At 42.7% G+C, this 72,089-nt stretch overlaps 1 protein-coding gene and 1 non-coding gene across 7 annotated transcripts; one reads left to right on the top strand and one right to left on the bottom strand.

The window, feature by feature from the left end:
• Nucleotides 1-37,147: 37,147 nt before the first annotated feature.
• LOC123414458 lies at nucleotides 37,148-37,286 on the top strand. The gene has a single exon (XR_006614422.1). It is a non-coding gene; the product is annotated as a small nucleolar RNA Z247 (small nucleolar RNA).
• A 2,111-nt stretch (nucleotides 37,287-39,397) lies between these two features.
• Nucleotides 39,398-43,730, bottom strand: LOC123409654 (DNA mismatch repair protein Mlh1-like). Of its 6 annotated transcripts, none has more exons than XM_045102516.1 (6): nucleotides 43,412-43,730; nucleotides 42,570-42,838; nucleotides 42,223-42,379; nucleotides 42,074-42,109; nucleotides 41,459-41,537; nucleotides 39,398-39,590 (listed from the first exon to the last, which is right to left on the bottom strand). In XM_045102516.1, the coding sequence occupies exons 1-2, from the start codon at nucleotides 43,652-43,654 to the stop codon at nucleotides 42,641-42,643; spliced, it is 441 nt and encodes a 146-aa protein (XP_044958451.1). In that variant the 5' UTR covers nucleotides 43,655-43,730; the 3' UTR covers nucleotides 39,398-39,590; nucleotides 41,459-41,537; nucleotides 42,074-42,109; nucleotides 42,223-42,379; nucleotides 42,570-42,640. The 6 variants fall into 6 exon arrangements, with proteins under 6 accessions (XP_044958451.1, XP_044958453.1, XP_044958452.1 ...); XM_045102518.1 differs by having other exon boundaries at nucleotides 42,074-42,106; nucleotides 42,223-42,412; XM_045102517.1 differs by having other exon boundaries at nucleotides 42,223-42,412.
• Between the last annotated feature and the right edge of the window lie 28,359 nt (nucleotides 43,731-72,089).

Below are 72,089 nucleotides of genomic sequence, written 5' to 3' on the forward strand. Positions count from 1 at the left end.
ACTGAGCACTGTGCGGGGCCAACTCAGGGCAACTTGAGAGATTTCTATCAGGCCACCGTACGCGTAGCTCCTCCGGCGTGTCCTGAGACTGAGATACGCGGCTCTTATCGGGGTCGTCGACACGTCGGGAGGTCCTGCTAGCCTTGCCTTACCTTAGCGGTATATCTTGCGTATAGGAATCCCAGTGAAACTTTGGTTTCCCCCAGAGTTGAGGTTTTCCTCTAAGGAATCCGACGAGATCACGAGATTCGTGATAGAGGATCCCTTTGCGGCCTGTGTTCATTTGTGATGGACTAGTTGGAGCACCCCTGCTGGGTTTAATCTTTCGGAAAGCCGTGCCCGCGGTTATGTGGCAACTTGGAATATTTTGTTAACATCCGGGATTAGAGAACTTAAACATAAACTAATAAAATTGCCAACTGTGTGCGTAACCGTGACTGTCCCTTCAAATATCTCTCTTCGATCGGGAACACGGTGGGTTATGAATGCAGTAGGTAGGTGTTCAGGATCACTTAGTGATCAAGTAGTCCCGACCGCTAGTGTAGACCACCTTCATTTCTACTTTGCGTAAGTTAGCCACCTAATCAAGCTTAGGATGCTGCAGCCTGATACACTTCACCCTTACCCTACCTAATAACATGACTAGTTCTGGCACCAAGGTCTTAGATTGCTGAGTCCCCGTGGCTCACGGATTCCTCCGAAACTCCCAGATGGTACAGGTACCCCAGAGACAGATGATCCCACGGCACCTAGCTGGCGTGGTAGTACGACGAGGAGACAGACCGCCTCTACGTGAACTATCCAGAGGACTGAGGCGTGGTCGTGATCGTGCGCCTGCAGACAGGGTAGCATAGCATTTCCATGTTATGTAGTCTGTAGCGGAACTACCTTGATTGTATCTGTGATGTACTCTGAGTTATTAATAAGAAGACAGTTGAATCCCGAATTGTCTACTTTTATTATTATTTGTGCTATGTTACTTGCTTGCGAAACGCTTAGATGCGCTTCTTTCCTAATCAGGGGGCCTCGACCCCCAGATCGGAAAGGACCGCATCTTGGTCGTTACATGATGACTCGCTTCGGACCTGGCATCTTCATCTTCAAATAAACGTAACATGGTCGGGCCATGAAACGTACATAAGCTGGTCGCCCAAGTATGGTGTGGTAGGCCCTCTAGAAGTCCACCACCTCGAACGTGAGATTCTCCTTGCGGAAGTTCTTCTCGGAGCCAAAGACTACATCCAACGCGATCTGACCGAGTGAAACAGCCTTCTTCCCTGGGATGACTCCGTGAAACTGCATATTGTTGTCGCTGAGCTTGGACATCGGAATGCCCATCCCTTTGAGATTGTCAGCGTAGATTATGTTCAAGCCGCTCCCTCCATCCATCAACACCTTGCGGAGTCGAACTCCTTCTACCACTGGGTCGACAACAAGAGCCTGACGTCCTGGAGTGGGGGGCGTGTGGCGGATGATCCGACTGGTCGAAGGTGATGGCAGTCTGCGACCACTTGAGATACTTCGGGGTGGAAGGAGCCACCATGTTGACCTCTCGGTTGACCACCTTCACTCGACTCTTGTTTTCGATATCAGAAAAGATCATCAGAGTGGCATGGACCTTCAGGAAGTGTTCTTCATCTTCTTTCTCTTGGTCGTTCTCACTCGACTGATCTTCGCCAAACCTCTGGATCAAGAGTCTGCACTACCGAGTGGTATGTTTAGGCATGATGGTGTTGCCTTCTTCATCTATGTTCGTGTGAATCGCACACGGCTGATCAAGTACATCTGGTCCCGGCTGCTTCTTGAATTTCTTCGGGGGGAATTGGCCCTTGCCTTTTCCCTTGAACTTTCCCACTCCCAGAGCGGCTGCTTCTGCCGGAGGAGTGTGCTCTACCTTCTGCTTCTGGTTTCGGTTGGCATCTGTGTCGACTGCTTTGCCTTTGCCGCTACGGAGGCGGTCTTCTTCTTCTCCATTGGCATAGCGAGTTGCTATCTCCATTATTTTGCTCATAGGCATATCTCCTGTTCGACCAAACTTCAAGTATAACTCGCGGTATCTGACGCGTGCCTCGAAAGCGCAGACTGCTTGATGCTCGGTGACGTTCTCCACAGTGTGGTGAAGAGTGGTCCAGGGCTGGATGTAATCGCACAAAGACTCACTCGGCTTCTGGATACAATGTTGTAGCTCTGAGAGACCAGCATGGCGCTTGTAAGTGCCCTCGAAGGTCTTGATGAACACTCGGGCCAAATCTGCCCAGCAGTATATGCTTGATGGAGCCAGTTGATTCCTCCAGGCACGGGCCAAACCATCCAGCACCAGGGGTAAGTGCTTCATTGCAACATTGTCCTTGCCGCCGCCGATCTGAACTGCCACTCGGTAATCATCTAGCCATGTCTCTGGCTTGGACTCTCTAGTGAACTTGCTTATTCCGGCCGCCAACCTGAAGTTGGGGGGGAATATCAGCGGACCGGATTGCTCGACTGAAACACTCGGGCCCAGAGATGACGGAGCCACTTCCACTCGGAAGATCGCCGTCGTATCCGTCATGATGGGCTCGGCCTCTATCAACTCTCTTCTGAGTGAGATAGTCTCTTACATCACGCCTCTGGTCGCGGTCGTCGCCCACCGATCGCCTTTCGTCATTGCGCCGGGGCGCATACGAACCACTCCGCGGAGGAGAGCGCGAGCAATGGTGATCTTCACGATTGAACTGGGGGGGAGGATTCCGCCCCTGATCTCTGTACCGATCTTCTCGGTGATCTCCTCCTCTGCGACGCTGAGGAGAACCTGGGCTGTAAACCGACCGAACTGTGTCTGCTCGGACGGAATTGCTGTGCAGTCTATTGTGAGACTGAGAGACAACAGAATTCTGCTGCTGCGCCGCCTACAACAGGGCACGGATCTGCTGCACTCCTCTACCCGCTGATGAATTTGACGGCTGGATGGAGTGTGCAATCCTTGCGGTCGCAGCCAAGTTGAGGATAGGCGTACGGAATACCTCGATGTTGTTGACCTGATGAGAACGCCGACCGGATGCTTGCGGGCGCGGATGATGGCGCGCACCCGAAGTCCCTCCAGTTTCCCGCTTGTCCCGATTGGTCCTTGGCGGGCTCTCATGTGAGCCGGCCATGAAAACCTCCGCCGCAGGGCTGCGGTTATCACACTCGGAAGGAGGGCCAGACGGATCTGACACAGAGTGGAATGCAGCACACGGAGGTGTAGCGGGTTCAATTGCTTCCACCCACGGTGAAGATGCTTGACGCGCAAGTGCATGACGCACCCAACGTTGGTGCCGTGAGCGACCGGATCACTTGTTGCGACATGCGATGGGTAGCACAGTCGACATCGGAGTCGATGGTTGGTGAAGAAGGACTTCGCAGGAACTCGCGCGGAAGAACGTCGCCCTGCGGACTGGAAGCGCCTCGACGTCAAGAGGCGCCTCCTGGAGCCATGCTGAATCATCGGCGATGAAGACGAGTGTGTCGAAAACGATCTCGTGGCCAAGGCACAAATCACTGCCGGAAGACATGGTGAAGAGGAAAAAATGCAAACTTGTCGGAAGCTGCCTAGACGCCTGCCCCACGGTGGGCGCCAACTGTCATGGATATAAGCCTGACAGTAGATGTGTAGGGTACGAAAGTAGAGAGCAGAGTCCTAGCTACAGAAAGGTTGTATGAGTTCAGGCCGCTGTGCGGTGGAGGTAACAGCCCTACGGCTCAGTGCTCTTGGAGCTTGGTGTCGAGTGGAATATGTATGTTACAGAATGCGAACCCTTGAGCCAGAAGGGAGGGGTGGCTTATATAGAGTGCATTGCCCCTCATAAGTGACCAGCCTTCAAGGGTGCAATAAATGAGATTGAATGCATACGTTATAGGTAACGTATGCTATAAATGACATTAACTACAGCGGTATAACGTCTGACCGTTAGCCTCTCTGGAGTGGCTTCTGGCCTTCTATGTCGACTGGCTTCTGGTCTTTACCAAGTGGAATCCAGTCATCGAGCATTAGGTAATCTTCCAAGTGGTTCTTTACCGAGTGGATCAGAGGTTGTCTTAATTGAGTCGGTAAGCATCTTGCGATCCTTCAGCTAATAATGAGGTGCCCTTGGGTAGGACTTATAGGTCAGGCCTATGACCCTACCCTAGGTCTATAAGCCCGTCACCGATGACCATGAGATCATGCAACTCCCGGACAACAGAGGAATACCTTGTGTGTGTCAAATGTCGCAATGTTACTGGGTGACTATAAAGGTGCTCTACAGGTATCTCCAAAGGTGTCTCTTGGGTTGGCATGGATCAAGATTGTGATTTGTCACTCCGTGTGACGGAGAGGTATCTCGGGGCCCACTCGGTAATACAACATCAGAACAAGCCTTGCAAGCAATGTGACTTAGGAATTAGTTACGGGATCTTGTATTATAGAATGAGTAAAGAGACTTACGGGTAACGAGATTGAACTAGGTATGGAGATAGCGATGATCGAATCTCGGGCAAGTAACATACCGAAGGACAAAGGGAACAACATACAGGATTAAATGAATCCTTGACATAGAGGCTCAACCGATAGAGATATTCGTAGAATATGTAGGAGACAATATGGACATCGAGGTCCCGCTATTGGTTATTGACTGGGGTGTGTCTCACGTCATGTCTGCATAGTTCTCGAACCCGCAGGGCCTGCACACTTAAGGTTCGGTGACGTTTCGGTATTATTGAGTTATGTGTGTTTGGTAATTGAAAGTTGTTTGGAGTCCCGCATGAGATCCCGGACATCACGCGGAGCCCTGGATGGTCCGGAGGTAAAGATTGATATATAGGAAAGTGGGTTTTGAACTCCGAAAAAGTTTCGGGCATTTCCGGCAGTGTACCGGGTGTGACGAATGGGTTTTGGGGGTCCACCAAGTGGGCCCACCCAACCCAAAGGGCCTCATGGGCTGTGCGAGGACGTGGACCAGCCCTTAGTGGTCTGGCCGAAGCCTCCACTAAAGCCCAAGGCGGATTGGAGGTGGGAAGGAAAGAAACCCAAAGGTGGAAAAGGTGGAAAGGGTTTCCAAGTAGATAGGAGGAATCCTATTCCTAGTAGGATTGGAGTAGGACTCCTCCACCTCCAATTTTTTCTAAACCTTGAGGGTTTGAGGCTGCCTCCTCCCCTCCCTCCCTCCTATATATACTAGTGGTCTTAGAGGTGAGGGCTAACCCTAATTGTCACGTGCTCCCTCTACTTCTCTCGAGATCTGTTTCTCCTCTAGTCTAGTTAAGCGGTGCTTAGGCGAAGCCCTACTGTATTAGTTCACAACCACCACCACCACGCCGTCGTGCTGGAGAACTCATCTACCTCTCCGGCCCTCTTGCTGGATCAAGAAGGCGGGGATCGTCATCGAGTTGTACGTGTGCTGAACGCGGAGGTGTCGTCCGTTCGGCACTAGATCGGCATGGATCGTGATGGGATCGCGGCACAGATCGTGATGAGATCGCGGGACGGGCTGCGATTTGGATAGCGAAGATGTTCCACTACATCAACCGCGTTATATACGCTTCCGCTTAGCAAGGGTATGTAGATTCACTCTCCTCTCTCATAGATCATCACCACCATGGATAGATATTGCGTGTGTGTAGGAAATTTTTGTTTCCCATGCGACGTTCCCCAACAGAGTCTTCTTGCTCAAAGCTTTTGTCGATCTTATTCCTTCCTTGCATCAAAGGGGCATCTCCACACAATCTTATAGCCAAAGCATCTTTGAACTTTTCTGAAATGTACTTGGATAAATTCATTAGTCGGATGATGCATATGTTGTAATTAATTACCAAAACCATCTTAGGAAGCAACTGTGCTTTCAGAGGCTGAACTGCCCCGGCAAAAAAAAGGCTGACACGGCAAGAGGGTGCCACACTAATAACGTTGTTGTCGTTAAAGTCATCCACCTCGATGTCGAATTGCTGCGTGCAGCGATGACATGCATACCGCTCATTGCAGTTTGCACAAAGATGTTGTTGGCCACTACTGTTGATAGACACCTCATCACTGCTGCCGAAGGTTTTCCCTCTTTCTTCACTATGGTTGAAGGCATGATGGTCATGGCACAAACCCATAGGATAGCAATTGATGGCAAAGCAGTAGTTGGCTCTGATACTAGCCCCTTCCCAGCCCCTCCTTATGGCTTAGTTACTTCATAAGTGAAGTTTATGTGGGTAAATTGGGTGTGGATAAACTGTTTTTAAGTTAGTATTATCTGCCCATACCTGAATTCTTTGGGTGTTATTTCATACTCATACCTACCCACATAGTTTGCGCATGGATTTGAATAGGCCGTTCTTACCTATTTGCAGGCCCTTAAATATGTGCTACACAACGTAAGTTACTTATAGTATTCATTTATCAGTTGCATGTTAACTAACAACAGCTATATAATATCCTTGGTGAAGCTTAGCTGGAGCCAGCATCTTGGGATAATATGACACGTGAGATGATGCATATTTTCTCCTTAAAGTTAGCTATATCTCCTATCAACAGTGGTTCAATACAGTTATATGGATACATTGCGGCACGAGATGAATATGACTTAAGGCTTAATTATATTTTCAATCGGAGCAGAGAAGATCCCATCATCGTACAACAGGTGAATATCAATACTTATCTGCATCCATTGTACATTACATCCAGTAAATAATGAGATCGAAATCGATGTACTCCCTTTTCCCAATGTCAAGGCATGCTTAACTTTTCACTATCTTCGATTCTGACTTTGACCGGTAATATATACCAACATACATGAAAAGGACATACTTGAATGGCATCTTTCATTTATCTTAAAAATTATTTTTATGCTATATTTCCTTACACTAACTTTACAGACATATTATGAGCAAAAATCTTTTTCAATCTCGTACATTGAAGACTGCAAGAATCAAGTGCGCCATACATTTCAGGGAGGGAGTACTTCTGATGGCATACTACAAGCTCCTAATATTCTTCCAGTAATAGATGCTTGGATAGTGTTATATAGCCCATGGGGTAAAAGTAACAGACGGATTACTGTGTTGGTGGTCATAACAGCAGGAGTACCGGAAAGCTTAAGGTTTTGTTGTGCTATCCCTGTTACTGTGCCTGGAGTGGCCCAGTTCCACCCCTTCAAAATAGCCTTCGACTTGAAGAATTAGTCTGTTCTTGCTGGCGTCCATTGCATGGCAGACTCGCAGGTCATAACTGCCAGTTCTCGCTGCTGAGTTGCCTTCAGGAAGATGAGTCGAAGCGTGGCTGCTACCTTGTAGGGTTAAAGTGCATTCTGCTTAACCGATGCCTGCAGCATTCGGTCATGGGCCGGCCCATCAGGGAGGAGGGGGTTTCGGTTTTGTGAAGGTTCCGAAAGTTTTTTAGATGGGTTTTTTTATTTAGTTTTCAGGACTGGTTTTTCTTCGGGTTTTTTTTTCTTTACTATTTGTATTACTTTTTCATTTTCATATTAATTTTCTTATATTTTTTACATTTTTTTTAAAAAAAACACACCCATTTTCTGTTTAACTTTTTTTCCAAACGAACAAATATTTTTCCAAATCAATGAACCCTTTTCAGAATTTTACGAATTTTTTATGGATATTCTATGAACTTTTTTGAATATTGATGATTTTTTTAAATTATGATGACCCTTTTTTATATTGGATGAACTTTTTTAAAAACTGATGAACTATTTTTCAATTTGTGAACTTTTTTCAAATTCGATGAACTTGTTTAAAAAATGATGAATTTTTATCAAATTTGATGAACTATTTTTCAAAATAGGTGACTTTTTTTCCAACATCTATGAACCTTTTCAAATTTGATGAATTTTTTCTAAAAAAAATGATGAACTTTTAATAAAATTCGATGATTTTTTTAAATAAGTGAACGTTTTTCAAAAAATATGACCTTTTATCAAATTTGGTGAACTTTTTCTAAAAATCAGCGAACGTTTTGAAAAATATGATGAAGATTTTTGTGTAATCGATGAACTTTTTTTTAAAATCGGTGAATGTTTTTCCAAAAAATGATGAACTTTTATCAAATTTTATAAAAAAATTTAAAAAATCGGTGAACGTTTTTTAAAATAAGATGAACATTTTTTCGGAATCGATGAACTTTTCAAAAAAAAATCGGTCAACGTTTTTCAAAAAATGATGAACTTTTATCAAATTTGATGAACTTTTTTAAAAATCGGTGAAGGTTTATTAAAGTACGATGAACGTTTTTTCGGATTTGATGAACTTTTTTCAAATTCTAATAAACTTTCTTTAAATTTGTGATTTGTTTTTAATAAATCTATGAACTTTTTAATTTACAAAATATATTCAAAATTGTAAAAAAACAAAAACGGTCTTTTTCCTGAACTAATAATACACCACATCCATTAAAAAATCAACAAGCCTAGCAAAAACGAACGGTAGTGGATTTACTTAGTGGGTCGCGGCCCGTTTCTGGGCGTTGTAGGCGTGAGTTGCCCGAACCGGCGCTTGAAGTGTCGATTAGGAGCTCCCTTGGGTTGGGACCTGGCAGCATTTACTTGGGCCTTGGGGAGTTACGGAGTTAGGTGGTATGGCCCATAGAGGTTGTTACTTCAGTTTAATTGAGTAACCTCGTTGTAGGACCGAGGTGAGCAATATTATACCGAGAGCAACTAGTTAGCGAGCGCTCCCTCGCGAGCCTTCCAGCGATCGCTCTCGCGCGCTGTCAGTTGGCGCGTTTCCAGCCGTCGCTACGTGTCGTGCTCTGAGCGTTCTCTTTGGATTTTGTTTTATTCATTATTTTTTCGCACGCGTTTTCTCCTTTTTTGAGTGGTTTTTTTCGAATTTTTTGTGTTATGGTTTTTCACCGGTCTTTCGTAACTTTTGGACGAAAAAAAATCACGAAAAAAGCATTTTTTGTTTTTTTACGCCGAAAACTCGTTTTTTGTTTTTTTCTGCGAGAGACGCGGTTTTGCCTTCGCGAGAGGCACGGCCGTGCCTCTCGGAAAGGAAAAAAACACATTTTCAATTTTTTGCGAGAGACACGGTTTTTTTTCACGAAAGACACGATTTTGCCTTCGCAAGGGGCATGTCCGTGCCTTTCGGAAAGGAAAAAAGCGTTTTCTGTTTTTTTACGAGAGGCACGGTTTTGCTTCCGCGAAAGGCACCATTTTGCCTTCGCGAGAGGCACGCCCTTGCCTCTCCCGAAAGGAGAAAAACGCGTTTTCTGTTTTTCTTTTTTGCGAGCTCCACAGTTTTGCTTCCGCGAAAGGCACGGTTTTGCCTTTCCGAGAGGCACGCCCGTGCATCTCGTGAAAAGGGAAAAACGCGTTTTTTGCTCTCTCTTTTATCCATGAGAGGCACGGTTTTGCTTTCGCAAGAGACACGGTTTTTCCTTCACGAGAGGCATGGTTTTTTTGTCCGGTTTTTTTCTATCACGTGAGGCATGGTTTTTTTGTCCGTTTTTTTCTTCCGGTTTTTTTATGAAAAAAAAGTTCGTCAAAACCTATCAACATGGGATCTAGTTTTGAAGATCTCGACGCAAGAAGCCAATGGTGAAAACGGTTCGAGATTTGAACGCACGGTTTAGGAGACAAAACGTATTGAAAATACGAATCTACGAAAAATAGGAAAAACTCCCACGTTGCGACAAGTGGCACGCATGTAATGCGTCACTTGTCACAACCTGTGAAGATGAAAGTAATCGTTAGAAGGTGTATTCGCTAACTAGTGATTTCGTATTATACCAGGTCTATAATGCAACTGAAGAACCAAAGACCGGATTAGCTTGTTATGCCCACCCTATTCATACCCTGCAATCCTACATCCTCTGGATTGAACATGAGAGAACAGTGGATGTTACGACCCCTGAGGGTCAAGGGGGTAATTAGCTAAATTACATTTCATATAAGTTAGTGCCTCATGGGTCTGCATTTTCCTGATGCGCAGAGAACCACCACGTAAAGCGAGAACGTCTAATAATCTGATGGATATTTTAGACCTGAGTGCGTTTTTTTTTACTATGGTCTGTTTAGCGAACGTTTTGAGTTTGTGAAAAACTACTAATTTGCTTGTTTCTTGATCTGTTGGCATCATTTGCAAGATAAGTATTTAACTTCAGTTTTTTTGTTGTATGAAGTACTAACAACAATAGTTTTACAGGGTTCTTTGATTGAAATGACCGGACCTAAGAGAGGCATTGCATTTTACTGTGATGTTCTACTTGAGCTTGACATGAGGATCGAGAACGGAGAAAACGAAGGAGATGACACACAGTTGATTGATGGAATGTCGGAATTTCGTGGACTATTAATGCCATGGGAACCAACTGAAATTCCCATCAACGGTGATTGTGCCACAGTTGAGATGTCTGCTGCACTTGTTAGTTATGCAGTTGCGGCCATTGTAGAAGTTATCATATCAGAACCGCACGGTGTCTTTCATCTATCCCTCAGTTCCATCGTTTGTGTTGTGGAGGAACATGAATTCCAGCTTTTTCATGGCTCCGCTAGTGACTGGTGTGGCGCAAGGAGGTTTGTGATTGTTGTTACGGTAAATACTATGTTGCATTTGAAGTTCATGGTTGGTGAGAGAGGCGCAAACGGTCACATTGAAGACACTTGTTCCTTCAAGGCCAAGCTAAACGGAGATGCCAGGCATCTAATGAATTTTGAGGTTGCCTCTATCTTGACGATAGTGACATGGGCGGCGTGGCCTCATGGAATGTTTTATTGAATAGATATTGATGGTTGCCTTTGTATTGGAACCGGGTATTGTTATACTCAATTCCTATTTCAATACTGTTTTCTAGTAAGTGTGTTTTATGCTTCGTTATGTTCACATCACATATTGATCCGAGAGGCATTACGCATGACAAATGTGTAACATCAAACCTGATTCCTTGAACTTTTGGCCATTATGTGGATGACGAATGCAGGATGTAACTGAGAAATTGTTGATGTTAGCAAAGATTTCATTGAAACTCAAAATACAAAATGTTTTGATCTGATTTAAAAATCTTTTCACATATCATCATGAGTGGACATTCGAAACTAGATTCCATGATGGTATGTTTTGATGATTCTTTTTTTCACATAAAAAGTTATATTGTTCCTCATATTGTTCATATGTTTTTACCGGCAACATTATGTTGGTTGTTCGAACTACAACCTATGTAACTACATCAATATTAATGTTTTTGCTACGACCTAGCAAGTTGATCAACTTGCATCGTGCCATGGTGATAATTTATCATAATCAAGCTGGTAACTATATTAAACTAGTATAATGCCCGACCTTTGCACATGTCATGAATATATTTTTATCAGTTACACACATAATCATATATTCATAATGCATGTTAAAATTTGCATGCATATAAATTATAGCATGTAATAATCGAGAAGTAATTGAAATTCATTTCAATGATCCAACTAATTATCTCTTACAAACTACGTTCTTTTAAGATATTTCTGTATAATATGAGAAATGTTGTTTTTAGCTTCATTGGATGGCACAATGTAAGTTGCATCCTAATTTTGGTGAGTTTTAAATTGTAGGCTACCTATAGATCATTTGGTTGGTATTTTTCCTATAAATGGCTTGTTATGCTATGTGTCATTGATGTCAACGTATAGAAACTCCTCCTTTCTACTTTTCTTGACGGGAAAAAAATAGTCACTCCTCTCACTCACGCACCACACTACCGCCTTTTACTCTTCCTGCACAACCAACAAGCCACCGATTGTTGTCGCATCTTATCTCCCCGTCACAGCGTTGTCGCTGCCATCTCTCCCAGGCGCCTCCCCTCCATGCCATCTCGAAGCCTGCCCACTCCTCTCCCCACCACCTCCGCTCCCATCCATGGCGTCGCCAACCCCCTCCTCTCCTTGCCATGACATGGCATGCGTACTTCTCCCTCTAACAACCTCTCATGTCGGCGCCTCAGCATCGAGTCACCACATTGGTCTAGTATCCTGGTAAGCTGGATCTGCCCGGGAGGTGCAAAAGGGAATGCAAGCCTCTATTAGTGTCAGCCACGTAGCTGAAACATTTGTATGTGGGTTGGATAACCTCAGGCACAATGGTGTGGTGCTACGAGGAGGAATAAACCTTCATCGTCGGCTGCTCACCCGAGGCCGATTTCTAGTGCCAAGGAGTGCACATTGTCACGCCAGGCCGGCCGCCAAGGCGATGCGACCTTTTACTCATCAGTCGTGCCCATCCCACTCAAGTCTGATGTAGCTGCCAGCATGTCTGCCCTTCTTATTAATTAGCTTTATGCATTATACAAAAAAAACTTCTACATGTGCTTGCGTCGCAACGCGCGATAGGCATGCGAGCGCAATCCTAATCTCCCCCTGATTTTAGTTATGGAGCCTAGTATCTAATCTATTAGTGCCTCTCCCCCGATTTTAAGGATGTGGATGGATATGCGCCTCTCTATTCTCTTGCCCGTTGATTTTCCGGGGTGAGTGGGAAGATGGCATGTGCTTTTCGTTGCATGCAAAGAAAAAAAAGGAAAGGACAAGAAATGAAGCACACAACCACGTTGCCTAATCCGGTCTAAGTGCCTTGTCGAAAACTGCATGCTCCATTGCACGCTAATTAGCACCCTATGGATTATATTTCAGTCCTAGTGGCCATAGATTGAGAGCGACCAAGTTACGCAAAGTCGCAAATCACGCCTTCATCATTTAGATGCTTTTTTATTTTCTTCTTTTTTCTTTGGTTATGCATCAGAGCATTGTGTTACTAACCTCTTTGGATGAAATGACATCTTGCTATACATCTGCTAAAATAAGTTATAGCCGAAGCGGGTGTTTACTTTTTTAATATTATTTCATCATACCAGACCATCACCCGCTTAGGTTGTAACTAAATATCATGTTGGGAGCAACGAGATATATACTTAACATATTGGAACTACCGGCGCACAAAATCAGGTTTCACCATCACTTGTCTATGTTGTGGAGAGTGAATAAATTTTGTTAAAAACGTAGATTTAGTATAATGAGAAACAACAACTTTGTTTCACACTATAGCAAATCGATGGAGGTCAGACTTGTACGGGAAATCATTACCATGTATTTCTACTCTTCAAACCTGGAACAGATGGATCAACGTTGTACAAGGCTTAGGCACTTGTGTTCAAAATTACAGTTTTGTGTGACCTTTTACTACGAAGTGCTTTTAAACCGTTTCAAGATTTTAAAGAGTTGATGATGATCCACCTTGCAAAAATCATTTTTTACCGCCAACAACTCATGGGTGAACTAAATTCCAGAATACACTATATGTCATAATGTCCTTCCTACAATGAACGAGTAAACATAGCTCAGATAAGATATGCTTGAACCGTGCATGAACTGGAGGGATGGAACATAGCTTCAACATTTTATATAAAAAATGAAAGAAAGACAAGTGGATCTTTTGTCATGAATGAGAAAAATATGCTTCTCGCAGACGAAGAATAAAATTGATTGTGCCCACAAATAAAGAGATGGTGCCATTTTCTTGTTTATTGCTCAATCAATCAATACATCCAACTTTATAGTAAATGACAACATCAGCAATCAGAGTACAAACATTTGGTACAATCAGACGAGAAGTGTCATTCTATTTTTCTTTCTTTTTTGGAGAATCTATACCTTGACGTCCCAGATCTAGGAAGCGCTATAATGGAGTGTGAGATAAAAAAATGAGTTGAAGCATCTATTTTCCTTCTTTCTACATATCAGGAAGCATGATCAAGTAGTGATGAATACAAAGAAAAAAATTCCTTCATCACACATATAGATACATGTGAGTTTTGGTGCAAGTGATGTTGGTGCTAGTCTGCTAGTAATTTGTATTCACGAAGTAAGTTGAACAGAACATACATTTCAAAGAAAGAATAACAAGTTATTTGGAGAAAGAGCCTACGAAAAATTGTAGAATAATATTTTAGTACTTAATAAGTGTGCAAGTAACAAACCATTGTGTATATAACTTCTACTAACATGTTGTTGCATTTCATGATGATATGAATCATGTTACGTTCATGAACCCAATTACGTCTATTTCCTTATTGCCATTTAATATATTTCTGTTTACCGGTGTCACAGATAGCTTCATATAGCAGAGTGCCTTACCAGTCCATGGGAGGAACACCAATGACATAATTATCCTAACACACCCAGGAATAAAATTTATAACTGACAAAATCCAGAAGCAATTATCTTGTGAGAAGCTTTAGCTACAGCAAATGTAACACAACCAATTTCATGGGGAACAACACAAATATCTAGGCATTCTAGGCTCATACTCAAAATATGGTATCCTATTCTAGCGATGTAGTTGCAAATACATTTGTATGGTTTGCAAAAGCTACATTAGTTACTTTCTCCATTTGAGCTGAAAATTTGTGGGCAAGACTAATTTGTGATGCCACTCACTCATGTTAAGTCTCATGCCATGTAGAACAACCTAGCTAGCCCAAAACTACAACAAACACATTCGGGTGTAATTATGAGGTCAATCATTGGACCCTCAAAGTTGTTCTCCTTGAGCCAATCTGTTTACCACAACTTCACCTTGTTCCCCTCGACCTCTAGTAAACATCTCCTGCCCATAGCTCAATTATTGGGGGGGGGGGGGTCAAAAACCCTGGTTCCCCCCTCTGGTTCACCATGGCACACCCCTTTCTACCTCCCCTCCTACTTTCCTCTACTCTTCCTTACCCCTAAGCCACAGAAGGCATCTCTAGAGCAGCCAACCGCAAAGGGACAAGGTGGGCGCACTAGAGCGCATGCAGACGTGCCCATGCCAGCCAAAAGCCCGCTCTAGAGCGTGTTGTAGTGCCCGTGTGCGTTGACCTTGCATCGCCGACCACCTTGCCTCCCCTTGCCCTAGTCGAGGAACCTCAACATCTATGACATGGCACCTTGTCGCCCCCCTCCTCCCACTAGTGCAGGCAGGTCCTATACAGACATTTTTACCCCCTTTTGATGACATAGTTTTAAACCGTCACCTTGCCTATGTGGGCAATAGGGAGGGCTTATCCCACACGACAGAGATAAATCGTCGGTGATGCCTATGTCGGGTCACACACGCCACACAAAAATAGAGCGTGTGCGATTGGAGCGCCTTCACAAACAGACATATTGCAAAAGTTGTGTGAGATGTGCTTAGAATCCCACACAGGGGTTCCAAGGATACGTTTCCGTTCGTATTGTACATCACACACAATTTTCTACATAACGTCGTGTGTGAAAGGGTTAGCTACCACACACGGTGCCTAGAAGAAACTGTTTGTCATAGGGTTGTCCATCGCACCCACTTTTTATGTAAAAATGTTTGTGAAAGGGTGGCTAACGCTCTGAGTTGTCGTGAGGAAGCCATGTGTGATTGCAGGGGCGGAGCCAGGATTTGAATATGGGGGGGCCAAGTCAAGTAAACAAAAAATATCCAGTACAAAATTATTCATATATAGAACAACTCGTTCTGCTTCGATGACTTAAAAACATCATTACATTTGTACTAGCTTAAAACGGCCTTTACGTTTGCGAGTAAGATCAAAAATATCAATAATTTTGTCGGAAGAAATCTTATCTGCTAATTCCTTTTCTATGTAAATTATCATGCAATGGCGAAGTAAATCGTCTCCCATTGTACTTCGAAGTCGTGTCTTGATAATTTTCATAGCTGAAAAAGCCCGCTCTGCAGTTGCCGTTGAGACTGGGAGAGTGATAACTAGCCGTAGTAACATGTCAACCATTGGATATGAAGAGGCTTTACCTGTTTTAACTAGTCCTTTTGCTAAACCAGCAATTGATGGCAAGGTAATCAGTTCTGGATGATTACACACATCTAGCTGAAAATGAGGCAGTTGACTTTCCAATTGAGCTCTTTGTTCACTTGAGAAATCTGCGGGATAAATTTTTTCTGCAAGAGTGCTTATCTTTGGGATATCAAAAGATTCATGCCTTGGGTCCAGTGATGAACAAAGAGTAAGGAGCTCTGTTGCTTGGGTACTGAATCGATCATTCAAATCACTCAGTTGTTGATCAATTGCAACACTGAAAACATCTACTTTGTAGTGATGGAGCGTTGTTGTGTTGTCATGCTTGTTTCGAGATGTGGTGACATCAACATACCTATGAATTGCATAACAAAGTCAACTCAATTTTCAAGATAAGAAATAAGCAGGATATAACTTAATATAGGTTAAGTAATTTTAGAATTTAGAGCGTAAAGAAACATACTTGCGGTCCAAATCTCGGATATCAATCTCATGCTTCACACAGAAAGATTTGACCTCCTCTAAAAGTGATTCCCAACCATGTTCCCTTAGCTTACCAAGTAGGATCTTTGTGTTAGAAACAGAATCCAAGGCATTCAAAATATCCAAAAATTTGTGTTGGAGTTTCTGGCACAATACATCAGTGATCCTCATAATCTTTTCCATCAGGTGTAGAACGAACACAAAATTAAATGATATGATAATTTTAAGGGAACCAACAGCATCTCCACGAGAAAATTTTGAGACAGAACGATCACTTGCTATACCTCTTAAGACTTCAACCGTAGCAACAAACATCAATTTAAGCTCGGTATGGACTTATAGTGTGAGCTCCATCTTGTATCTCCGGGTCTTTGTAAGGTGCCTATTTGGTTTTGCCCTCTACCTGTATCAAGCTCTCCTAACTCAACTAGATGAGCAATTTCTGCCGCTTGATTCGCTAGTAACTCATCATTGCGCTTTGTAGAAGAACTAACAACATTTATTACAAAATTTGCATTTTGAAAGAAGTTATGCACCTCATGTACCTCCCTTGATGCAGCAACAAGAGCCAACTGTAACTGATGAGCCATACAATGAATATAATAGGCATATGGACACTCACGGAGAATTAGAGCCTTCAATCCATTCCATTCCCCTCTCATATTGCTCGCACCATCATAGCCTTGTCCCCTAATATCTTGTACATTCAAGTCATTATCTGCTAGTACACCACAAATTGCATTTTTCAGAGTTAAGGCAGCAGTGTCATTAACATGAACTGGATCAAGAAATCACTCAGTTATTTCTGCTTCTTTGTTCGCAAACCGAATAACAATTGCCATTTTTTCCTTCTTTGATTCATCTCGAACTTCATCAACCATTATACAGAACTTGCCATTACCAATTTCTTCTTTAATTGACTTCTGCACTTACCGAGCAAGTATGCCAGCAATCTCTTTCTCAACTTCTCCGGAGGTATACTTTGCATTTCCAGGAGCATTTTCCAAAACAACCGTGGCCACGTCTTTATTGTACGAAGCAAGAATCTTGACCATTTCAAGAAAATTTCCTCGGTTCTTAGAACCCACAGATTCATCATGGCCTCTAAAAGGACAAGCTTGGAATATCAACCACCTAATGAAGTAGTGAACAGTGAGCAATTGTTAGACATTGATGCACTAACTCATGTCAAATTATAGTTCATGTAAAAAAATGCTTACTTCATGGCATCGATGGTAGTCTTAAGCCTCAATCTTGCATCTGCAATGACTTTCTCATTTTGCTTTTCTAACACCTTATCAATATGAGCCATACTGGTCTTGAGATCTTCATAGCAACGAACTGAATAATTATGAGTAGAGTCAGGTCCCTTTCCAACATGAGTTAAAAAAGCACATGCTTTCCCATCATTAACCTTTTTCCAATTTTTGAAACCCTTGACTGTGAATGTATTAGATCCACATTTTCCAACTGGTTTTTTTTAGAAGAGAAAGCACGGCAAACAATATGCACTATTAGTGTGAGTTGAATACTCAAGCAAAAAATAAATTTGTGAACCAATCAAACTAAAATCGGCGACGGTGTTTAGACTTATCATCGAATAGGTATTCTTTCAACTCCGGTTGATATGACCCCTCAGAAATATAAAAATGACGAGCTTCCTCTTGCTTGTCCGGTGGTAGTTCATAAAGTTGACAACGTTTACCAGGATCTCTCTGATAAGGTGTGGTTACAATTTCAGCTTGTTGTGCAACATTTTTCATCTCCGGCATATCTTGATCAGAAGTGCCAACTGGATTAGGAATTGTAACTTGCACATCACTTTCAGTAGGCTGAGAACTTGATTCAGCTGCCTTAAAAAAGAATTAATCTTTGCATTGTTTGATCGTGTTTTCCTCTTCATAGCTGTTAAATAGAAAACTCAAATTAGCATGAATTTTTGGGGAATGGGGATCAAAACAGGCACTGATCAAACACAGAATCGCCGGAACAAACCTGTATCCGTCGCCCGTCAGCCGTCGCAGCGTAAGCTCTGAAGACTTGAACTCCTGTCGCCTTGTATAGATCGAACGGGAGGACGCATCTACGTACACAAAAAACATGTATAGATCAAACGGGAGGAAGCAGGAAGTCTCAAGTCTGGAACGATGCCCCTTGACTGCTAAACATATGAGACGGCAAGGCGTATGTATCCTCACCTCACGGAACCCTTGTAGAACACAGGGGACAAATTAACAGCAATCTCACACCGTCAGACGCCCTAGAATCGAGTGATGTCGCCAGGGATAATTTTGATCCTTTTGATAATTTTATCCCGCAGATTTAATCTCAGACGCCTTGGTTTCTACAGACTACAGACTGAATCGATGCGCCTTTTGATAATCTATAGTCTGTCGCCACACGCCAGGGTTTAATCTCAAGCTAGCAGCACCGTTGTCGTCGCTGTAGTTTGTAGAGATCGATCTGAACAAACAAAACGCTAATTACGGCTTGTGGGAAAGGAAAACAATCGGCTATGCTAATTAATAGAGACATAGAGTAGTACTACAGGCCTGCCCAGCAGTCCTAGTCGGAGCTGGAGTAGCAGAGACCTGCAGAGACACGACGCCAGGACTGCACGACACGATGGATGGAATTGATTGATTAGGCCTAGGACTAATTAGGCCACCAACCTGCTAACGTCCAAGGCTGAAATTAATTAGGCTTATATAGATGGGCCTTTTCTCAATCTCACGTGTAATACTAATACTACTACTCCCTCCGTTCCTAAATATAAGTCTTTCTAGAGGTTCAACTAATGGACTACATACAGATGTATATAGACATATTTTAGAGTATAGATTCATTCATTTTGCTCCATATGTAGACACCTAATGAAATATCTTAAAAGACTTATATTTAGGTACGGAGGAAGTACTTGTCAGCAGGGGGGCCAAGTAAGCTAGTTACATGGTATATATAGCATGTTGGCTGAATCGTTGGGGGGGGAGGCCCCTGCTCGCCCTGGCTCCGCCACTATGTGATTGTTCACCGATCCAACAAGCCAAGTTTCTAGAAATCGTGTGGGTTTGTTGAGGTCATCGCTCGTGGCTTGTCTGAGAAATCATCGGCAATAGAAAACCCCAATAATCAGCCTAATTGTTCTATTATTTATGATTGTGTTAGTAATCAAATTGACACTTCATATCAAGCACACAATATATTTCATATCCGTATTAAGGCAGCCATGATTTCATAATTGAAATACATTAGAGTACAACATCATATAGGCATATACTACCTAGATACCCAATTACACGACAAGATTTCATAATAGAAATACATCACAGTACAACATCATTTGAAAGTAGCATCATAGATGGTAAATAGACAGATGAATCTCTCTAGGAAGGTGTTGAAACGTAAGGCAAATATTGATCCTTCAGTGATGTCGAAGGTCCTTGCAACTTTTGGCCAGTGCATGTGGATGGTTGCCTGCCCATCCTTCATCCTCTTGAGGAAGACTCCAAGATTATACCGTAGGTGTTGTATGAATACCTTCTTTGTGTCTTGACCATACATGTGGTTTGAGACGTACTCATCGATGAGCTGCTTTGGAAAGGACTGGAGACAAAGATATGCATAAATTTCGTTTCGAAAAATTGAAATGTCGCAAAGGAAAAAAGACAAGGTAAAAGAGATAGTGCCATCCTATAGTCCACTGATGTCTTCTTCATTGTGCAGACAAACATCTTGTTGTTTTTACTCGCCAGTTTCTTTATCTTAACAATCTTTTCGAGTTTCTTGATTTGACTGATATTCATGAACACCTCATTTCTCCACTTGCAAAATGGGCCAAAGAGTGGGTCTAAAGGTCCTACACCACGACCTACATGTGCAAGACCAAATTATTAGAAACCTAAATATTAGAATGGTTCCTACAATTGCACAATAATGTGTTATTAGCCAAAACATCATGAATGTGCAAACCTCGATGGTAAACTTCAGCGTATCCCATTCCCCCCCCCCCTCGTGTAATGTATGTATTTAAGATAGACATTGATCAAGTTATAAGTGAGATTTGGTGTGCTATCATTAAAATATGTTATTTAAAAATGAACGCATTACATATCCAACATATTAATTCGAGCCACATGGAAAAGCCAACCGTGCTAAGAACTATCAAATATAGCAATTGTATGTTTCACATGTATTCAATATATCCAAATTTGATTTACCACATGCATAACAATACAAAATTGTACCAAGAACAATCGAACATCACATTGCAGATGATCACCAAAACAAATGAACCATAACTGAGGATCACATTGAACAATAGAATGCACTAGAAAGTCAGATTGCATAGTATCATTACATTGGATATTTCACTATAATTTCTTAAGAAAGGAGAGGATCAGCACATGCAACATGTCAACCAAACAAACTTAGCAGGTGTAGCTAGCTGAACACAGGTCATTATTAATTAAGCTAAAAAACAAGCTATTCCTTGTCGCGGGAGATATCGATAAAGATGGGCTTGGAAGAGGTCGAGGCCTCCACATGCCGGCTCTTGAGATGAGGAAAGCACATGAATGCTGGGAAAACAACTCGAAGTCTTCGTCGAAGGCACTAGCGGAGCCCTTGAGAAAACACCACGAGCTGTTGTTTAAAGCAGCCAAACGCGTGGCGGCGTCCATTTGCGAGGAGTTGACGATGGCCTCGACGGCGAGGTGCTTCTCCAAGATATGGGGGTCGACACGCATGGTATGCACGACAACCTCATTCACGTGTGTGGCCGCGATTTGCTTCTCCACTACAAGATGCTCCATGAGATCGTAGCTATACCACGTGCACCATGTATTTTGGTGGCGGTTAATTAGGGGATGGGCCAAGGATTTTGGTGGCAAGTGTCGTGCCAGTGGTCGAGGCATGTGGGATGGAGGAGGATGGGGTGGAGGGGGGGTATGGGGAAGGTGTGGATTACCTAACTAGATGGAGGAGGCCGAGCAGCAGGAAGGAGCGTGGCCTGCAAGGAGGCGGTGATGCAGGCAAGCAGTGAAGGTTTGAACTTATGAAAAGGAAGGGGGATCAGGAGAAATGTGGCTTTTGGTTGATACGAGGGGTGGGGAAGGTAGATATTTGCGCGACAACCCAAAATGTTTGTTTGATGCAGCGAGAAACTAGCACGCATAACCACATAGGACACACTATTTTAACTCAACTGTGTGCGATATCCAACATGAGAAACGAATCCTAGAGTTTATCCCATGTGTGATGAGACTGAATGTGGAAATTTTATTCTCCAAGCTTCCGACGTAAGATATTGGATACTACATTGCACACAATGCTTGCATTTCATTTTCATTTGGAAGAGAAAAATGGGGATACAGCGGCAAATTTTGGTTCGAATTTCCCTCGTTATGGTGGTCATCCACATCATTGCTTAATTTAGCATAACTTGCAAATTTGAGTACTACAAAAAGGAGCCTACACGAGTGCCCACACTTACTCAATCGGCCAATTAAACATAGTTAGTTGACCTAAAAATTACTCTAACAAAAGATCAGTGCTCCAAACAAAGACTAATATTCCACGTGGCTCTCGTTGATCTCTACCGCCTCCTCATTGACCAGCTCCCGCTTGACGACCTCTGGGTTAGGAACTCCATGGAATCCATCGCCACATAATCCACCAACATCTCACAGTCCTCGTCCACCATCTCTTTCGATAAGGCCACCACGAGCCAGGCGTGGGCGGCCTTGATCCAAGCATGGACGACACCATCTTGGCTAGGGAGGCCAATGACGTACGAATGCCTACTTGAGCACACTTAGCGGTTATCAACTCATTGACCGTGGGTTGTCGACCGGTGTCAGAGATGGCCGTCGTGATTTGTGTAGTGACCGGCATGAGATGGGCGTGGGCGTCCACCATCGGGGCTATGGCAACCAACGAGAAACTGACAACTGATGTATTATCCTCGCCAGTTGCTATCCCCGCCGCGGTTGTTGCTTCCGCCCTCTAAGCTGCAGCAATTGCCTTTTCGGTTGCTGCAGCCGCCCTATCGGAGGTAGTGGTCACGTTCAAGCATGTTGAGAGAGCGCTCATGGCTGATGGGGCCTTGCTCGGGCCGGAGTGGGTTGCCAAAGTTGCCCCCACAATGGGGATCCTTGTCCCCTTCTTTAACCGATGACGATTGAATAGTAAAATGGTCTTGAGGAGCTAGTGCGGTAAACTCGTGGGAGGTGGACCATAGCCGACGAAGCTTCCGGCCTAAGCCATGTATGAGGATTGGCCCAAGATATTTTGTAGTGCATGATACGTCTCAAATGTATCTATAATTTTTGATGGTTTCATGTTGTTATCTTGTCAACTTTGGATGTTTTATATAACTTTTATATCTTTTTTGGGACTAACTTATTAATTCAGTGCCAAGTGCGAGTTCCTGTTTTTCCTGTGTTTTTGACTATTTTCAGATCTGATTTTGGAACGGAGTCCAAACGGAATAAATCCCCGAAGTGAATTTTTCCAGAACAAAAGAAGATCGGGGGACTTGAGGGCCAAGGCAGGAGGCCCACAGGGAGCCCACAAGCCCCGTAGCCGCGACCAGGGGGCCGCGGCTACCAGGCTTGTGGCCCCCCTGGAGCTCCCCTGCCCTAGCTCTTTGGCCTATATATTCCCTAAAATCCCAGAAAAAATAAAGGCGTCCACGAAACCACTTTTCCGCCGCCACAAGCTTCCGTTTCCGCGAGATCTCATCCGGAGACCCTTTCCGGTGCCCTGCCGGAGGAGACTTTCGAGCTGGAGGGCTTCTACATCAACATCATTGCCTCTCCAATGACTCGTGATTAGTCTACTTCAGACCTACGGGTCCGTAGTTAGTAGCTAGATGGCTTCTTCTCTCTCTTGGATCTTCAATACAAAGTTCTCCATGATCTTCATGGAGATCTATCCGATGTAATCCTCTTTGGCGGTGTGTTTGTTGAGATCCGATGAATTGTGGATTTGTGATCAGATTATCTATGAATTATATTTGAGTCTTTGCTGATTTCTTATATGCATGATTTGATATCCTTGTAAGTCTCTCCGAGTCTTGGGTTTTGTTTGTCCAACTAGATCTATGATTCTTGCAATGGGAGAAGTGCTTGGTTTTGGGTTCATACCGTGCGGTGACCTTTCTCAGTGACAGAAGGGGCAGCAAGGCACACATTGTGTTGTTGCCATCAAGGGTGACAAGATGGGCTTTCATCATAGATTTGAGATTGTCCATCTACATCATGTCATCTTGCTTAAGGCGTTACTCTGTTCTTATGAACTCAATACACTAGATGCATGCTGGATAGCGGTCGACGTGTGGAGTAATAGTAGTAGATGCAGAAAGTATCGGTCTACTTGTTTTGGACGTGATGCCTATATGTATGATCATTGCCATAGATAACGTCATGACTTTGTGCGGTTCTATCAATTGCTCGACAGTAATTCGTTCACCCACCGTCTACTTGCTTTCATGAGAGAAGCCACTAATGAACACTACGGCCCCCGGGTCTACTCACAATTATCATCTTAGCTTTTACTTTTACTTTGCTTTGTTTACTTTTTGCTTTGAGTTCTCACTTTGCAAACAATCTATAAGGGATTGACAACCCATTCATAGCGTTGGGTGCAAGCTCTTTGTGTTTGTGGAGGTGCTTGTGACTTGACGCGATCCTCCTACTGGATTGATACCTTGGTTCTCAAACTGAGGGAAATACTTACCACCGTTGTGCTACATCACCCTTTCCTCTTCAAGGGAACACCAACGCAAGGCTCCAAGGCCGCGGGGGAATCTTTTGCATATTTGCCAAGGAAATCCCTATAGGCGTAGCCAGCAGCAGAAGGATTTCTGGCGCCGTTGCCGGGGAGGAAGATCAAGTCAAGAACTCATCCAAGTAGGTGTCGCAAACTCATCTCTTGCATTTACTTTGTTTGCCAGTTGCCTCTCGTTTTCCTCTCCCCCACTTCACCAATTTGCCTTTTCTGTTTGCCTTTTCGTTCGCCCTTTTCCCTCGCTTGCTTTCTATTTGCTTGTGTGCCATGTGTCTTCAATATGCCTGCATCTTCTCTTGCTGAAAATCTAGTGATATGGATCCTCATCCACTTGCTAATCTCTTTAAGAGATCCAATTATGTTGATCCAATTGCTATTGAGTTGAGTGCACTTGACTATCTTTATGGAGTTTTGCTTGAGATGCGTGAATCTGAAAATTGTGAGGAAGAAATTTATGAAGTGATCCACGAGGGCTCCTTGGATGAAAAGCATGTTTGCAATGGTTTCACTATAAACTCTATCAGTGACAATCATGCTAAAGATATGCAAAACCCTAAGCTTGGGGATGATAGTTTTGCTATGTCCACTACTTGTTGCAATGATCATGAATGGGGCGATGATTTTTCTTATGATCTTGAAAAAAAATTAAGCCTAATGATGAATATGATATTTGCAATATTATTGAAAGTGGGTTTGGAGAAGTCATGACTTTAGTTGATGATAGTCCCACTATTTTTGAAGAGCGTCAACTTTGCATGCATGTGGATCATGAAAAGAATATCCTATGTGATAGTTACATTGTTGAATTTGAATATGATCCCACGTGTAATTATTATGAGAGAGGAAAATATGGTGGTAGAAACTTTCATATCACTAAATAACCTCTCGTTATATTGAGATTGCTATTGTCTCTTTCTTCTTACTTGCATATGGCAACTATTGGTTGTCTTGACAATCTATTTTCCTATAAAATGCCTATGCATAGGAAGTATGTTAGACTTAGATGTGAATTTCACATGATGTATGATGCTCTCGTTGTGCTTCAATTCTTGTCTTTTGTGTGAGCATCATTGAATTATCAATGCCTAGCTAGGGGCGTTAAACAATAGCGCTTGTTGGAGGCAACCCAACGAATCTATCCTTTTTCTTTCTGTTTTGTGTTTTCCACACTTTCATAATTCTGTTATGATTGTGTTTTTTGTGTTTCTTTTGCGTTTGTGCCAAGTGAAACCGTTATGATTAGTCTTGGGGATGATCGTTTGATCATGCTGGAAAAGAGAGAAACTTCCTGCACACGAAAATAATTTTCATTTTTTTATGTGAGAGATTTTGAGTTGATTCTTTTTGCTGCTGATTGCTACGCAAATTCTTCAGACTGTCGTAATTTTTCAGAATTTTTGAAGTACCAGAAGTATACGAAGTATACAGATTGCTATAGACTGGTCTGCTGTTAACAGATTTTTTTTGTTGAGTTGGTTGCTTATTTTGATGAAACTATGGATAGTATCGGAGGGTATTAGCCATGGAAGATTGAAAATATAGTAACCCAACATCAACATAAGTAGAATTTAAGTTTGCTACAGTACCTAAGGAAGTGGTGATTTGCTTTCTTATACTAATGATATCACGAGTTTCTGTTTAAGTTTCGTGTTGTGAAGTTTTCAAGTTTTGGGTGAAGTTCTTATGGACAAAGAGATAAAGAGTGGCAAGAGCTCAAGCTTGGGATGCCCAAGGCACCCCAAGTTGATTCAAGGATGCCGAAAAAGCCTAAGCTTGGGGATGCCCCGGGAAGGCATCCCCTCTTTCGTTTTCAATCCATCGGTAACGTTACGTGGGGCTATATTTTTATTCACCACATGTTATGTGTTTTACTTGGAGCGTATTGTATCGTAGGAGTCTTGTATTTTCATTGTGTCAAAATCTTCCATGTTGCACACCTAGAGAGAGAGACATGCACTCACCGTGATTTTGTCGAGCTTCAGTTATATCCTTTGGTTAGACAATTCAGCTCACATGTGTTTCACTTATATCTTTTGAGCTAGTTGATTTTGCTCTATGTGCTTCACTTCTATCTTTCGGAGCACGGTAGTGCATGGCGTGGTAGTTGATCTATTTTATGAAAGTAGTCTCAAAAGGGGTAGTTATCCAAAGGGATATGAGAACTTCCAACTTCATGTGCATTGAGTAGTTAGAGAAGTTTGATTCATCTCAATTAGTTTTGAGTTGTGGTTGTGGTAATATTGAAGTTATACTAGTAAGGTGTTGTGGATCTAGAAATACTTGTGTTGAAGTTAGTGATTCCGGTAGCATGCACGTATGGTGAACCGCTATGTGATGAAGTCTGAGCATGATTAGTTTATTGATTGTCATCCTTTGTGTAGTGGTCGGGATCGCGCGATGGTTTATACCTACCAACCCTTCCCCTAGGAGTATGTGTTGAATGCTTTGTTTTGATTACTACTAGAACTTTTGCAACAAGTATATGAGTTCTTCATGACTAATGTTGAGTCCATGGTTTAGATGCATTTTCACCTTCCACCATCACTATCTTCTTTAGTGTCGTGCAACTTTCGTTGGTGCATAAAACCACCATTAGCCTCCCTCAAAGCAGCCACCATACCTACCTACTATGGCTTTTTCAAAGCCATTCCGAGATATATTGCCATGCAACTACCACCATGACATGTGCCACAGCTTCTACATTGCCATTGCATGATCATAAGATAGCTAGCATGATGTTTCCATTGATGTCTATGTCATGCTAGATCATTGTCACGGTACACTACCGAAGGCATTTCATATAGAGTCATCATTGCTCTAAGTTTTGAGTTGTAAGTGTGATGATCATCATTGATGGAGCATTGTCCCATGTGAGGAAATAAAAGAGGCCAGCGAAGCCCATTTACAAAAAGAGGCCAAAGATGCCCACAAAAAAAGAGGCCAAAGAGCCCACCAAAAAAATGAGAGAAAAAGAGAGAAGGGACAATGCTACTATCTTTCCACACTTGTGCTTATTAAGCACCATGATCTTCATGATTGAGAGTCTCTCGTTTTGTCACCACCATATAGCTAGTGGGAAATTTTCATTATATAACTTGGCTTGTATATTCCAATGATGGGCTTCCTCAAAATTGCCTTAGGTCTTCGTGAGCAAGCAAGTTGGATGCACACCCACTAGTTTTCTTGAAGAGCTTTCACATACTCTTAGCTCTAGTGCATCATTTGTATGGCAATCCCTACTCATTCACATTGATATCTGTTGATGAGAATCTCCATAGCTTATTGATATGCCTAGTCAATGTGACCATCTTCTCCTTGTTTGCCTTGCAACCTCCACCACACTCCATTCCACTTATAGTGCTAAAACCATGGCTCACGCTCATGTATTGCGTGAGAGTTGAAAAAGTTTGAGAAAGTAAAGGTGTGAAAACAATTACTTGGCCAATACCGAGGTTGTGCATGATTTAAATTCGTTGTGCAAGGATGATAGAGCATAGCCGGACTATATGATTTTGTAGGGATAACTTTCTTTTGGCCTTGTTATTTTGAAAGTTCATGATTACCTTGCTAGTTTGCTTGAAGTATTATTGTCTCCACGTCAATAGCAAACTATTGTTTTGAATCTAACGGATCTGAACATTCATGTCACATAAGAGGAGTTACAAAGGACATCTATGCTAGGTAGCATGAAAGCATCAAAAATTCTTTCTTTATCACTTCCCAACTCGAGGACGAGCAGGAGTTAAGCTTAGGGATGCTTGATACGTCTCAAACGTATCTATAATTTTTTATGGTTTCATGTTGTTATCTTGTCAACTTTGGATGTTTTATATACCTTTTATATCTTTTCTGGGACTAACTTATTAATTCAGTGCCAAGTGCCACTTCCTGTTTTTTCTATGTTTTTGACTCTTTTCATATCTGATTTTGGAACGGAGTCCAAACGGAATAAAATCCCCGAAATGAATTTTTCCAGAACAGAAGAAGATCGGGGGACTTGAGGGCCAAGGCAGGAGGCCCACAGGCAGCCCACAAGCCCTGTAGCCGCGGCCAGGGGGGCCCGCGGCTACCAGGCTTGTGGCCCCCCTGGAGCTGCCCTGCCCTAGCTCTTTGGCCTATAAACCCTAAAATCCCAGAAAAAATAAGGGCGTCCACAAAACCACTTTTTTGCCGCCGCAAGCTTCCGTTTCCGCAAGATCTCATCTGGAGACCCTTCCCGGTGCCCTGCCGGAGGGGACTTTGGAGCTGGAGGGCTTCTACATTAACATCATTGCCTCTCCAATGACTCGTGAGTAGTCCACTTCAGACCTACGGGTCCGTAGTTAGTAGCTAGATGGCTTCTTCTCTCTCTTGGATCTTCAATACAAAGTTCTCCATGATCTTCATGGAGATCTATCCGATGTAATCCTCTTTGGCGGTGTGTTTGTCGAGATCCGATTTTGGATTTGTGATCAGATTATCTATGAATTATATTTGAGTCTTTTCTGATTTCTTATATGCATGATTTGATATCCTTGTAAGTCTCTCTGAGTCTTGGGTTTTTTTTGAGCAACTAAATCTATGATTCTTGCAATGGGAGAAGTGCTTGGTTTTGGGTTCATACCGTGCGGTGACCTTTCCCAGTGACAGAAGGGGCAGCAAGCCACGCATCGTGTTGTTGCCATCAATGGTAACAAGGTGGGCTTTCATCATAGACTTGAGATTGTCCATCTACATCATGTCATCTTGCTTAAGGCGTTACTCTGTTCTTATGAACTCAATACACTAGATGCAAGCTGGATAGCGGTCGACGTGTGGAGTAATAGTAGTAGATGCAGAAAGTATCGGTCTACTTGTTTTGGACGTGATGCCTATATGTGTGATCATTGCCATAGATAATTTCATGACTTTGCGCGGTTCTATCAATTGCTCGACAGTAATTCGTTCACCCACCGTCTACTTGCTTTCATGAGAGAAGCCACTAGTGAACACTACGGCCCCTGGGTCTACTCACAATTATCATCTCAGCTTTTACTTTTACTTTTCTTTGTTTACTTTTTGCTTTCAGTTCTCACTTTGCAAACAATCTATAAGGGATTGACAACCTCTTCATAGCGTTGGGTGCAAGCTCTTTGTGTTTGTGCAGGTACTTGTGACTTGACGCGATCCTCCTACTGGATTGATACCTTGGTTCTCAAACTGAGGGAAATACTTACCGCCGCTGTGCTACATCACCCTTTCCTCTTCAAGGGAACACCAACGCAAGGCTCCAAGGCCGCGGGTGAATCTTTTGCATATTTGCCAAGGAAATCCCTGTAGGCGTAGCCAGCAACAGTGCATCACACACGATTCATGCTCATGAACTATTTGCGATATACTTGATTTTCGTATTGTTTTTAACATGAAAAATGAAGTTACTTTGGCAAAGGAAAGTGTTTGGATTGCAATAAGATTTATGTGAAGTGAACACAGACCAATAGTGGTTTCATGATAAAGTATGAATTATTCAAGGTTTGTTTGGCATTTTTATACATTAATTGAGTTTTATAGACATTTAATGTGTATAATTCAATTTTGAACTACAGTCACAAGGCCCGGTGCATCTTAATGGGTTCAAAAATCATATAAATGTCCATGGCTTCATCTTTATGTCACAGACAAGAAATGGAAATGGATTTCAAACATCTCCGGGTCTTGACTCGGCCACAAACGTTGAAAAACTTGGTTTTTAATATACTGTAAATCCAATAGAAGTCCAAAATTCAAGAAAGTTCGCATATTGTCATGACATGGCACATATGTGTCGTGGTATTTTTGTGTGTGTCTAATTTGGGACAAGTTTAATCACAAGCCCCTTACAAAGAGGAGCTTCTCATGGGAAGCTTTGTGGTTGCCATAGGGAACACACGTCACCTTAAATATGTGGGTGAAAAGACATCTCGTCTTCTCGCCTTGAACTTTTTCTAGAGGCAACATTGACCAATGATTATATTGCTAAAATATGGAATCATTCAGTGTTCATTTTGCATTTTTATACATTAATTGAGTTTCTAGGCATTTAATGTGTATAGTTAAAATTTGAAATACAATCACAAGGTCTAGTGCATCAAAATGGGTTGAAAAATCATATAAGCGGCCATGGCTGCATCTCTAGGCACCATGCAAGAAATGATAAAGTAATGTTTTAAATTCATGTAAATTAAAAACTCATGAGAAATTCATGAAACTTGGCATGGTGCTATGACATGGCTCATATGTGGGGTGTTAAAAAATTATCCAAGTTGGGGTGAGTTTTAACACAAGCCCCTTACAAACTGGAGCTTCTCATGGGAATATCTTTGTGGTTTCGGTATGGAACACGTCACCTTACATGCACTGGGCGAAACGGCATCCAGTGACTCTTCTCGCCTTGAACTATTTCTAGAGGCAACATATGCCAACATGAGTGTCATGCTAAAATATGGAATTATACAAGGTTTTTGTTGCCTTTTTATTCATTAATTGAGATTTACAGGCATTTAATGTGGATAATTAGAATTTGAACTACAATCACAAGGTCCACTGTATCAGAAGTGATTAAAAATCATATAAGTGTACATGGATGCATCTTGAGGTCCCATGCAAGAAATGGGAATGTATTTCAGACATCTCGGGGTCTTGGCTCAGCCACACAAACATTGAGAAACTCGGGTTTTAAATTCATGTAAATCAAAAACTCGTAAAAAATTCACGAAACATGGCATGGTGTTATGATATGGCACATATGTGTCGTGGTAAAAGTTGAGCAATTTGGGACAAGTTTTGGCACAAGCCCCTTACAAACCAGCGCTTCTTATGGAAAGCTTTGTGATTCTAATATGGAACACGTCACCTTACATGGGCGAAGTTACATCTGCTGCCTCTTCTCGTGTTGAACTTTTCTTAGAGGTAATATATATGGACGAGTAGCAATGTCGTGCTAAAATATGGAATTCTCGAGGGTTAGTGTTGCCCCTTTAATACATTAATTGAGTTTCATAGGCACTTAATGTGCATAATTCAAATTTGAACTACAATCACAAGGCCCGATGCATCAAAATGGGTTGAAAAGTCATATAAGTGTACATGGCTGCATCTTCAATTAGGTCACATGGAAAGAAATGGAAATGAATTTCAAACATCTCAGGTTTTTGGACCGACCACAAACATTGAGAAACTTGGGTTTTAAATTCATGTAAATCAAAAACTCGTTGGAAATTCATGAAACTTGGCATGGTGTCATGACATGGCACACAAAGGCATCATAGGATTTTGTTTTCCTATACGAGACACATTTTCAATATATTTTTTCTTCTAGAGCCAGTGTTGAGAATATTGATCTAAACTATAGTAAATCAAAAACTCACACAAAATTCAAGAAATTGGGCATGACGACATGATATAGCACAAATATGTTGTGGTATTTTTTGTGTCCACTTTGTTAAAAGGTGCACACATTAATAGCCAATAAAAGCTTTTTGGAACAAAGAACTGTCACGTTAACACATAAACGGTTGCATTATTTATAAACAGTGGGCGTTCTACTGCCCATTTATGTGTTGCCACGCGTTGCGCTCTTTATTGGCTAGGTGGTGTCATGCGAGCAGGTGTTTGAGTTGACGGGACATGAGAGGCATGCGAGCTAGACTCCGATGCGTAGGCTCACCGAGTGGTGTGCTAGAAGTATGATGCAGGCTCGCCGGGAAGAGAGCCCTTTGACCTCCATATCCACTTGCCTTGCTTCCAGCCTGTCCATCAATGGTGGCTGAGCCGTTGTTTAATTGGTGGCTTTACTGCCCACTCACACTCACAATCCTCTCTCTTCGCCTCCCATTCCCCTCCATCATTCACACCTCCACGCACCTACGCCATGGCGCAGAAGGATCATATGACACTTGTCTTCTGGTTTGGTGAAGTCGTCACCGAGCCGGAGGAGATAGAACATAAAGACGAATGGGACACCATGGACATAGCCCTGGAAGCACTGCATGCCACAACAGATGATGTCCCGTGAAAGCATAATTGCTCCCTAAGGTGGTTTTGGTAATTAATAACAACATATGTGTTATTGGACTAATGATTCTATCCAAGTATATTTTAGAGAAGTTCAAAGATGCATTGGCTAAAGGATTGTGAGGAGAAGCCCCTTGATGCAAGGAAAGGAATATAATTTGCCAAGCTTCAAGCAAGAGGACTCTACATTTTATATTTGTGAGAAATCACTTTTGAGTCCATAGGAAAGCCAATACTATTAATAGGGGGTGAGGTATATATGATGAATTGGTTGCTCAAGTGCTTAGAGATAGCCATTAAAAATACTCATGCATTCTCCCACAAAATTATCTTTCCAAAGCCTAAATATCAAAATTGGTGCCACCAACATTTCCACTCGGCCCTACCGATTTTCCCACACACATATCCTATGCCAAACCCTAGAATCTCGGTACCACCAACTTTCACTTCGGTGCCACCGAAAATCAATGACCAACTTTATGGTCTGTCGATTTCAAGAATCGAAATTTCTGAGTTTTGAAATAGGTCTCACCGAGATTAGGAAATTGCCCTAGGTCACCATATAGGTACCACCGAGATTCCTATATCGGTCTCACTGAGAATTCGAAAGTTGCCACATTTTGCAACTCATTACCACCGAGATTCATGTCGGTGTCACCGAGTTGGGCAATAATGTTGTACCGGTTGTATTTTTGGAGATGCCTATATATACCCCTCCACCACGTCTCATTCATAGAGAAAGCACTCAGAACACACACACACACACACACACACACTTGCCATATCCATTTTTCTGAGATAGAGCCACCTACTCATGTGTTGAGATCAAGATAGTCCAATCCATCCACTAGAAACTTGACCTCCTGCCTCTCCAAGTTGCCTTCCACCCAATCAATCTCTTCTGCCCATGCCAAATCTGTGAGATAGTGATTGAGTGTTGAGGAGACTATGTTTTGAAGCGAAAAAGCAAGGAGTTCATCGTTCTACCACATCTATTACCTTTTGGAGGGTGGTGCCTCCGAGATTGTTTAGGCGTCTCTTGGGAGCCTCCTACTTCGTGTTACAGAGTTGAACCAAGAAGTTTGTAAGGGCAAGGGGATCGCCTACTTCGTGAAGATCTACCCCGATTAAGACTAGTCCTCTGTGGAAGTAAGCCATGGTGGAATAGTCAAGGTCGTTTCTTCGTGGACCCCTTGTGGGTGGAGCACTCCATGGACTCTCGCAGTCCTTACCCTCCGTGGGTTGAAGTCTCCACTAACGTGGACATACGATAGCACCACCTAACGGAGCCACGCCAAAAATCTTCGTGTCAACCTTTGCGTTTGATCTTCGTATCCCTTCCCTCTACTTACATTTGCATGTATTTACTTTCTGTTGCAATACTCTTATATATGCATGTGTAGGGTGTGCTTGACTTATTACAACTTCTACAAGTGGACCACAACTAAAAATTGGGTAAAGGCTAAATTTTTATTTGGTCAAGTAGTCTAATCACCCCCACCCCTGTAGACATACTTCGAATCCTACAAGTGGTATAAGATCTTTGGTGTCCATTGCATTGGTTTCACAACCTAGGATAGTATGGCATCTAGTGAAGGAAATTACCACCGTAGAGGTCCATACTTTGATGGTGCAAACTTTGCTAGTTGGAAGCATAAGATAAAATTGCATATTCTTGATCATAACCCCTCTATTTCAGGTGTTCTTCGTGTTGGATTGCAAGGTGATTTCTTTGGTGATGGCAAGGAACCGGATCGCGAAGCGACACCGAAAGAATTGAAGATGTTCCAATACAACACTCAAGCATACGACATTCTATTCAACTGCTTGTGCCCCGAAGAATTTAACAAAATTAGACGCCTTGAGAATGCCAAGGAAATTTGGGATACTTTGATTGATATGCACAAAGGTACTGAATCCGTCAGGGAATCTAAGTTAGATGTGCTACAAAGTAAGTTCGACAAGTTCAGGAGGAAGGATGGTGAAGGAGTCGCTAAGATGTACTCTAGGCTAGCTCTCATCACAAATGAGTTTGTCGGCTTAGCAAGCGAACATATGACCGAAAAATTCATCATCAAGAAGATACTTAGAGCCTTGGGTGGTAAGTACGACACCGTGTGCACATTCATCCAAATGATGCCAAACTACAAGGATGTCAAGCCAACGAAAGTCATTAGAAGGATTGTCACTCATGAGATATCACTCAAGGACAAAGAAGAGTTGCACACTAAATCAAGCGATGCTTACAAAGCTTCAAGTGATGCTCCCTCTACTGCAGACAACCACCTTGTTACCAATGAAGAGATAAGCCTCATGGTCATAAAATTCAACAAGTTCTACAAGAGTAGAGGTAAAGAGAGAAGCTCTAGCTCTAGATACGAAGAGAAGCGTTCATCTAGTAGTGACAAAAACTGCTACAACTCTGGAAAGCCCGATCACTACTCCAATGAGTGCTCGGTTCCCCACAAACAAAGGGAAGAGTCACCTAGAAGACGAAGCTCAAGAAAAGAGTCACCTCGCAGAGAGAGAAGGAGTAGAGAAGATCGTTATGAACGAAGACACTCCCGGAGAAGTAAGTAATCAGATAAGAAGGAAAAGTACACCAAGAGCTAGCTCATGTAGGTGAATGGGTATCCGGCTCCGAGTCTGATAACCAATCTGAGAGAAGTTACCACTCCAACTCCTATTGTAGTCAAGATGAAGGTTTTGCCGGTCTTGCACTCGTATCCTCCAACTCATATGACATATTTGATTCACCAAATGAAGGGATTGGAAGTTGCTTCATGACAAAAGGCCCCAAGGCATCAAACCCTGAGTACTTTGACTTCAATAGTGAAGAGGATGACTTGTTAGGAGAACATGACTTGCTTTTGATAAAACTAGTGACAGTAATAAAAATGAACTTTATGATAAGCATGCTAGTCAAGAGAAGTCGTATGATGATGATAAAAAAGAGATTGAACGACTAACTAAAGAATTAAACACTCTTAAATTAGCTTTCTTGATTCCACTAACGATTTTCTTAGCAAGTTACACTTGAGCAAGAAAATGATCTATTCTATTATATAATAAAAGAAAAATATGGATCAAAATTAGATAAAATTCTAGAAAATCCCACAATAATCAGAAACATTAAATTAAAAAATTACCCACCATTGCCATTATGTAAAAACTTTGGCTTTAAATAAATTTTCTTACGTTGGCTAAAAGAATCACATGTTCAGGAAAAAAATCATAAATCCATTCAAGAAAAAGAATCTACAGTAGCTCCTTTAATCGCCGCCAAAACGCAGCCGCCATCAGCGGAAAGAGGAACAATGTAATTTCGTCGTACTGCGTGTTTTTGTCTTTCCGGCCGGCGACGTACGGATCAATCAGCTATCGTAATTCGTAAATCATAGTATGTCCATAATCTATCTTTCTAGCTATCAAAATAATTCCTACGGACCAATAAACCAATTTGCATATGGAGAGTGTTGCGCCTAATCATGCATGTGAAAGAAAATAACAATCCGCTGTGGCTTTCAATCTTAACAGTCAGCGCGGTGCACTTGCGTGAATCAATAATATTTTAATCAGGTTTACTACATGCACAAAGCTAATTACAAATTGCATGATTTTAGGTTGTACACCGAGTCAAGATGCACGACCCATCCAGCGGCTTCTATGATGTCATGTTGGTGCGCGAGAGTACGGCGCTCGATTTGACGGCCAGCAGCAAGTTGCACACGGAGTTTCACGTTCGATGTACATGAGTTCCTAGTTTGCAAATTTCCTATCTTCACAAATCGTCCATACATGGAAAAGTGAACAATTACTCGATAATCCCTCTCTAGCTTTCTGTATTGGCTAAACAATATCTTCATTTTTTTGCAGATGAAACAATATTTACATTTTGTTAGACTTAGAGCTATGTCCAACAAAATTCCTAATTTCGTTGTGTGCTTCGTCCTTATAAAAAATCTTACATACCAGTGAGTAGTTTCATATCTATAAACTGATCATCCTTAGAGGTTACTTTTACTTTTCATATTGTTAGACTTAGTATATTGTATATATACGTGTTGTAACATGATTATGTAACATGTACGTTTCCTCCTATAAATATATGACAGTCGTACCCAGTTTAGGGTATCGAGCATTGTTCTAACCCTACCTTGTTCAATATGGTATCAGACGACGCGTTCGATCCGCGCCGCGCTTCCGCCTCCTCTGCCGCCGCCGCGTCAGCCTCCGCCGCGCTGCCTCATTCCACCCTCGCAACGGAGTCACCCTTCATGGTGTATGCTCCGCTCGCCTGGGCTCGGCCGCTCTGCTCGGGATCGCATCTACGTGTGCCTCACCACGCACGCAGATGCCCCCGCCGATCTCCTCGGCCGCCCCTGCTCCGGCTACGTCCTATGGTGCCCCTGCGCAGGTGCCCTATGGCGGGCCGTATCCTGCGCCGTACGTCGCGCCGTCTCCGACGCCTTACGCGCCAATCTCCGCGGCGTCATACGAGGCCTCGTATGGTACAGCCTACGCGGCGCCGCCGCCGCTGCTCTACGGTCATCCTCAACACTATTGTGCGCCTCCTTCGGCTAACGCGCTGGTGCCGTACAGTCCCCGTTGTCGTATGACTCGCAGCCCTCCGCACCGGTGGCTGATCCAGGGCCGTTTTACTTTGCCCATCTGGTCTCCGTGAAGCTATCTGCCGACAATTATCTCTTGTGGTGCGCTCAGGTGTTTCCGCTGATGCGCAGTCACTACCTTGAGGGCTACGTGGACGGGACGCTCCCGTGTCCTCCGGCCGAAGTTCCAATGCCCTCGGTTCATGGTGGCTCTATTATGGTGCCTAACCCGGCTCACCGACCGTGGATCGCTCAGGATCAGGCTATTCTAGGCGCCATACAGTCCCCGCTCGCTCCTTCCGTGGCTGGCATGCTGGTCTTTGCTGGCACGTCAACGGATGCCTGGACCACGCTTGGCTCCAACTTTTCCTCGCAGTCCCTGGCACGTGCATCCGCCATTCCTAACCAACTGGGTGAGACCAAGAAGCATGATCTCTCTGTCACCGCCTTCTTCAACAAGGTCAAGAATCTGGCTGATACACTATCATCCATCGGGAAGCCTCTCGGTGATGAGGAGTTCACCTCATTCATTCTCAATGGTCTTGATGAGGATTATGACTCCCTTGTGGAAAGCATTCATGGACGCGACACGCCTTTGCCGCCCCGTGATCTCTATGCGCGCCTCCTTAGCATGGAACAACGCCTCTCTGCTCGTCGCTCCGTTGGGATCTATACAGATGCCCCCTCCGCTAATGCTGCCCACCATGGGGGGTCTCGTGGTGCCAAGCAGTCCCCGTCGCCATCGTCGACTCATCCCCGTCCGTCTGCTCCCGCTCCTCCCACTGCTGGGCGCAAGCGGCTGCACTGCCAGGCTTGTGGTGGCGGTCTTGAGTGTCAGCTCTGCGGCATCGAGGGGCATCTGGCGTCTCGCTGCAATCGTCGCTTCAAACGTGACTTCCTTGGCATTGGGAACAATGGGAAAGGCAACGAGAAGCAAGCTGCACTAGCTACACAGGATCCGGGGTTCACTCCATCTTATCGTGTGGATCCTACCTGGTACATGGACACCGGTGCCACAGATCACCTGACGAGCCAGCTCGACAAGCTGGCTACTCGCCAGCCCTACACTAGTCAGGACCGAGTCCACACCGCCAATGGATCAGGTATGCACATCTCACATATTGGTCACGCATCTCTACCGTCTCATACCACTAAAACCTTGCGTCTCCATAATATTCTTCGTGTTCCGTCAGTTACACGTAGTTTGCTCTCAGATCCTAAATTAACTCTTGACAACAATGTGTTGGTTGAGTTTCATCCTTTTCATTTTTTTGTTAAGGACCTGGTCACGAGGGACGTTCTTCTTAGTGGTCGACTTCGTGATGGCCTCTATGATCTTGATGTGCCATCTGCCTCTCACGTCTTCAGTGGTGTCCGGGTGTCCTCGTCGCACTGGCACTCCCGCCTCGGTCATCCGACCACTCCCATTGTGCGCCATGTTCTACATCGCCATAATCTTCCTTTTGAGTCAAAAAATAATGAGTTTCTAGTGTGTGATGCATGTCAAACAAGGCAAGAGTCATCAGTTACCTTTCTCTGTATCGAGTCGTGTTGTTAAAGCCCCTCTTGAACTTGTGTTTCTGGATGTGTGGGGTCATGCCCAGACTTCTATTAGTGGGCACAACTACTATGTCAGTTTCATTGATGCTTTCAGTCGCTTTACGTGGATTTATCTTATTAAGTGCAAATCTGATGTGTTTCATGTGTTTATGCAATTTCAAGCACATGTTGAGAGATTGCTCAAGCACAAAATTGTTCATGTTCAATCTGATTTGGGGGGGGGGGTGAGTATCGCAATCTCAACGCCTTCTTTCACAAGCTTGGCATCTCGCATCATGTCTCATGCCCTCACACACATCAGCAGAACGGTGCAGTTGAGCGTAAGCACCATCACATAGTTGAAACTGGCTTGACACTACTTGCACATGCCTCTCTGCCATTTCGATTCTGGAGTGATGCTTTTGTTACTGCTTGTTTTTTGATAAACAGGCTCCCTACACGACTCCTTCACATGAAATCTCCTCTAGAAGTACTACTTCATGAAACTCCAGATTACTCTCTTCTCAAAGTTTTTGGTTGCGCGTGTTGGCCACATCTCCGACCATACAATAATCATAAACTTGCTTATCGATCTACAAAGTGTGTGTTTCTCGGGTATAGTCCCCTCCACAAAGGCTACAAATGTCTCCACATTCCGACAAATTGTGTTTACATATCTCGTGATGTTGTGTTTGATGAGACTGTTTTCCCGTTTTCCACACTTCCCTCGCCATCAACTCACACCACCACAGCTTCATTGCACTCTTTTCCGGTTTTGCCAAATCAATTTGAAGATCACTACAAGAAATAAGGTCAATTATGACTCCCTATATTGGTCATTGATTCATCATTGTTATTGTTTATTGACCTTTTTTGACCAAATTTACAAGGTCAATAGTTGGCCGTCAAGAATGAACAAACTTGACCTTTTCTAAAATTTTGTTCGTAGATCTCTATTGACCAAAATTTTGGTTTGGTCATTACCCATTTGTGTGAGCCACGTAGGATCTGACGTGGCTCTGCTGACATGGCATTGCTAGTGACCAAATGGAATCATCATAAATTTCACAGCCCAATTCAATAATCTAGTGTATATGGGCCTCCACCAATACTATTTTATTATTAAAAATGTCTAAATTGTTTAGGCATTATTTTGCCAAAAGCATGTATATCTCAGGATAGGCCTATTAAAAAAACAAGTACAAAAGAATAAAGATTGCAAATTAGTTGTATATATTTTATTTCAGTAGCACATCACACGAATTACAATACATCATCCATCGACTCCTCTACACATAAAAGTTCAAGTTTTTGTTGATCACACATAACATCAATGATAAACAAAACTTCTTGTTCCCTCCTCCTGTCATGTCCTCTACTTCTTCTGGGTGCTTCAGATCATCCTGGTAATTCAAATAATCAAACATAAGAAAGCATACAAAATAATCAAATATTATAATGTACAGTTAAAGGTATTATAGCATGAGCTTCCATCCCATGCACAACATTAGTGCTTAAAGTAAAGGCTTCAGGACTTAAAAGTAAAGTACACCCATGGCTTAACTTAGTTTCCTTTTCTTACAGATAACTTGATTCTCTGCTCACAACCAACTGCGGCAAGAAATAATTTCACATGTAGCTAGCACAATTCTCAAAATAAACAGCTTTCTATGTTCATCTGTAGTTTTAGTATTGTTTGGATTTCATTTTATTTAGGAGTTAAAAGATGCACCGTCCAAATTTGCACTAACCGAAGCTCGGCCAGCTAAAGAACTGCTTGTCAAGCATATTGCCATCAAACTTCCTGTTAGACTTTAGTTTTCAGCATCAAAGTGCTTATTTGGAGTTGAATGAGGTTGCTTTATTCTTTGGCGCATAACTACATATGCAACTGGACTTTATACATTCTAATTATGTAGCCACGGATCGCGCCAAAGCATAGCCAGCATTGGTCCAAGGAGGTAGAGAAGTACTAACAAGGTGGCTCGTTCGCACGTTCGAGCTGACCATGAGCTCTCTGCTCTTGGTCATTCCCAGCAAAGAACTTCATGTTGGCTGGGATGGTGTCCACATAATTCACAGCAAACTGCTGGATCTGTTCTACATGGAGACGGATATGTACAGGAAAATCGATTGATCTATTCTGTGGAAACACACACACGCGTACACACACTAGACACGATTTGTTTACCATGCTGGTAACATGTCTGATCGTGCAAGCGTACATGCATGTAGTCTACATACGGTCGGAAATAACTTGGTTGATTCAATGGTGTGCTCTCAATGGTAAGGTAATCCAGTGAAATATGATCAGGTCTGCGCAAATATGATCAGGTCTGACCATACAGAGTTGTTTTGACATTCGGATATCATAGTAAAACACATTATGTCTACATCACTTTTTCTGATTTTTCTTTTTCCTTCTATAGTGCATTCATACGTATGAATTATTTGCTTCTGGCATACATGTACATGAAACACACGGTTCACTAAAAGTTGTTTCCAGGGATATACATGTGTCCTCTTGCTTGCTGAGATCAAACATTTCAACTTTTATGTAGTAAATGAGGAATTTTGATACATATATTTCTTTACATGTGAGATAATTTTTAAGCTATGATAGAACAAAGTAAAGAATTAATAATATTTGTAAGATTTATTTTTTTCTACTAATCAAATTCCAGTGTGGGCGGAATAGTTGTTTAGTAAAATTTATAGGACAACTGATAGCATATGTTCAATTAATGGTTCGTGGTTTTCAGTGAGGTAGGCCGATGCCAATTTCATGTATTTTGTTTCCCTGGATATTAAATACGTTCTTACACCTTTTCTTTCAATCTACTGTTGCTCTTGTGTGTAGCAGTTTCAAACAATTCCTATGTTGATCTTCAATGGATATGGTAACAGTGCCGGATATACTTACTGGTATGTAAATGTTACTTCGCACAACCATTCCTCTACTTGTTTATTATTGTATTATACTGTGGCAGCTTAATACGCTAAATCATGGACGAACAATACATGAGTGAGGAGCCATGAAGCTTGCTTATGTAGTACAACTAGCCTTTTTTTATTTTCCACGTACAAGTATTATATCTACCTAGCTACTTCTATATAATTTATGAATGATATTAAACACATCTATTTATATATCAATTTCACCTACTAAATCTAGCGAAGGCATTGTATTTACACATCCAAATTTGTAATGTGGGCCAAAATAATTAACATATACTTGACAAATAACAGAAAATGGTTGAGAGGTGAAAACCTTTTGTTTCGTATCTTCTTCTCTACTGTTGCCTCTTATATTATCCCATGAGATGCTCCATGCAATCATCTCCTTGCACCTGCAAGGCATAAGCGGTTATAAGACAGCTAATATCAAGTTATCTTGTGGTCATGACAGTTGTAGCTGCCTGCTATCTACAGGAGATGCTAATGAACAGAATATGTAAATGGGGCAAGAAATACTGGAAGCAACATGAAAATAATGAGGAATGCTGAAACTGTGCCACCTTGTAAAACATAATGTGTCTAGTCAATGCTTCTATATTTAACTAGAACAATATCAACTAGACCAATATCAACTAAAGCAAAGCAAGACTTGGTCCATCTCTGGTAAGATGCACTCTTGCATGAGTAACTGCACTACTCATGCATGCCTAGAATTTGTTTGTCTGTACACTAGCTGAAAACGGAAGACAGAGTTAAGCAAATGGCAGGAACATCAATCTTGTATGGTTGAAAACTACATAGCAGCAAATCTGGCTTACTAATGAGTCTAGCAATGACAAATCATAACAAATCTATGTACACGCACCAGATTTAAATCATAACAACAGCCAGGGCGAAAAATAGGCGAGGGAGAGGGGGAGGAGCTCACCCTTGAAGAGGTACTTGCAGATCTCGGGCGGTTCTTCTTGGAGATGATCCGCGAAGGGAGACAAGGGAGGTTATATTAGGCACTTGTACGACCAGAGCTGCGAGCGCCGAGACCAGAGCCGAGGCGGACTCGGCTGGAGGGGTGCTCACCATGTCCTTGTCGGAGAAGAGGGGATCCTATGGTGGCCTTGTCGGAGAGGAGGGGATCCAGCGGCAGAGAGTAGATGATGCAACGACGGCCTTGTTAGGGAGGAGGATCTCACACGCGGCACCACCATTGCCGATGACGTTCATCTTGGTCGCGAGCCTGAGCAGGAGGCCACCGGTGACAAGGTACGCACTAAGGATTAGCAACTCTGTTAGTGAGTTGTAAATCACGACCACATACTTCTAGGTATATATCCTAAATGAATAACATGGTTAGAATTCACAAGAGTTGTACAACAACTTTCATAGTCAATACATGTCTACTAAGTTACTCATAGTACTGACTATACCTTACAAGATGCACCAATGATGGTCAACAGTAACTTCTAGAGACCAGACATGTCGAAGTTGATCTTGATGGTTAGGACATCAAATTGATGTCTAAAATGTTACTGTCCATAAAATTAAGATGCAGAATATCTCCAACAAAAAGAAAATACATCTCGCTTGCAGTAGATATGATTACTCTAGTATCGTTGGCAAAAAGTGGTGTATTCTTCAATTGCATGCCCTCAAAATGTGGCAACTCGGTAGCAAACTCAGCCAAAATGAGCTCCATCTGCAACAGTTTGTGAGGATCAAAAGAATATATTATCTCTGGTATGATGATAACGTATGTACAACAACCATTATTACCAAACTTCCAACGTCCATAAAAAGATCAGAATCTATTCCTGGAAACAGATGTTTGAATAAACAACAAGCATCATACAAATAACGAATGCATTGCCATGTAACAGAATGACCGAGATAAAGTGAATGCAAGCAGGATTTCAGTGCTTAGTCTATAACAGGCTGGTTAAAGTTCCTCCTTGTTCCAATGTTGTTCATCATCCCCTTTTAAAGAAGAAACATCATCTTGATGTAAAATCATGGTGATTGACTCAAGGGAATAGAGACCAAACACACTGGGTCTGGACCTTTTGGTCTCGTAGATCAACTCCTCCAGGTCCTATGTGTTTGGTCTTTAACTCAAGGGATCCTGTATGCACTAAGGATTAGCAGCGCGCAATCAACAGAAATCACGACTAATAGCTCGCATCTGAAGGACTTTTGCGCTAGCAGGCGCCCGCGGCAGCACCAAGGGTTCCGGGGTTTAGGGTTTATTTAGGAAGCGGGCGGGCGGGCGTACCCAGATGCCGTGGCCGCCGTCGGAGACCTGGATGAGCTTGAGGCCGCCGTCCTTGACGGTGATGGAGATGGTGAAGGAGTCGGCGTCGATGTTGTTCTCCACGAGATCCTTCATCACCGACGAGGGCCGCTGGATCACCTCCCCTGCGGCGATGCGGTTCACCACCGACTCCTCCAGTCGCCGGATGCGGGGCGGCTCCCCGCCCCTGCCCCCGCCGCGCGGCGCCGCATCGTCGACCTCCATGCCCGCCGCGCCGCGTCTGGAGACCGGGCGGAGGAGGTGGGGAATGGGGAGGCGGAGATGGTGGACGTTCCGTCGATTTCGTATTCCGGCCGAGTCGAGGATCGACCGCCATAGGTCGTGGGGGAGAGAGAGATGGGGATCGCCAAGAGAGATGGGGTCGTGGTATTTCTGTCTTTTACTTTTTTTTTTGCATTTCATTCACTTTGGGCAGCCAGCCTATCACATGCGAGGCCACGGATCCCTCCTCAGAAACATATCCTGGCCATCCACTCCTCCTACATCCAACGCTGCAAAACCCTCCCCTCATCCAACACACCTCTATCACTTTTTCTCTTCTTCTTTTTTCAATCGGTAGCACTTACGGACCAGTTTGTGCAATAGTATCATGACCTAATGGACGAAAAAGTCATAACGTTATGGGCTTTGGACCCTCTTAGGCTTGCCATGACTAATGTCAGAATTTTGGTCATGGATCAATGACCAATTAAAACACCGTCATTTTTTGAGGTCATAATTGAGCATTTTTCTTGTAGTGGATGTTGCATATTCTCCTCTATTGTTGCCTAACCATGGTGCAGGGATTGGAAGGGGTGCTCGACTAGAGCTCCTCGACGATGTTGTCCCATGCACGTCCAGGGGCCGAGCAGTTGGCCTCGGTTACCCCAGCTGAGCGCGCAGCATCGTCGCCTGGGTCGGCTCCCTCTCCGGTCTCCACTTCACCCGGGTCAGACCGGTCTTCTCCGGTCTGCTCGGCGCTGTCTTCGCTACAGCTGGAGTTGCATGTCACCACCGACTCGTCTACAGAAGCAGTGAGGAGGCTGCTGATACGTCTCCAACGTATATATAATTTTTGATGGTTTCATGCTATTATCTTGTCAAACTTTGGATATTTTGTATGCCTTTTATATATTTTTTGGGACTAACTTATTAACTCAGTGCCAAGTGCCAGTTCCTGTTTTTTTTCATGTTTTTGACCCCTTTCAGAGGAGGGTTTTGAACGGAGCCCAAACGGAATGAAACTGTCAGAAAGATTTTTTTCCGAAACAGAAAAAGATCGGGAAGCCGGAGAATCAGGGCAGGGGGCCTGCAGGGACCCCACAAGCCCTCATGGCGCGGCTAGGGGGGGTCGTGCCTCCCAGGATTGTGGGCTCCCTGGGCCTCCCTTGCCCTAGGTTTTGCGCATATATATTCCCTAAAATCCCAGAAAAAATCAGGAGATCATCGAAAGTACTTTTCCGCCGCCGCAAGCTTCTGTCTCCGCAAGATCCCATCTGGGGCACGTTCTGGTGCCCTGTTGGAGGGGGGATTCAGATACGGAGGGCTTCTTCATCAACACCATGACCTCTCCGATGATACGTGAGTAGTTCACCATAGACCTACGGGTCCATAGCTAGTAGCTAGATGGCTTCTTCTCTCTCTTGGATCTTCAATACAAAGTTCTCCATGATCTTCATGGAGATCTATCCGATGTAATCTTCTTTTACGGTATGTTTGTCGAGATCCGATGAATTGTGGATTTATGATCAGATTATCTATGAATCTTATTTGAGTTTCTTCTGATCTCTCTTATGCATGATTTCATATCCTTGTAATTCTCTTCGAGTTGTGGGTTTTGTTTGGCCAACTAGATCTATGATTCTTGCAATGGGAGAAGTGCTTGGTTTTGCATTCATATCGTGTGGTGACCTCACCCAGTGACCGAAGGGGTAGCGAGGCACGCATCGTGTTGTTGCCATCAAGGGTAAAAAGATGGGGTTTTCGTCATTGGTTTGAGATTGTCCCTCTACATCATGTCATCTTGCTTAAGGCATTACTCTGTTCGTCATGAACTCAATACACTAGATGCATGCTGGATAGCGGTCGATGTGTGGAGTAATAGTTGTAGATGCAGAAAGTATCGGTCTACTTGTCTCGGACGTGATGCCTATATATATGATCATTGCCTTAGATATCGTCATGACTTTGCACGGTTCTATCAATTGCTCGACGGTACTTTTTTCACCCACCGTAATACTTGCTATTTCGAGAGAAGCCTCTAGTGAACACTATGGCCCCCGGGTCTACTCCACACCATATTTTTAGCCTTACTCTTTTTCTTAGTTGCACTTTCCGCCTTCAGATCTCACTTTGCAATCAATCTTGAAGGGATTGACAACCCCTTTAAAGCGTTGGGTGCAAGCTCTTTTGTGTATGCGCAGGTACTCTGGACTTGACGAGATTCTCCTACTGGATTGATACCTTGGTTCTCAAACTGAAGGAAATACTTACTGCTGCTGTGCTGCATCACCCTTTCCTCTTCAAGGGAAAAACCAACGCAAGCCCAGTCTCCGTCAACGTGTCAATCTCTGGCGCTGTTGTCTGTTGCCAGGGAGGATCAAGTCAAGAACTCATCCAAGTAGGTGTCACAAACTCATCTCTTTCATTTACTTTGTTTGCCAGTTGCCTCTCGCTTTCCTCTCCCCCACTTCACAATTTGCCTTTTTCGTTTGCCTTTTCCGTTTGCCTTTATGTTCGCCCTTTTTCTCGCTTGCTCTTTGTTCGCTTGTGTGCTTGCTTGCTTGCTGGAGTCACCATGAATGAAAACACCAAACTCTGTGACTTCTTGAATACTAACAATAATGATTTTATTAGTACTCTGATTGCTCCCGCCACTAGTGCGGAGTCATACGAAATCAATGCCGCTTTGCTGAATCTTGTTATGAAAGAGCAATTCTCCGGCCTTCCTAGTGAAGATGCCGCATCCTATCTCAATACCTTCATTGAGCTTTGCGATATTCAAAAGAAGAAAGATATGGATAATGATGTGATTAAATTGAAGCTTTTTCCTTTCTCGCTGCAAGATCGCGCAAAAACTTGGTTTTCGTCTTTGCCCAAAAATAGTATCGATTCTTGGGATAAGTGCAAAGATGCTTATATATCCAAGTATTTTCCGCCGGCTAAGATTATCTCTGTCCGTAATGATATCATGAATTTCAAGCAACTTGATCATGAACATGTTGCACAATCTTGGGAGAGAATGAAATTGATGATTAGAAATTGTCCCGCTCATGGCTTGAGTCTTTGGATGATTATACAAATCTTCTACACTGTCTTGAATTTCGTTTCTACAAATATCTTGGACTCCGCCTCAGGTGGAACGTTCATGGAAATCACGTTAGGAGAAGCCACAAAACTCCTAGACAATATCATGACGAACTACTCTCAGTGGCACACTGAAAGGTCACCTACTAGTAAGAAGGTACACACTATAGAAGAAATTAACTCGTTGAGTGCTAAGATGGATGAGTTAATGAATTTGGTTGCTAGTAGAACTGCTCATTTAGATCCTAATGATATGCCCTTGTCTTCTTTGATTGAGAGTAGCAACGCTAGCTTGGACGTTAATTTTGTTGGTAGGAATAATTTTGGCAACAACAATGCTTTTTGAGGAAACTATGTTCCTAGGCCTTTTTCTAGTAACTCCTCTAGTAACTTTGGCAACTCCTACAAGAATACTCATGGAAATTACAATAGATTATCCTCTGATCTAGAGAGTAATATCAAAGAGTTTATCAACTCGCAAAAGATTTTCAATGCGTCCATAGAGGAAAAACTACTCAAAATTGCCGATTTGGCTAAGACAATTGATAGAATGTCTAGTGATATTGATGCTTTGAAAGTTAGATGTGCTCCTCCCAAGATCAATATGGATGAAACTTTGAAAGCTATGTGTGTTTCCATGATTGAGAGCAAAGAAAGAACCGCCCAAATTCGTGCTAGACATGAATGGCTTAAAAAGGTGTGTTCTCGTGATAAGAATCATGAAGATCTTAAAGTGCTTGGTGTTACTCACATTGAATCTTTGTTTTCTTGTGACAAATCTAATGATTATGGGTCTGGATATGAATCCTCTTTGGTTGAAAAGCGCCCCAATGATTCGGAGTCCATCTATGTTGATACTAAAAGCATTGAAAGTGGAGTAGAAGATATTAAAGCTTTGAGTAGTAATGAAATTACTACCATGGATTTCAAGTAATTCAATTATGATAGTTGCTCCTTGATTGAATGCATTTCCTTGATGCAATTCATGTTAAACTCTCCACACGCTTATAGCCAAAACAAGCCTTTACCGATCATATCGTCGAAGCTATGATAAAATCTCTTGAAGAGAAACTTGAATTGGAGGTCTCTATCCCTAGAAAGCTTCATGATGAGTGGGAACCTACCATAAAAATCAAAATCAAAATCAAAAACTATGAGTGCAATGCTTTGTGTGATTTGGGTGCTAGTGTTTCCGCGATTCCAAAGTCTTTATGTGATGTTCTGGGTTTTAATGAGATTGAAGAGTATTCTCTTAATTTGCATCTTGCGGATTCTACTGTCAAGAAACCCATGGGAAGGATCAATGATGTTCTTATTATTGCAAATAGGAACTATGTACCCGTGGATTTCATTGTGCTTGACATTGATTGCAATCCTACATGCCCTATTATTCTTGGTAGACCTTTCCTAAGGACTACCTGTACTATATCGATATGAAGGCAGGGAATATTAGATTTCAATTTCCTTTAAAGAAGGGCATGGAACACTTTCCTAGAAAGAAAATAAGATTGCCTTATGAATCCATGATGAGGGCCACTTATGGTTTGAGCACCAAAGACGACGATACGTGATTCTATCGCTTTTATGCCTAGCTAAGGGCGTTAAACAATAGCGCTTGTTGGGAGGCAACCCAATGAATTTATCTTTTTTTCTTTCTGTTTTTTTTTTGCGCCCACACCATCATAATTCTGTTGTGATTGTGTTTTTTTGTTTCTTTTTGTGTTTGATCCAAGCAAAACCTTTATGACTAGTCTTGGTAATGGTTGTTTGATCCTGGTGGAAAAAGACAGAAACGTTTCGCTCACGAGATGATTTTGAATTTTTATTCAGAAAGAGCTTTTGAGTTGATTCTTTTTGCTGATAGTTGCTATGGCTTTTGCCCAGGCAGTCGTAATGTTTCAAATTTTTTGAGGTACCAGAACTATATGAAGTATACATATTGCTACAGACTGGTCTGTTTTTGACACATTCTATTTTTGTTGAGTTCGTTGCTTGTTTTGATGAAACTAGGGTTAGTATCGGGGGGTACTAGCCATGGAAAAGTGATAATACAGTAGTCCAACACCAGTATAGGTAGAATTCAAGTGTTCTACAGTACCAAAAGAGGTGGTAGTTTGTTTTCTTGTGCTAATCTTATCACGAGTTTCTGTTTAAATTTTGTGTTGTGAAGTTTTCAAGTTTTGGGTGATGTTCTCACGGACAAAGAGATAAGGAGTGTAAAGAGCTCAATCTTGGAGATGCCCAAGGCATCCCAAGCCAAATTCAAGGACACCAAAAAGCCAAAGCTTGGGGATGCCCCGGGAAGGCATCCCCCCTTTCGTCTTCAATCCATCGGTAACATTACTTGGAGCTATATTTTTATTCACCACATGATATGTGTTTTGGTTGGAGCATCTTGTATCGTAGGAATCTTTTATTTTTGTTGTGTCACAATCATCCTTGTTGCACCCCGTTTTGAGAGAGAGAGAGAGACATGCACTCATCATGATTTTGCTAGGATGCTCATAGTGCTTCACTTATATCTTTTGAGCTAGATAATTTTGCTCTATGTGCTTCACTTATATCTTTTAGAGCACGGCGGTGCGTGACTTGGTAGTTGGCTTATGCTATGAAAGTAGTCCCAAAGGTGATAGGTACCCATAGAGGATACAAAAACCTCCATCTTCATGTGCATTGAGTAGAAAGAGAAGTTTCGATTCCTCTCAATTAGTTTTGACACGTGGATTTGGTAATATTAAGAGCTATGTTAGTAGGGTGCTGTGAATCGAGAAATACTTGTGTTGAAGTTAGTGATTCTCGTAGAATGCACGTATGGTGAACCGCTATGTTAGGAAGTCGGAGCATAATTGATCTATTGATTGTCATCCTTTGTGTTGAGGTCGGGATCGCGCGATGGTTAACACCTACCAACCCTTCCCCTAGGAGTATGCGTTTAGCACTTTGTTTCGATTACTAATAAGAACTTTCGCAACAAGTATGTGAGTTATTCATGACTAATGTGAGTCCATGGTATAGATGCACTTTCACCTTCCAGCATTGCTAGCCTCTCTAGTGCCGCGCAATTCTCGCCGGTGCACAAACCCACCATATGCCTTCCTCAAAACAGCCACCATACCTACCTACTATGGCATTTTCATAGCCATTCCAAGATATATTGCCATGCAACTCCCACCGTTCCGTCTCATGAATTGTGCCGTCACTCTCATATTGCCATTGCATGATCGTAAGAAAGCTAGCGAGATGTTCCCACGTCATACGCCAAGCTAGATCGTTGCACATCCTGGTAGACTGCCGGAGGCATTTCCTATAGAGTCATCATCGTTCTAAGCTTTGAGCTGTGAGTACATAAAAGTGTGATGATCATCATTATTAGAGCATTGTCTCATGTGAGGAAAAAAATAGGCCAAAGATCCCATACAAAAAAATATAAAAAAGAGGCCTAAGAGCCGAAACAAAACAAAAAAAAGAGAGAAAAAGAGAGAAGGGACAATGCTACTATCTTTTTCCACACTTGTGCTTCATAATAGCACCATGTTCTTCATGATTGAGAGCTTCTTGCTTTGTCACTACCATATGCTCGTGGGAATCTTTATTATATAACTTTGCTTGTATATTCCAATGATGGGCTTCCTCAAAATTTCCCTAAGTCTTCGTGAGCAAGCAAGTTGGATGCACACCCACTAGTTCTCCTTTTGAGCTTTCACATACTTATGGCTCTAGTGCATCCCTTGTATGGCAATCCCTACTCATTCATATTGATATTTATTAATGGGCATCTCCATAGCCCTTTGATATGCCGAGTCAATGTGACCATCTCCTCCTTTTTGTCTCACAACCACCACCACACTCTATTCCGCCTATAGTGCTATATCCATGGCTCACGCTCATGTATTGCATGATAGTTATAAAAGGTTTGAGAAAGTAAGAGTGCGAAAACAATTACTTGGCCAATACCGGGGTTGTGCAGGATTTACATTAGTTATGTGAGGATGATGGAGCATAGCCAGACTATATGATTTTGTAGGGATAACTTTCCTTGGCGTTGTTATTTTGAAAGTTCATGATTACCTTGCTAGTTTGCTTGAAGTATTATTGTTGTCATGTCAATAGCAAACTATTGTTTTGAATCTTACGGATCTGAACATTCATGTCATGTGAAATAAGTTGCAAAGGACAACTATGCTAGGTAGCATTCCACATCAAAATTCAGTCTTTATCACTTCCCTACTCGAGGACGAGCAGGAGTTAAGCTTGGGGATGCTTGATACGTCTCCAACCTATCTATAATTTTTGATGGTTTCATGCTATTATCTTATCAAACTTTGGATGTTTTGTATGCCTTTTATATATTTTTTGGGACTAACTTATTAACTCAGTGCCAAGTGCCAGTTCCTCCTTTTTCCATATTTTTTACCCCTTTCAGAGGAGGATTTTAAACGGAGTCCAAACGGAATGAAACTGCCAAAAAGATTTTTTCCGAAACAGAAAAAGATCGGGAAGCCCGAGAATCAGGGCAGGGGGCTTGCAGGGACCCCACAAGCCCTCATGGCGCGGCCAGGGGGGCCCGCACCTCCCAGGCTTGTGGGCTCCCTGGGCCTGCCCTGCCCTAGGTTTTGCACCTATATATTCCCTAAAATCCCATAAAAAATCAGGAGATCATCGAAAGTACTTTTCCGCCGTCGCAAGCTTCTGTCTCCGCAAGATCCCATCTGGGGCATGTTCTGGTGCCCTGCCGGAGGGGGGATTCAGATACGAAGGGCTTCTTCATCAACACCATGACCTCTCCGATGATGCGTGAGTAGTTTACCATAGACCTACGGGTCCATAGCTAGTATCTAGATGGCTTCTTCTCTCTCTTGGATCTTCAATACAAAGTTCTCCATGATCTTCATGGAGATCTATCCGACGTAATCTTGTTTTGCGGTGTGTTTGTCAAGATCCGATGAATTGTGGATTTATGATCAGATTATCTATGAATCTTATTTCAGTTTCTTCCGATCTCTCTTATGCATGATTTCATATCCTTGTAATTCTCTTCGAGTTGTGGGTTTTGTTTGGCCAACTAGATCTATGATTCTTGCAATGGGAGAAGTGCTTGGTTTTGGGTTCATACCGTGCGGTGACCTCACCCAGTGACAGAAGGGGTAGCGAGGCACGCATCGTGTTCTTGCCATCAAGGGTAAAAAGATGGGGTTTTCATCATTGGTTTGATATTATCCCTCTACATCATGTCATGTTGCTTAAGGCGTTACTCTGTTCGTCATGAACTCAATACACTAGATGCATGCTGGATAGCGGTCGATGTGTGGAGTAATAGTAGTAGATGCAGAAAGTATCGGTCTACTTGTCCCGGACGTGATGCCTATATGTATGATCATTGCCTTAGATATCGTCATGACTTTGCGCGGTTCTATCAATTGCTCGACAGTAATTTGTTCACCCACCGTAATACTTGCTATTTTGAGAGAAGCCTCTAGTGAACACTATGGCCCCCGGGTCTACTCCACACCATATTTTCAGCCTTAGTCTTTTTCTTCGTTGCACTTTCCGCCTTCAGATCTCACTTTGCAACCAATCTTGAAGGGATTGACAACCCCTTTAAAGCGTTCGATGCAAGCTCTTTTGTGTTTGCGCAGGTACTCTGGACTTGACGAGATTCTCCTACTGGATTGATACCTTGGTTCTCAAACTGAGGGAAATACTTACTGCTCCTGTGCTGCATCAGCCTTTCCTCTTCAAGGGAAAAACAACACAAGCCCAGTCCCCGTCAACGTGTCAATCTCTGGCGCTGTTGTCTGTTGCCATAGCAGCTGCTTCTCCTTCGCTTGCGCCTGTGTCCTGTGCCCTCACACGCGCAGTAAGAACGGCAACGTCAATGCTCTTAAGTGCACTGATGGGACCGTTGCATGGCTAGCGGCCTGTGTTGCTCATAGTGAGGTTGATCTTATGGCTGGACCGAGACATTTTCATGCTGCACTGGGTATTCCACACTCGCGTGCTGCTATGGAGCAGGAGATTCATGCTCTTCAGAAGAATGATACTTGGCATCTGGTCTCACCTCCACCTGGTGTCAATATTATTGATTCTAAATGGGGGTTTGCTACTGCAACAAAAGACCTTCCAACGGCGCCAGAAACACGTGCTGACGGGAGACTATTCTTGTCTTGATTCTCCTCAGCAATGGCACCAGGAATCCTTCTGCTACGGCTACGCGTTTAGGGACTTCCTAGCCAAATATGCAAAGGATTTCCCCGCGGCCTTGGAGCCTTGCGTTGGTGTTCCCTCGAAGTGGAAAGGGTGATGTAGCGCAGCGGTGGTAAGTATTTCCCTAAGTTTTGAGAACCAAGGTATCGATCCAGTGAAGGAGTATCACAAGTGCCAGCACAAACACAAAAGCTTGCTCCCAACGCTATGAAGGGGTTGTCAATCCCTTATAGATAGTTTGCCAAGTGAGAACTGAAAGCAACAAAGTAACAAAGCGAAGTAAAAGTGAAGTGAAAATGATAGGTGTGAATAGACCCGGGGGCCGTACTGTTTACTAGTGGCTTCTCTCATGAAAGCAAGTAGACGGTGGGTGAACAAATTACTGTCGAGCAATTGATAGAACCACGCAAAGTCGTGACGTCATCTATGGCAATGATTATATCTATAGGCATCACGTCCAAAACAAGTAGACCGATACTTTCTACATCTACTACTATTACTCCACACGTCGACCGCTATCCAGCATGCATCTAGTGTATTAAGTCCAAAAGAACAGAGTAACGCCTTAAGCAAGATGACATGATGTAGACGGAAAATCTCATATCTACGACAAAGCCCACCTTGTTACCCTTGATGGCAACTACATGATGTGTGCCTTGCTGCCCCTACTGTCAGTGGGAAAGGTCACCACACGGTAAGAACCCAAAACCAAGCACTTCTCCCATTGCAAGAATCATAGATCTAGTTGGCCAAACAAAACCCAAGACTCGGAGAGACTTACAAGGATATCAAATGATGCATATAAGAAATCAGCAAAGACTCAAATATATAACATAGATAATTTGATCACAAATCCACAATTCATCGGATCTTGACAAACACACCGCCAAAGAGGATTACATCGGATAGATCTCCATGAAGATCATGGAGAACTTTGTATTGAAGATCCAAGAGAGAGAAGAAGCCATCTAGCTACTAACTACGGACCCATAGGTTTGAAGTGAACTACTCACGAGTCATTGGAGGGGCGATGATGTTGATGTAGAAGCCCTCCAACTCCAAAGTCCCCTCCGGCAGGGCACCGGGAAGGGTCTCCAGATGAGATCTCGCGGAAACGGAAGCTTGCGGCGGCGAAAAAGTGTTTTCGTGGATTCCCTGATTTTTTTCTGTATTTTAGGGAATATATAGGCGAAGGAGCTAGGTCAGGGGGGCGCTAGGGAGGCCACAAGCCTACTAGCCGCCGCCCCCTGGTGGCAGCTACAGGGCTTGTGGGCTCCCTGTAGCTCTCCTGGTTTGGCCCTCAAGCCCCCTGATCTTCTTCTGTTCGGGAAAATTTTATTTCGGGGATTTTATTCCGTTTGGACTCCGTTCCAAAATCAGATCTGAAAAGAGCCAAAAACACAGAAAAAACAGGAACAGGCACTTGGCACTGAATTAATAAGTTAGTCCCAAAAAAGATATAAAAGCTACATAAAACATCCAAAAATGACAAGATAACAGCATGAAACCATCAAAAATTATAGATACGTTTGAGACGTATCAAGCATCCCCAAGCTTAACTCCTGCTCGTCCTCGAGTAGGGAAGTGATAAAGAATGAATTTTTGATGCTTTCATGGTACCTAGCATAGATGTCCTTTGTAACTCATCTTATGGGACGTGAATGTTCAGATCCATTAGATTCAGAACAATAGTTTGCTATTGACGTGGAAATAATAATAATTCAAGCAAACTAGCAAGGTAATCATGAACTTTCAAAATAACAAGGCCAAACGAAAGTTATCCCTACAAAAGCATATAGTCTGGCTATGCTTTATCAGCATTGCGCAACGAATTTAAATCATGCACAACCCCGGTATTGACCAAGTAATTGTTTTCACACCTTTACTTTCTCAAACCTTTTCAACTCTCATGCAATACATGAGCGTGAGCCATGGTTTTAGCACTATAAGTGGTGTGGAGTGTGGTGGAGGTTGCAAGACAAACAAGGAGAAGATGATTACATTAACTAGGCATATCAATGAGCTGTGGATATGCTCATCAATAGATATCAATGTGAATGAGTAGGGATTGCCATACAAATGATGCACTAGAGCTAAGAGTATGTGAAAGCTCTTAAAGAAAACTAGTGGGTGTGCATCCAACTGGCTTGCTCACGAAGACCTAAGGCAAATTTGAGGAAGCCTATCATTGGAATATACGAGCCAAGTTATATAACGAAAATTTCCCACTAGCTATATGGTGGTGACAAAACGAGAGACTCTCAATCATGAAGATCATGGTGCTTAATAAGCACAAGTGTGGAAGGATAGTAGCATTGTCCCTTCTCTCTTTTTCTCTCATTTTTTTGGTGGGCTCTTTGGCCTCTTTTTTTATTTTTATTTTTAAATTTTGATGGGCATCTTTGGCCTATTTTATTTCCTCACATGGGACAATGCTCCATCAATGATGATCATCACACTTACAACTCAAAACATTGAACAATGATGACTCTATATGGAATGCCTTCGATAGTGTACTGTGACAATGATCTAGCATGGCATGGACAATAATGGAAACATCATGCTAGCTATCTTACGACCATGCAATGGCAATGTAGAAGTGGTGAACATGTCATGGTGGTAGTTGCATGGCAATACATCTCGGAATGACTTTGAAAAAGCCATAGTATGTAGGTATGGTGGATGTTTTGAGGGAGGCTAATGGTGGGTTTTGTGCACCGGCGAAAGTTGCACGGAACTAAGAAGATAGTGATGGTGGAAGGTGAAAATGCATCTAAACCATGGACTCAACATTAGTCATGAAGAACTCATATACTTGTTGCAAAAGTTTTGTTAGTAAGCGAAACAAAGCATTCAACGCATACTCCTAGGGGAAGGGTTGGTAGGTATAAACCATCGCGCGATCCCGACCGCCACGCAAAGGATGACAATCAATAGACTAATCATGCTCAGATTTCATCACATAGCGGTTCACCATACGTGCATGCTACGGGAATCACTAACTTCAACACAAGTATTTCTAGATCCACAACACCTTACTAGCATAACTTCAATATTACCACAACCACAACTCAAAACTAATTGAGATGAATCAACCTTCTCTAACTATTCAATGCACATGAAGGTGGAAGTTTTCGTATCCCTTTGGATAACTACCCCTTTTGAGACTACTTTCAAAGCATAGATCAACTACCAAGCCACGCACCTTCGTGCTCTAAAAGATATAAGTGATGCACATAGAGAAAAATCAACTAGCTCAAAAGATATAAGTGAAGCACATGTGAGATGAATTGTCTACCAAAGGATATAAGTGAAGCTCGACAAAATCACGGTGAGTGCATGTCTCTCTATCTAGGTGTGCAGAAAGGATGATTGTGACACAACAAAATAAAAGACTCCTACGATACAAGACGCTCCAAGCAAAACACATAACATGTGGTGAATAAAAATATAGCCCCAAGTAATGTTACCGATGGATAGAAGACGAGAGAGGGGATGCCTTCCCGGGGCATCCCCAATCTTAGGCTTTTATGGCATCCTTGAATCTCTTGGGGTGCCTTGGGCATCCCCAAGCTTGAGCTCTTGCCACTCTTTATCTTTTTGTCCATAAGAACTTCACCCAAAACTTGAAAACTTCACAACACGAAACTTAAACAGAAACTCGTGATAACATTAGTATAAGAAAGCAAACCACCACTTCTTTAGGTACTGTAGCAAACTTAAATTCTACTTATGCTGATGTTGGGTTACTATATTTTCAATCTTCCATGGCTAATACCCCCCGATACTATCCATAGTTTCATCAAAACAAGCAACCAACACAACAAAAACAAAATCTGTTAACAGCAGACCAGTCTGTAGCAATCTGTATACTTCGTATACTTCTGGTACTTCAAAAATTCTGAAAAATTATGACAGTCTGAAGACTTTGGGTAGAAATCAGCAGAAAAAGGAATCAACTCAAAAGCTCATACAGAAAAAATATGAAAATTCTTTTCGTGAGTAGAAAGTTTCTGTCTTTTACAACATGACCAAACGATCATCCCCAAGACTAATCATAACGGTTTTGCTTGGCACAAACGCAAAATGAAACACAAAAACACAATCATAACAGAATTATGAAAGTGTGGAAAACACAAAACAGAAAGAAAAAGGTTAAATTCATTGGGTTGCCTCCCAACAAGCGCTTTTGTTTAACGCCCTTAGCTAGGCAAAAGGTGATGGAATCACGTATAGTCATCTTTGGTGCTCAAACCATAAGTAGCCCTGATCATAGATTCATAAGGCAATCTTATTTCCTTTCTAGGAAAGTGCTCCATGCCCTTCTTTAAAGGAAATTGAAATCTAATATTCCCTTCCTTCATATCGATGATAGCACCAATAGTTCTTGGGAAAGGTCTACCAAGAATAATGGGACATGAAGGATTGCAATCTATATCAAGTACAATGAAATCCACGGGTACATAGTTCTTATTTGCAACAATAAGGACATCATCGATCCTTCGCATGGGTTTCTTGACAGTAGAATCCGCAAGATGCAAATTAAGAGAACATTCCTCAATCTCATGAAAACCAAGAATATCACGTAAAGACTTTGGAATTGCGGAAACACTAGCACCCAAATCACACAAAGCATTGCACTCATAGTTTTTTATCTTGATTTTGATAGTAGGTTCCCACTCATCATGAAGTTTTCTAGGTATAGAGACTTCTAATTCGAGCTGCTCTTCAAGAGATTTCATCATAGCATCTACGATATGCGCGGAAAAGGCTTTGCTTTGGCTATAAGCATGTGGAGAGTTTGCAATGGATTGCGTCAAAGAAATGCATTCAAACAAGGAGCAATTATCATAATTGAATTCCTTGAAATCCAAAGTGGGAGTTTTATTACTACCCAAAATTTTGATTTCTTCTACTCCACTCTCCACACCTTTATCATCAAGATGGGTAGACTCCGAATCATTAGGGCGTTTTTCAACCAAAGTGGATTCGTATCCAGCCCCTTCATCAATAGGTTTGACACGCCAAAACAAAGATTCAATAGGAGTCACACCAAGCACTTTAAGATCTTCGTGATTTGCATCACTAGAACGCACCCTTTTAAACCATTCATTCCTAGCGCGAATTTGGGCGGTTCTTTCTTTGATCTCATTCATGGAGACACGCATAGCTTTCAAAGTTTCATCCAAGTTGACCTTGGGAGGAGCGCATCTAACTTTCAAAGCATCAATATCACAAGACATCCTATCAACGCTTTTAGCCAGATCGTCTATTTTAAGTAGTTTTTCCTCTATGGACGCATTGAAAATCTTTTGAGAGTTGATGAACTATTTGATATTACTCTCTAAATCAGAGGGTAATTTGTTGTGATTTCCATAAGTGTTGTTGTAGGAATTGCCATAATTCTTAGAGGAGTTACTAGGAAAAGGCCTAGGAACATAGTTTCCTCTAAAAGCATTGTTGTTGCCAAAATTGTTCCTACCAACAAAATTCACGTCCAAACTAGCGTTGCTACTCTCAATCAAGGAAGATAGTGGCATGTCATTAGGATCTAAAGGAGTGTTTCTACTAGCAACCAAATTCATCAACTCGTCCATCTTAGCACTAAGCGACTTAATTTCTTCTATAGCGTTTACCTTTTTGCTAGCAGGTGACCTTTCAGTGTGCCACTGAGAGTAGTTGGTCATGATATTGTCTAGGAGTTTTGTAGCGTCTCCTAACGTGATTTCCATGAATGTTCCACCTGAGGCGGAGTCCAAGATATTGCGAGAAGCGAAATTCAAGCCAGCGTAAAAGATTTGTATAATCATCCACAAACTCAAGCCATGAGCGGGACAATTTCTAATCATAAGCTTCATCCTCTCCCAAGATTGTGCAACGTGTTCATGATCAAGTTGCTTGAAATTCATGATATCGTTACGTAAGGAGATGATCTTAGCCGGTGGAAAATACTTGGATATGTAAGCATCTTTGCACTTATCCCAAGAATCGATACTATTTTTAGGCAAAGAAGAAAACCAAGTTTTTGCACGATCTCGCAACAAGAAAGGAAAAAGCTTCAACTTAATCACGTCATTATCCACATCTCTTTTCTTTTGCATATCGCAAAGCTCAATGAAGGTATTGAGATGGGATGCGGCATCTTCACTAGGAAGGCCATAAAATTGCTCTTTCATAACAAGATTCAGCAAAGCTGCGTCGATTTCATACGATTCCGCACTAGTGGCGGGAGCAATCCGAGTACTAATAAAATCATTATTATTAGTGCTCGAGAAGTCGCAAAGTTTGGTGTTTTCAGCCATGATGACTTCAACAAACAAACAAGCACACAAGCAAGCAAGAAAACCGCCGAAGGAAAACGGCAAAAAGGCAAAAGGCAAAAGAATACGACAAAAGAGAAAGGCAAAAGGCAAATGTGAAAGTGGGGGAGAGGAAAACGAGAGGCAACTGGCAAAAAAAGTAAATGCAAGAGATGAGTTTGTGAGACCTACTTGGATAGATCTCTCCTTCCCCGGCAACGGCGCCAGAAATACTTCTGCTATTGCAACAAAAGACCTTCCAACGGTGCCAGAAACACGTGCTGACGGGAGACTATTCTTGTCTTGATTCTCCTCAGCAACGGCACCAGGAATCCTTCTGCTACAGCTATGCCTTTAGGGACTTCCTAGGAAAATATGCAAAGGATTTCCCCGCGGCCTTGGAGCCTTGCGTTGGTGTTCCCTTGAAGCGGAAAGGGTGATGTAGTGCAGCGGTGGTAAGTATTTCCCTCAGTTTTGAGAACCAAGGTATCGATCCAGTGAAGGAGTATCACAAGTGCGTGCACAAACACAAAAAGCTTGCTCCCAACGCTATGAAGGGGTTGTCAATCCCTTATAGATTGTTTGCCAAGTGAGAACTGAAAGCAATAAAGTAACAAAGCGAAGTGGAAACGATAGGTGTGAATAGACCCGGGGGCCGTAGTGTTGACTAGTGGCTTCTCTCATGAAAGCAAGTAAACGGTGGGTGAACAAATTACTGTCGAGCAATTGATAGAACCGTGCAAAGTCGTGATGTCATCTATGGCAATGATTATATCTATAGGCATCACGTCCAAAACAAGTAGACCGATACTTTCTGCATCTACTACTATTACTCCACCCGTCGACCACTATCCAACATGCATCTTGTGTATTAAATCCAAAAGAACAGAGTAACGCCTTAAGCAAGATGACATGATGTAGATGGACAATCTCATATCTACGACAAATCCCACCTTGTTACCCTTGATGGCAACTACACGATGTGTGCCTTGCTGCCCCTACTATCACTGGGAAAGGTCACCACACGGTAAGAACCCAAAACCAAGCACTTCTCCCATTGCAAGAATCATAGATCTAGTTGGCCAAACAAAACCCAAGACTCGGAGAGACTTACAAGGATAACAAATCATGCATATAAGAAATCAGCAAAGACTCAAATATATAACATAGGTAATCTTATCACAAATCCACAATTCATCGGATCTCGACAAACACACCGCCAAAGAGGATTACATCAGAGAGATCTCCATGAAGATCATGGAGAACTTTGTATTGAAGATCCAAGAGAGAGAAGAAGCCATCTAGCTACTAACTACGGACCCATAGGTCTAAAGTAAACTACTCACGAGTCATTGGAGGGGCGATGATGTTGATGTAGAAGCCCTCCAACTCCAAACTCCCCTCCGGCAGGGCACCGGGAAGGGTCTCCAGATGAGATCTCGCAAAAACGGAATCTTGCGGCGGCGGAAAAGTGTTTTCGTGGATTCCCTGATTTTTTCCTGTATTTTAGGGAATATATAGGAGAAGGAACTAGGTTAGGGGGGCACCAGGGAGGCCACAATCCTGCTAGCCACCGCCCCTGGTGGCGGCTACAGGGCTTGTAGGCCCCTTGTAGCTCTTTTGGCTTGGCCCTCAAGCCCGTGATCTTCTTTCGTTCGGGAAAAAATTATTTCGGGGATTTTATTCCGTTTGGAATCCGTTCCAAAATCAGATCTGAAAAGAGCCAAAAACACAGAAAAAACAGGAACTGGCACTTGGCACTGAATTAATAAGTTAGTCCCAAAAAAGATATAAAAGTTACATAAAACATCCAAAGATGACAAGATAACAACATGAAACCATAAAAAATTATAGATACGTTTGAGACGTATCAGGGTTCAAGGTGAAGAAACATGCTGATGGCTCTATTGAAAGCTACAAGGCACGATTGGTTGCTAAAGGTTTCAAACAAAGGCATGGCCTCGATTATGAAGACACATTCAGTCATGTCATCAAGCCTACAATGATCTGTGTTCTTCTTTCATTGGATGTTACTCGTGGATGGTCGCTTCGTTAGCTAGATGTTCAGAATGCCTTCCTTCATGGAGTTTTGGAGGAAGAAGAGGTATATATGCGACAGGGAACATGTTTTTTTGATCCTACTCAGCCACATCATCTCTTTCGCCTTGTCAAAGCCATCTATGGTCTCAAGCAAGCCCCTCGTGCGTGGCACACACAACTTGGAGCTGCTCTTTGTGCACATGGTTTCGTACCGTCTACAACTGACACGTCCTTGTTTATTCTTCAGCGACCTGACGTGACTATGTACATTTTGGTCTATGTAGATGGCATCATACTTGTTAGCTCGTCGGTCCCTGCTGCAGATCGGCTTGTGTCTTCTCTGGGTGCTGATTTTGATGTTAAGGATCTTGGGAGACTACACTACTTTCTGGGCCTTGAGGTTATTCATTCTGACACTAGCTTGACTCTCACTCAGCAAAAATATCCTTAGGATCTCTTGCGTCGTGCGGGTATGTTGCAGTGCAAGCCTGCTATGACTCCTATGTTTGCCACAGACAAGCTACCAGCTCTTGACGGTGGTTTGCTCTCCTCTGATGATGCTACTGAGTACCGCAGCATAGTTGGTGGTCTACAGTATTTGCTCATCACTCGACCACACATATCCTTTACAGTTAATCATGTGTGTCAATACCTTCATGCACCACGAGATTCCCATTGGACAGTTGTTAAGCGCATTCTGTGCTATGTTCGTCATACTGGTTCGTATGGTCTCCATCTACAACCTGCGTCTTTTGGTATGATCTCAGCCTTTTGTGATGCTGATTGGGCTGGTTGTCTTGATGATCGATGATCCACGGGGGGACATGTTGTGTTCTTTGGTCCTAACTTGATCGCATGGCAAGCTCGCAAGCAAGCTACAATGTCTCGGAGTAGTATTGAAGCTGAATACAAGGCAGTTGCTAACGCCACTACTGAGATTATCTGGGTACAGTCATTGCTTGGAGAGTTGAAGGTCTCTCAAGCTCAATCGCATGTTCTTTGGTGTGACAACATCGGTGCTACATATCTTTCATCAAATCCGGTATTTCATGCTCGAACGAAACACATTGAAGTTGACTATCATTTTGTTAGGGAACGTGTTGCACAGAAGCTACTTCAGATCAAGTTTATTTCTTCTAAAGATCAGCTTGCTGATATTTTCACTAAACCCTTACCCTCACCTTCCTTTGAAGGATGTCAACGCAATCTTAACCTTCTGAGTGTTTTAGGACATAGTTAAAATTGAGGGAGGTTATTAGACTTAGTATATTGTACATATATGTGTTGTAACATGACTCTGTAACCTGTACGTTCCCTCATACAAATATATATCAGCCGTACCCAGTTTAGGGTATCGAGCATTGTTCCAACCCTACCTTGTTCAATACATATAGAGAAACCAGATGCACAATTAAGAAATTCTGTCCATAAATAAAAAAGAACTAAAAGTATGACTTGAGTATATTTCACCTCACATGGAGTGGTAAAGTATGGATGTAGGAATATGTATGTGTTAAAAATATTGTATAGAGTTATGCATAAAAAACACACAAGGCGAGTGCTCACTGGCCAGATCTCATGTTGCAAAATGGGGGTAAAAGAACAGCTGAATCTAAACTCAAGAATATTTGTAGGAGTCCATCAAGGTTAGTAGCCGCTTTGTCTTCCTTCACAGCTACACTTACTATATCATTAAAAAGTATAGATAAACAGAATAGACAAAAAATACAATCCAAGCGAAACCAAAATATCCAATCATCAATTAGTAGAGCCCATTTATTATGGAATAACAACCATTAGATCTACATAATTGTACCTAAATAGATCACATATGTTACTTTATTATAATCATGTGCAAATAATCTTAACCGGTATATCTTATTAACTATAACTAGGCATATAATCATAGATGATCATAGACGGATCGCAGACTACAATAATTAGAAGTGTGGATATTAATTATTAGTTGGACTATACACAACAAGTGCATGTTATATCATTTAGATAATTTAGTCCTCAAAACACACATGATCCTCTCCTAATGGAATGTATATCATGCTCTGTAGACATGTAGATGATACGAGAGTGTTGCTGCAGGAATCACTTGCAGTATACTTTGATAAAAATGGAAATTGAAAAATACATACTCTTTGTGCCCCACAATATAGGATGGTTTTTTCAAACTATATTAGCTTGCAAAAATGTCTATGGGATGGAGTGAGTATTATTTATTGTATTTGATTGGAGGAATTTTAACATGGTCCCTCTTACGTCCTTATTTCACATGGGAAGTAAGAAGGTAATACTCAGACCCACAACTTAATAAAATCAATGGCTCAGATTTAATATATACTCTTACCTCTCATGTGAAAAGACGAGGTAAGAAGGAGCATTTTAAACCGCTCATTTAATTATTATATAATTTTAAATATTAATATTATATAGATAGCATTTCCCATGCATGTTGAGAGAAATGGAAGTAGTGGGATTGAGTAGGTTGCGTGTGTGGTGGGTTGGGATGTGTGCATGTTTACACATATTATAAATAACATTTTCCATCCATGCTGCGAGAAATATAAGTAGTAAAGCGTTGATATGGCATGTGCGATGGTGCGACATGTGTACATGTTGAGAGAAATAGGTGTACCGAGGATCAACTACTAAGGTACAATTATTATATTGTGTAAATAATTATAAATTTAGATATCATTTACCATGCATGTTGAGAGAAAATCGGGGTTGATGAGGTGATGTGTGTGGTGGTTAGTATGTGTTCATGTGAGAGAGAATATGAATAACATTCTCATGCATGTTGAGAGGGAAAAAGTAGTGAAATGATATGGAATTTGCCCATGTTAAGTGAAATAGAAATATGAGGGACCCACTATTTAGGTATATAGGATTAGTTATATCGACAACTACAATTTGAGGAGTGATACCCTAAAAAATAATTTTAGTCATGCCACTAGGTATCCATGTAAGCATTGACAAAGGAATATGTGAAGGAGAGTTGATTTCTAGAAAAATTACTTGAGGGTGTGTTGGTCATTTCTTAAATCAAAATATTTGGTTTTATATTTAAAAGAAAAAGGAAACATCCAACTATATATGCAATCAATAATCCTTTTGTGGGGAGTACATGAATTGCATGGTATGGTCATGCACAAAATGATACATCGGTATAGAGATATAGACCTATCATGCTAAGCCCACAACAATTGATCTAGCGGGCGGGCGAATTAGGGTTTGTTTAGTTTGGTTGGTGTCCTGCAAATCCACACATAATTATATAAACTGATAGTATAACGGTTATGTACAATCTCCTTTTAGCGAAAACACCTAATTGTAAAAACATACTATTGAAAAGGAATAATTATATGTGTATAAAATAAAGTTTAATATGCAAGCATCCTAAAGATGATGCCCTCGCATTTGCGAGGGCCATCTTGCTAGTTTATTGAAAGGCATTATAGAGAGAGGTGTCTTCAAGAGTCTTGCCCGAAGTAAGCAACTCTAGGAAAATGTACGCAAGCAAGGAGGACACCAGAAGAAGCAAGGTGTTGGATACTTCAATGCCAACGGAGTTGAATGGGAGGAAGGTCAATATCCCATCCCGAAGTTTGTTTTGCAAAAGGAGAAGTATGATCCTACTCTCCCCAAGGAAACAAGCTCTCAAGATGACCTTCTACTACAGGACCACAAGGGGAAGGACAAGCTTCAAGAGGAGATTGACTCATTTGAGGAAGAACCCTAAGCCATGGTCAAATGGATCCCCAAAGCCACTCCTAGCTCTACTTCATCTAGTGCTATCACAACTCCAGGGATCCCCATCAAGTTGATGTGGGCCCCCAAGAAGAAGAACTAGAGAAGTTCTTGAGGGGTGACTCCCCTAATGAAATTCACTCTTATTCATTTTGGCAAGAACTAAATGCAATCAACTACAACCATATGCATTGGACATCATCTTACATGTACTTCACTCCATGTCCATATATGTCCTTGTATTTGTTCCTTCTGTTTTCAGACTAACCCATGTTGTTGACAAGAGTAAGAAACAACAAGGAGTGCTCCCAACTCAAGGCGATCTTCCTCAACAATGAGCATCCACCACTACTACACCTACATGAAGTCCTCTACAACAAAACCCAAGGTTAGTTTATCCCACTTAGGGGGGTGTCACATCAAGGGGGAGCTTTACTCTAAGACTTGAGTATAAGCATCTCATGTTGGGCCTCCAAGCGCAGAGTTTTGTAGGATAGTAGCATTTGTCCTCAAGTGGATGACCTAAGGTTTATCAATCCATGGGATGCGTAGGATGAATATGGTCTCTCTCAAACAACCGTGTAACCAAATAATAAAGTCTCTTGTGTACCCAACACACCAAATACAATGGTAATTTGTATAGGTGCACTAGTTCGGCGAAGAGATGGCGATACAAGTGTAGTAATGATGTAGATATTGATTTTTGTAATAGTAACAATAAAAATAGCAAGGTAATGAGTAAAAAAAGTGAGCACAAATGGTATTGCAATCCTTGAAAATGAGGCCTAGGGTCCGTACTTTTTGTTGGAAATATGCACTAGAGGCAATAATAAATTTGTTATTATTATATTTCCAGTTCATGATAATTGTCTATTATTCATGCTATAATTGTATTAACCAGAAACCGTAATACATGTGTGAATAGGTAGATCACAATGTGTCCTTAGTGAGACTCTAGTTGGCTAGCTCGTTGATCATTAGATGATCATGGACATTGGATGTCATTGATAACGGGATCACATCATTGGGGAATGATGTGATGGACAAGACCCAATCCTAAGCATAGCACTAGATCGTGTTGTTCGTCTGCTAAAGCTTTTCCAATGTCAAGTATCATTTCCTTAGACCGTGAGATTGTGCAACTCCCGGATACCGTAGGAGTGCTTTGGGTGTACCAAACGTCACAATGTAACTGGGTGATTATAAAGGTGCATTACGGGTATCTCTGAAAGTGTCTATTGAGTTGTACGAATCGAGACCAGGATTTTTCACTCCGTGTGATGGAGAGGTATCTCTGGGCCCACTTTGGTAATCCATCATCATATTGAGCTCAGTGTGACTAAGGGGTTAGCCACGGGATGATGTGTTACGGAACGAGTAAAGAGACTTGCCGGTAACGAGATTGAACAAGGTATAGGGATACCGACGATCGAATCTCGGGCAAGTATCATACCGATAGACAAATGGAATTGCATACGGCGGATTGATTGAATCATTGACATCATGGTTCATCCGATGAGATCATCGTGGAACATGTGGGAACCAACATGGATATCCAGACCCTGCTATTGGTTATTGGCCGGAGAGATGTCTCGGTCATGTCTGCACGTCTCCCGAACCCGTAGATCTACACACTTAAGGTTCGATGACGCCAGGGTTATAGGGGAAATAGTGTACGTGGTTATCGAAGGTTGTTCAGAGTCCCGGATAAGATCCCGGACTTCACGAGGAGCTCCGGAAAGGTCCAGAGTTAAGATTGATATATAGGATGAGAGGTTTTGGACACCGGAAATGTTTTGGGCGTCACCGGTAACGTACCGGGACCACCGGAAGGGTTCCGGGGGTCCACCGGGAGGGGCCACTAGACCCAAAGGCTAACATGGGCCAAAAGGTGGAAGGGAACCAGCCCAGAGTGGGCTGGTGCGCCTCCCACCTAGGCCCAAGGCGCAGCAAGGGAGGAAGGGGGCAAACCCTGGCGCAGGAGGGGGCCCAAGGCTCATCTGGGGCGCCACCCCTCCTCTCCCTTGCCCTGGCCGCCGTCCTCTGCCCTAGATGGGGATGCCGCACCCCTTAGGTGTGGGAACCCTAAGGGTGGGCACCTCCTCCCTCTCTCCCTATATATAGTGGAGGTTTTGGCCTTTGGAGAACACACGAAAACTCTCTCTCGGCGCAGCCCTACCCCTCTATCTCCTCGTCGTCCGCACAACTTAGCGAAGCTCTGTCGGAGAACCACGTAGCTCCAGCGCCACCACGCCGTCGTGCTGCCGGAGCTCTCTCCCTCAACCTCTCCTTCCTCCTTGCTGGTTCAAGGTGTTGGAGACGTCACCGGGCTGCACGTGTGTTGAACGCGGAGGTGCCGTAGTTCGGCACATAGATCGGAATCCACCGCGACCTGAATCGCTACGAATACGACTCCATCTACCGCATTAATAGTAACGCTTCCGCTTAGTGATCTTCAAAGGTATGAAGATGCTCTACAACCTCTCTCGTTGCTGGTTTCCCATAGATAGATCCTTGTATGGCATAGGAATTTTTTTGAAATTACTACGATCCCCAACAGTGGCATCCGAGCCGAGGTTCTATGCGTAGATTCTATGCACGAGTAGAACACAAAAGTTGTGGGCGCTGATTTGTCAACTTGCTTGCCGTTACTAATATTATATTTTTTCGGTGGTATTGTGGGATGAAGCGGCCCGGACCGACCTTACACATACGCTTACGTGAGACTGGTTCCACCGACAGACATGCACTTGGTGCATAAGGTGGCTAGCGGGTGTATCTCTCTCCCACTTTAGTCGAATTGGATTCGATGAAAAGGGTCCTTATAAAGGGTAAATTGCATTGGCATATCAACGTTGTGGCTGTCACGTAGGTAAGAAGCGTTCTTGCTAGAAACCCAAACCAGCCACGTAAAACTTGCAACAACAAATAGAGGACGTCTAACTTGTTTTTGCAGGGTATGCTATGTGATGTGATATGGCCAAAAGGATGTGATGTTACATATGTGATGTATGAGATCGATCAGGTTCATGTAATAGGATTCACGACTTGCATGTCGATGAGGATGACAACCGGCAGGAGCCATAGGAGTTGTCTTAATTTATTTTATGAGATGCAACGCCATGTTGATTACTTTACTTTGTCGCTAATGGTTAGCTATAGTAGTAGAAGTAATAGTTGGCATGACGACTCCACGGAGACACAATGATGGAGATCATGATGATGAATATCATGGTGTCATGCCGATGACGATGATGATCATGGTGCCCCGAAGATTGTGATCAAAGGAGCAAGATGATATTGGCCATATCATGTCACTATATGATTGCATGTGATGTTTATCATGTCTTACATCTTATTGCTTAGAACGGCGGTAGCAAATATAAGATGATCCCTCATTAAAATTTCGAGATTAGTATTCCCCTAAGTGTGCACTGTTGCGAAGGTTCGTTGCCTCAAAGCACCACGTGATGATCGGCTGTGATAGAGTCTAACGTTCGCATACAACGGGTGTAAGCCAGTTTACACACACAAAATACTTAGGTTGACTCGACGAGCCTAGCATGTACAGACATGGCCTCGAATACGGGAGACCTAAAGGTCGAACATGAGTCATATGGTTGATACGATCAGCATGGAGATGCTCACCATTGATGACTAGTCTGTCTCACGTGATGATCGGACACGGGCTAGTCAACGTGGATCATGTAACACTTGGATGACTAGAGGGATGTCGATCCAAGTGGGAGTTCATTAGTAATTTGATTAGTTGAACTTAATTATCATGAACTTAGTCTAAAATTGTCTTTACAAATATTGTAGATCCAATGGCCAACGCAAATGGCCCATTCAACTTCAACGCGTTCCTAGAGAAAACCAAGCTGAAAGACGATGGGAGCAACTATGCGGTCTGGGATCATAATTTAAAGCTCATTCTCATGCCTTCCAAGAAGGCATATGTCCTTGATGCACCGCTAGGTGATACACCCGTTCCCGCGGCAACCCAAGTCGTTAGGAACGCGTGGCAGTCCCGGAGTGATGACTACTCTCTCGTTCAGTGCGACATGCTTTACAGTTTAGAACCAGGGCTCCAAAGGCGTTTTGAGCCACATGGAGCATATGATATGTTCGAGGAGCTGAAACTTGTTTTTCAAGCTCATGCCCGTGCCGAGAGATATGAACTCTCTGACAAGTTCTTTAGTTGTAAGATGGAGGAGAATAGTTCTGCCAGTGAGCACATACTTAGAATGTCTGGGTTGCACAACCGCTTGAATCAACTGGGAGTTGAACTTCCGGATGATGCGTTCATTCACAGAATCCTCCAGTCGCTTCCACCTAGCCACAAAGGCTTTATGATGAATTACAACATGCAAGGGATGTAAAATACTATTCCCGAGTTGTATTCAATGCTGAAATCTGCGGAGGTAGAAATCAAGGAAGATCATCAAGTGTTGATGCTCAATAAGACCATCAGTTTCAAGAAGGGCAAGCATAAGAAAAGCTTCAAGAAAGACGGCAAAGTTGTTGCCGCGCCCGGTAAGCCAGTTGCCGGGAAGAAGTCAAAGAAAGGACCTAAGCCTGAGACTGAGTGCTACTACTGCAAGGGAACCAGTCACTGGAAGCGGAATTACCCCAAGTACTTAGAAGACAAGAAGGCCGACAACATCAAAGGTATATGTGATATACTTGTTATTGATGTGTACCTTACCAGCGCTCGTAGTAGCTCCTGGGTATTTGATACGAGTGTTGTTGCTCACATTTACAACTCTAAGCAGGAACTACGGAACAAGCGTAGGCTAGCTAAGGACGAGGTGACGATGCGCGTCGGGAATGGTTCCAAGGTCGATGTGATCGCCGTCGGCACGCTACCTCTACATCTACCTTCTGGATTAGTTATAAACCTTAATAATTGTTATTTAGTACCAACTTTGAGCATGAACGTTGTATCGAGATCTTGCTTGATGCAAGATGGCTACTCATTTACATCTGAGAATAATGGTTGTTCTATTTATATGAGTGGAATGTTTTATGGTCATGCCCCGCTGGTTAATGGTTTATTTATGATGAATCTCGATCGTGATGTTACACATATTCATAGTGTGAGTACCAAAAGATGTAAAGTTGATGATCATAGTCCCACATACTTGTGGCACTGCCGCCTTGGTCATATCGGCGTAAAGCGCATGAAGAAACTCCATACAGATGGACTTTTGGAGTCACTTGGTTTTGAATCATTTGACACATACGAACCGTGCCTCATGGGCAAGATGACCAAGACTCCGTTCTCCGGAACAATTCAGCGAGCAAATAAGTTGTTGGAAATATTACATATCGACGTATGTGGTCCAATGAATGTTGAAGCTCGCGGTGGCTATCATTATGTTCTCACCCTCATTGATGATTTAAGTAGATATGGATATGTCTACTTAATGAAGCACAAGTCTGAAACCTTTGAAAAGTTTAAGGAATTTTAGGGTGAGGTGGAGAATCAACGCGACAAGAAAATAAAGTTTCTACGATCTAATCGTGGAGGAGAATATTTGAGTCATGAGTTTGGCACACACCTACGGAAATGTGGAACTGTTTCACAACTCACGCCGCCTGGCACACCGAAGCGTAACGGTGTGTCTGAACATCGTAATCACACTTTATTGGATATGGTGCGATCTATGATGTCCCTTACCGATTTACCGCTATCATTTTGGTGATATGCATTGGAAACTGCCGCATTCACTTTAAATAGGGCACCGTCTAAATCCGTTGAGACGACACCGTATGAATTAAGGTTTGGCAAGAAACCTAAGATGTCGTTTCTTAAAGTTTGAGGCTGCGATGCTTACATGAATAAACTTCAACCAGAGAAGCTCGAACCCAAAGCGGAAAAATGCGTCTTCATAGGATACCCTAAGGAAACTATTGGGTACACCTTCTATCTTAGATCCGAAGGCAAGATCTTTGTTGCTAAGAACGAATCCTTTCTATAGAAAGAGTTTCTCTCGAAAGAAGTAAGTGGGAGGAAAATAGAACTTGATGAGGTAGTTGTACCTCCTCTCGAACCGGAGAGTAGCGCAGCACAAGAAAATGTTTCTGAGGCGCCTGCACCGGCTGGAGATGAAGTTAGTGATGATGATCATGACACTTCAGATCAAGTTGCTATTGAACCTCGAAGGTCGACAAGGGTACACTCCGCACCAAAGTGGTACGACAACCCTGTCATGGAAATCATGTTGTTAAACAACAGTGAACCTTCGAACTATGAAGAAGCGATGGCAGGCCCGGATTCCAACAAATGGCTTGAGGCCATGAAATCCGAGATAGGATCCATGTATGAGAACACAGTATGGACTATGGTGGACTTGCCCGATGATCGGCGAGCCATAGAAAATAAATGGATCTTCAAGAAGAAGACTGACGTGGATGGTAATGTGACCATCTATAAGGCTCGACTTGTCGCTAAGGGTTATCATCAAGTTCAAGGGATTGACTACGATGAGACCTTCTCACCCGTAGCGATGCTAAAGTCGGTCTGAGTCATGTTAGCAATTGCCGCATTTTATGATTATGAAATCTGGCAAATGGATGTCAAAACAGCATTCCTGAACGGTTTTCTTAAAGAAGAATTGTATATGATACAGCCGGAAGGTTTTGTCGATCCTAACAATGCTAACAAGGTATGCAAGCTCCATCTCTCCATCTATGGGCTGGTGCAAGCATCTCGGAGTTGGAATATTCGCTTTGATGAGGTGATCAAAGCATTTGGGTTTATACAGACTTATGGACAAGCCTGTATTTACAAGAAAGTGAGTGGGAGCTCTGTAGCATTTCTCGTATTATATGTGGATGACATATTGTTGATGGGAAATGATATAGAACTATTGGAAAGCATCAATGCCTATTTGAATAAGAGTTTTTCAATAAAGGACCTTGGAGAAGCTGTTTACATATTAGGCATCAAGATCTATAGAAATAGATCGAGATGCCTCATAGGTCTTTCACAAAGCACATACCTTGACAAGATATTGAATAAGTTCAATATGGAGAAGGCTAAG

Source organism: Hordeum vulgare, chromosome 7H (genome assembly GCF_904849725.1).
Source record: "Hordeum vulgare subsp. vulgare chromosome 7H, MorexV3_pseudomolecules_assembly, whole genome shotgun sequence".
NCBI classification, from domain to species: domain Eukaryota; kingdom Viridiplantae; phylum Streptophyta; class Magnoliopsida; order Poales; family Poaceae; genus Hordeum; species Hordeum vulgare.

What these genes read in the sequence shown, in the direction of transcription:
- LOC123409654 (XM_045102516.1), bottom strand. Translation starts at nt 43,654, where the DNA reads ATGGAGGTCGACGATGCGGCGCCGCGCGGCGGGGGCAGGGGCGGGGAG. An exon ending in ACGGCGGCCACGGCATCTGG is followed by an intron (nt 42,839 to 43,411) that starts GTACGCCCGCCC and finishes AAACTGTTGCAG; the next exon opens with ATGGAGCTCATTTTGGCTGA.